At 46.1% G+C, this 70,765-nt stretch overlaps 4 protein-coding genes and 1 pseudogene across 7 annotated transcripts; 2 read left to right on the forward strand and 3 right to left on the reverse strand.

Moving 5' to 3' along the window:
- Positions 1 to 20,330: 20,330 nt before the first annotated feature.
- On the reverse strand, positions 20,331 to 22,606 carry LOC136497227 (26S proteasome regulatory subunit 7A-like; annotated as a pseudogene).
- Positions 22,607 to 28,605: 5,999 nt separating this feature from the next.
- LOC136495944 (uncharacterized) lies at positions 28,606 to 40,256 on the forward strand. The gene is made up of 7 exons (XM_066491715.1): positions 28,606 to 28,981; positions 31,391 to 31,461; positions 35,985 to 36,162; positions 36,253 to 36,407; positions 36,962 to 37,652; positions 39,711 to 39,800; positions 40,120 to 40,256. Exons 1-5 carry the CDS (start codon positions 28,606 to 28,608, stop codon positions 37,091 to 37,093), a joined length of 912 nt encoding a protein of 303 aa, XP_066347812.1. The 3' UTR covers positions 37,094 to 37,652; positions 39,711 to 39,800; positions 40,120 to 40,256.
- On the reverse strand, positions 32,389 to 35,621 carry LOC136498251 (uncharacterized). Its single transcript, XM_066494195.1, has 6 exons — positions 35,569 to 35,621; positions 34,602 to 35,481; positions 32,926 to 34,487; positions 32,724 to 32,849; positions 32,582 to 32,656; positions 32,389 to 32,506 (listed from the first exon to the last, which is right to left on the reverse strand). Exons 1-6 carry the CDS (start codon positions 35,619 to 35,621, stop codon positions 32,389 to 32,391), a joined length of 2,814 nt encoding a protein of 937 aa, XP_066350292.1.
- On the forward strand, positions 37,965 to 39,688 carry LOC136495945 (uncharacterized). The gene is made up of 3 exons (XM_066491716.1): positions 37,965 to 38,320; positions 38,367 to 38,569; positions 38,703 to 39,688. The coding sequence occupies exons 1-3, from the start codon at positions 37,965 to 37,967 to the stop codon at positions 39,260 to 39,262; spliced, it is 1,119 nt and encodes a 372-aa protein (XP_066347813.1). The 3' UTR covers positions 39,263 to 39,688.
- LOC136496560 (probable inactive beta-glucosidase 14) lies at positions 40,161 to 51,589 on the reverse strand. Of its 4 annotated transcripts, none has more exons than XM_066492271.1 (12): positions 51,422 to 51,589; positions 46,598 to 46,664; positions 42,609 to 42,691; positions 42,405 to 42,480; positions 42,185 to 42,259; positions 41,965 to 42,052; positions 41,636 to 41,888; positions 41,410 to 41,525; positions 41,050 to 41,299; positions 40,852 to 40,951; positions 40,625 to 40,685; positions 40,161 to 40,496 (listed from the first exon to the last, which is right to left on the reverse strand). In XM_066492271.1, the coding sequence occupies exons 1-12, from the start codon at positions 51,542 to 51,544 to the stop codon at positions 40,280 to 40,282; spliced, it is 1,509 nt and encodes a 502-aa protein (XP_066348368.1). In that variant the 5' UTR covers positions 51,545 to 51,589; the 3' UTR covers positions 40,161 to 40,279. The 4 variants fall into 4 exon arrangements, with proteins under 4 accessions (XP_066348368.1, XP_066348367.1, XP_066348369.1 ...); XM_066492270.1 differs by having other exon boundaries at positions 40,577 to 40,685; positions 42,609 to 42,667; positions 51,422 to 51,588; XM_066492272.1 differs by having other exon boundaries at positions 40,577 to 40,685; positions 41,482 to 41,525; positions 51,422 to 51,588.
- Between the last annotated feature and the right edge of the window lie 19,176 nt (positions 51,590 to 70,765).

A 70,765-nucleotide genomic window follows, 5' to 3' on the forward strand; every position in this document is an offset into this window, starting at 1 on the left:
TCACGACGACGTTCTATAGGAATTTGTACACGTCGGAGGGGACAGAAGATATGGATTAGCTACTTAATACGGTGCCTGTTAAAGTCACCGGGGATATGAATGATGCGCTCCTTAAACCTTTTAGCACTGATGAAATTAAGTCTGCATTGTTTTAGATGTTTCCGACCACGGCACCAGGACCTGATGGATTCCTGGCACATTTTTTCTAGCACCATTGGAATATCCGTGGGGAGGAAGTGTCTACCGTGGTGCTACGGGTTTTGAACGGTGAGCATGATCCGGCCTTGATTAATGATACCAGAGGAACTTGGACAATTCTGGCCGATCAACCTATGTAACGTGGTTTACAAAATTGCATCAAAGTCTGTGTAAAACAGGCGGTGATGCATTTTGCCTGAGATTATCTCCGAGGAACAATCAGCCTTTGTGCCAAGCCGGTTGATTATGGATAATATCATTACAGCTTATTTGTACCTGCACTTTATGAAGAAGAAGAGGGCGTGAGAAAATAGATTTTGTGCTCTGAAGATGGACATGAAGAAGGCATGTGACAGATTGGAGTTGAACTCCTTGCAGAAAATTATGATTAAGCTGGGATTTCACACGCCATGGTTAGAGATGATTATGAGGATGATTAACTCAGTATCGTTCTCAGTGTTGTTCAATGGCCAGCAGATGGACATCTTTAAGCCGTACAGAGGCATCCATCAAGGGGATCCAATTTCCCCCTATCTCTTCTTGTTGGCAGCAGAGGGCCTTTCGTGCCTCTTAAATTCAAGAATTCAGTTATCAGATCTCATGGGTATAAGGGTGGCTCCATCGGCTCCAATGGTGAGTCATCTACTCTTTGTGGACGACAGCCTGCTGCTTTTCAAGCGCGCGAATAGGGAGAATGCGGAGGTTGTGAGGGATGTTATGAATTTGTACTGCCACGCGTCTGGCCAGCAAATAAATCTGGAGAAGTCATCGGTCCATTTTGCCAAGGGGTGCAGTGCTGGTGTGCGTGGTGAGATCAAGGGAATTTTAGAAAGTCCACAATGAGGCCTTGAGTGAGAGGTACCTGGGTATGCCAACATATGTGGGCACATCGATGAACGGTGCTTTTAATTATCTCAAGGACCGAGTGTGGAAGAAGGTGCAGGGCTGGATGGAGCAATGCCTGCCTGCAGGAGGCAAGAAAGTTCTAATTAAGGCTATTGCTCAAGCCGTCCCGACATACTCAATATCTTGCTTCAAGTTGCCGAGAGGTCTATGCAAACATATCGATGGTGTTTTGTGTGTTTTTTTTTGGTGGGGAAGCAAGGAAGGCAAATAGAGGACCTGCTGGGTTGCTTGGGGCGATATGCCGAAGCCTAAATGTATGGGAGGCCTAGGTTTCAGAAACATTGAACTCTTTAATCTGTCTTTACTCGCACGCCGGGTGTGGCGTTTGCTACAGGATCCAGAGGCGCTCAGTGCAAGGGTCCTAAAGGCAGTATATTTTCCAACGGGTGACCTCTTAGATGCTGATCTGGGTGCGTCACCATCAAGGATGTGGTGAGCGGTGGTGGAAGACGTTCATGTCGTCCACCACGGCCTGATTCGTCGGATCGGTTCTGGTGAATCAACAAGGATATGGAACATGTCGTGGATTCCAAGGGATGGGCTCATGCTACCAACGGGAACAACAAGGTCGGATTCGCCACAGCTGGTGTGCGATCTCATTGATCAGGCGTCTCGGAGCTGGGATAGGCAGTTAGTGAGGGGATCTTTTAGCCCCTGGATTGGGAGTTTATTGAAAATATTCCTTTGAGTACTACTATAAAAGAAGATTATTGGGCCTGGCACTATGAGAAGTCAGGGGTCTTTTCAGTTCGTTCAGCCCATCGACTGCTGGTGAGAAGCTGGGAGACTGTTGCAGCTTGGACTGAGGCCCAACCAAGTCAGTCTAATGTCAGCGCTCAGGAGGAGTGGACCGAGCCGTGGAGGATTGTCGACGGTCACTAACATCAATCGTAAACCGTCAACGTAACCTATATTTATACTTAATTCCATCATAAACATAGGTATAGGTGTTTAAACTAATAAATTTCATGAGTTTTAGTGAATCTGTATTTTCAGCAGGGTTTATCCAGAAACCATCAAGTGGGATCTATTCGTCAAAGAAAATTACGGAATTCCATCGCGTAATCAACGTGGGAAGACTCTAGAAGACTCCAGAAGGCGAATCACCGAAGCGGAGCCCGTGTCTCTAACATGTGGGGTCGGCCAGCCCCACCTAGAGGCCGCCCAACCTATGGGGCCCCATGTCAGCCTCCCGTTGTTATGTGGGTTCTCCACCGCCTCCTAGGTTGCACCTACGCCATCATTTAAGTCAGTTTGATCTAAGGGCTCACGTAGGATGCTCCGGCCTATATGTACCAGCCCCTGCCACCCTCCCTGGAGCTATCCTAAAACCCTAATTTATATCATGAGGATCAGAGCCAGCTATCAAGAGAAGATTAGTCCTCTATATGATCTAGTCTTATAAATAATAGTGAGATAGAGAGTGAGGGAAGAGTTTAGAGGAGGTGCTAGCCTGTCGGTGCTCTCTCTACAACTTGTACCTTAGCAGATTCAAGTTCTATCTGAGCTTGCGTCTGAGATTTCTCTGGTAATCAACTTCTGATTCACGTAAACATCTTGTTTATATTGTTCTTCAGGTTCACGACTCTCTTTTGAGTGCTTTATTCTCTTTCTAGGGGGAGTAGAGTATTAATCATAAGTGTAAGTGTGGTGCTTAGACTTAGATTAATCATGGATGCACCCTGCATTCTGGAAGATGGTAGATCGCGTGAGTGACATAAGTTCTATATAGCCTGTACTATATAGCTTCGTTGATCCTTTGTAGTCCACCTCCCGTCTGTAGGCGCACGTAGGACGTGGTTGCGAAGAAAAGCATCCTCTACTGGTTGCTAAAGAATGAATGGACAAGGACGAAGCCTTATAGGTAGAATCCAAACTTGGCTTAGATCCAAAAAATGAGCTTAAATCAATCTCTTTAATAAATATGACCCATCCAAGTTTGGAGAAGGCCTTAGATGAGATCAACCTGAGAGCCACCAATCCATGGGAAATCTTGAATAATAAAATGTCCAATGAATGGCGTAGGTATGGAATAATGGAGACAATGTTTCTGCCTATAGACATTCATGAAGAAACACCCTTAGAGCTTGAAAAGGAAGATAACATCAACGAGAATTGAAGTTATTTCATGAACACCTCATCAAATCCATGCTCGCATGGGAAATCTCCTGAATTAATTGGTCTCTCCAACATTGCCACACACGAGATCTTCAACCCCCTTATTCTCCTTGTTTATAAAGACTTTGAAAGGGTGGTTGTAGATGCATATGTTTATCATAAATATTACAGATCTCGTTGTGTGAATCTTAAGATAAGTACACAAAGGTTGATGTTGGAGGGGAAACCACTTCACCAACTTAGGTGCAATTAGAAGGTTTCCCAAGGATGAACTTTTATCCTAAAGCAAGCACTTTCGGGAGATAACACGAGCTTTCACTTTTTGCTGTAATGCCCTTGTGAAATGAGCACAGAAACATAATTGTGAAAATATTTCTTCGGGTATTTTTGTCACTAACCATTCCAGGTTTTGAAGCAAAAAGAATGAAGGATGATGACTCAAGGTATGTCCAACCAATCATCATGCAACACTGAATCACATCCATCCAAACTTGACTTTACCTTGCAAAATTCAAGCCTGGGGGATGGGCTTCTTTGAAAAATCTTATGCCATGTTGCTAATTCATCTTGATTGTCTCTACCTTTAAATCATGCTCAACTTACTAAACAACAATCATGTTCATTCATCTCTATTTGAATAAATCTTTACAATACTTTCATGCTACCTTTGTTTACTATAGTATGCGTAGGTTTTGAAGTATTTTCATACACCTTTTAAATTAGGTATGGTGCTTAGTTTAAACTGTTTTCCTGAATTAAATTAGACACAATGTTTAGTTTTATTCTTGAACCAAGAGGTGTGTTGATCTTACTTCCAAAGTTATTTTGAGCTGATAGTATGCCTTAGTAGATACTGGATATTTTATTGGACTAACCCTATGCAGAAAACTTTTAGTTTAATATTAGTAAGTTACGAGATGAATTCAAATCGGAGATGAAGCAAGACACAACTCATTCATTATAGATGTAAGAACTACATACCTCATTCAACATGGATGAAAGAACTATAAGTACCAAAGTTCATTCACTACAAGTTACCTTTGCCTTGAGCCATGCTTGTATAAAACATGATCTCTATACTAAAATAATCCCAAAACCATCTTTTCATTAGCATAGAGGGAAATTACAAAATTCTGAACAAACAACCCGTGTTTCAAAATTGTATATTCCTTCAGGTATGTGTTGTCCACTAATCCTTTACATGCATAAAATAATTAGTGAGGCAAAAGGTCTAACAAGGTGCTAAAAGATCAAAGAGAAAAAAGATGGCATGACAAAAGGATGAGAAAGAAAGGGTGCAATTTAGGAAACAAGAAGCTCATGAACAACACAAGCTGCAAGACTAGCCGAACAAGAAAAACTTCAAGCAAAAGGGAAGGACCATCATGAGTCATCTACCCTTCGTCATATGGTGACATTATGCTACAATGATAAAGGTAACATCCTAATATAAATGGTCATTATTTAAAAAGCTTTTCCTTGATTCTGGTAGGCACATAAATAAGAAACAAAATATGTTTTAGTTATAATTTACCTGATCAGACCTGATTAGCTCAACATGTCTGGTTCTTTAAGCTTGTTCCTAGCACCATTTTCTTGATCTCATAGTTTTAACCAAATGAGCTAAAATATTGCACATCCTATCTCTGAAAAATGATAGTCATAATCATATAAAGTTTGATACATTATGTAAAGATAGACAATCATTCTAAGGGTTAAGAAACTCAACCCTTTTGGACAAATGAACTTAAATGCTACATGCATGCTCAATCTTCTAATCTTATCACCCATGACATAATTGAACAAAGCACATAAATATCAACTTCATTATATTCAATGTGTCTAAGGTTAGAGAGGAATAAAATTTTGGTTCTGTTGGTGTTTTCCCACTAATAGAGCCCATGCACTTGATCTATACCTTATCTTTATGAGCAGGACACACTTCAAACAAAGTGTGAGGAAAGATAGTAACTTCCCAATCTCTACAAGTAAAGGTTCTGAACCTGCTAAATTAAAATCAAAACTCAAAACTAAGATGGGTTTGGCAAAAGGAGGTGACATCACCATTAGAGGCACCACGACAAGAATCCTCCTCTTCAGAGCAAACCGAGGTATTTGGTCAATAAACTTCATAAGGAGAAGTCTGGTTCGAAGAACTTAAAATACCAAACCCTCACCGAAAGAGCTAGCTTGGGGGAGAAGCACCCCCGTGTATCCAGATAAGTATGCTTTCTCTTTATTCTAGTTTTAGTTTCTTTTAAATAGTTAAGAAAATGGTGAATTAAAAACAAAATAAAAAGGTGTGTTTAGTTTGCTTTCATTTATTTTATGAGTTGAATAAAATAAATAGGACTCAGAATAATCTCTTAAATGAAAATAATGAATAGTTGCTCTGTTATAATTCCTTTCAAGTATCTAGTTTTCAGCCTCGAATTCTCCCGAGTTTTGGATATGACTGATTTGATATAAGTATTTACTCTGAACTTGAAACTCGTTTGTAGCATATGCTTGATCTAAGTCTAGGTAATTAACGGATATGATATGAGAAGGTCTAAGCTATTATTTATCTTATTTCAAGTGACACTAAAGTTCTAGAGATTTAACTTTAGATGCAAAAATGCTACATGATGAGTTCCTGTATGACAAAGCTTGAATTCCTACCAGAGGCATACATGTTATTTAGGCTATAAAAACTTTCACATATATGTTGCTGACTTTTGCATTGAGTTTTGTCAAGCTTTGTTGATCCTTATGAGAGGTTTGTCATGCTCTTAAAATCAAGATCACGTACACACCACCCAAATATGCACTACTCCTACACTGGGGGTAGGCACAAGAACATGCTTTTGATTTAGATCCACCCAAAAATGTTCTACTCTTACACTAGGAGTGAACACCAAAAACATGCTTGTTAGGTTTTGTGGCAGAACCGCCTAATCTAATGCCTCACAGGAGTGCTTGTCTTCCATTAGACACTAAGCACTCAAGGGAGAACACTAAATTACTCGGTTCCGTCGGGCACACCCCAGGGGAGAACCCGAAAATCCACATTTTTGCCATCAGGATCACAAATGAGAGAACAAAGCTTACATCATTCTTAACCATTTCATACATCCCTTTTAGTACAACATCAGAGTATAATAGTTATGGTATAACAGCGGAATGTAATCATATTATCAGAGTTATAAATAAATTAATGTACAGCGGAATTTAAACATGTGATCAGAATTATAGCGGAAATAAACATTTATTAATGATATGATGAAGTATTGATATATAAACTACTACAACAGATTATGAAACTTTCATTTATAAAAACATTTGGTGAGAGTTATAAATAAAAACTACGATCGCGACGTAAAGGAATCCTCGCTGAGCCCACCAGGAGGAATCCACACACAAGGGTCAGCTCTAGCATCAACCTATCACCTGCAACAGGGGGAATAAAACCCTGAGTACTCAATTGTACTCAGCAAGACTTACCCGACAGGAGAAAAGAAAAGACTCCAAGGATATGCAAGGCTATCTGGCTTGTGGGTTGCATTTGCAGGAAGCATTACTAAGCGTGCGTCCTTATATTCGATTTTTAATAAAAGCCGCATTGGTTCATTAACTAATCATTCTATGTAAGCACCTGTGCTACTTTCAAGCAGGTGGTAAGCAATCAGATTTCCTTTTCCATCTTTCATCTTTCATCTTCAGTTCTTACTACGATGCTAAACCGCAGACAAGCCATACCGAATAGCCCGACGATTCGCGAATCAATGCCCCCAGCTGGGTACCCCGAAAACACACGCCCTGCTTGTACCCCGGGCACAAGCAGGACCAACCCACCACTCTCCTGTCCCGGGTGTCCAGGTCCCCGTCCAAACTGGGACTCCAAGCCCCCGCCCCTGAGTCCCGGACTCAGTGCGGTGCAAGGACCTCCTCCACCAAAACAAACCCTAACAGTCGGTCCGGAAAGAGCCGGATCCGCGACAAGAGAGCAACAAGTCTTCCAAGCGCCCATACACAAGTATGTGCTCGGGATAATAAGTCTGTGACCTGCCTAGAGTCATATGCAACGATCGGTCCTTAACCGACCAGACAGGGAAAAATAGTGTAACCAAGTTATGCCCCGTGTCCACGGCGACACAACTCCTTACACTCACCAATACCCAAACCATATCCCTGCCCGGTCACCATTTTCCTTTCCACCATTTTGATATTTTCCAAGTGATAGTAATCCAATAATATATTTCCTATCTCTCGCGAGTGACAGGCAATCACTCGACTTCTATCGGAGTCCTGTAGCATAGCATTCTACATGATCCTGTCATACTAGTAAGCCTTATAGGAATAAAGATATATATGCAAGTGGGTTTCATTCAACTCCTTAAACTTAATGCACAAATATAATTTAAACTGCAGAAAAGTAGAGGTTATGCACCGGGGCTTGCCTTGGTAAAATATAACCAAAAGTTAGCATTCCATCTTCGTGATATGATCACCATAGCATCATCTTTCAGCTACTCCAGTTGATCCCACAATCCCTCATCGTTCCTCCGTCGATGTGTGGTCACCATCATGCCTTCTTTTGGTTATTCCAGTTAATCCACCATCGCACCTAAATGGTATACATCGTTGCAATATGCTTGTCTAAGGAAAACATGCATAAACAAGATATTTAAAAGACGAAAGAGATAAGTTGGAGCTTAGCCAGGGCAACAGGTCGGCAGTGCGGGCGTCGCTAAGCCGCGGGCGGGCGGAGGCAACCAGAGCGTGGTTGCGCCGGTGTGCTGCGGCAGTAGCATGAGCGCGCTGGGATACCGGGCACGGACGCCGGGGTGCCGGCCGCACTTGGAGACGAGAAACAAGGGTCTACTGCAGCTTGGACTGCTCAGCCGCCCTGGTGCAGCAAAGAGCGCACTCTCTACTCGGCTGCTGGTACTCCCTTTAAAAGATGTGTTGGCTGCTAGTGCTAGTGTCATGTACGAACTCTGCATGCCTGCCTCCTCTCTCAATTGCTCGGTCCAAAAAAAAATGGACGCCCTGCACACGGTCCATCTCTCTCATGATCGGCAGCCACATGCGACTGGAAACATAGAAAAACGCTAGCATCGCATTAACTCTCCGCTGGCCTTCTCGTCAAAAATTTCGACCAAGACAACAGGCTGAGTCACCTGGCGTGTCAGCCGGTTCTTGACTCCGTGCTACAGTAATTTTCACGGCTACAGTGCTTTTCCACGGTGCTACAGTGCCCCCGCGTGCAAGACATGCAAGACGCAGTGAACCGTGTTTTGATTTTTGGTGATGGACTTGAGTGGTCTTTGGTCTTTCGACGCGTCAACTGGGCTAGTTGATCAGAGTAGTCTGGAATTGTCCATGCTCGACGAACACTACACTTAAATACTGCCACTTGACCAGCATGTCATTTTCATCAGTGCACTGATCATCATTCGCACAGACAACAAGCAAATAATTGAAGCTGTTCAAAACTCCTTTTGCATCCGTCCATGACTTTGGAAGTCTTGTGCTGAGTCGTATTATTAGCTCCATTGTTGCACTTCACTTAGACATACCGAGCCACAGGCCACATCCTATAGTTGATTCATGATGGACTTGAACTTCAGTGTGTCTTTGTCGTGACAACGGGGCTGATCAGCAATAAAGAGTGTATGTGCTAATTAAATTAAGAAGGGAGAATGAGAAGATCATTCGCAGACTAGCTCAAGACGAACAAGCAAGGAGACGCGTGCGGGCTTGGTTACTTTTTAAACACGACGGCAGAACGCCCAGGCCCAACGTGGCCGACAGGGTGTGCCGGTTGGCACGGACAAGACCGCGGCCGCAGAGACAAACAAAGAGGGAGGGAAAACAAGGAGCGGCTCGACAAATGTAGACAGAAGTAATCAAGTCAGAGACAGAAGCAAAGCAAAAGCCGGAGAGCATGGATGCGGATGGATGAGGAGACTTTGCAATGCAGAGAATTGTAGGGCCACAATGAGAACGGGACAGTGATCAAAAAGTAATGCCAGGCAAGTACGTTGCATGTCGGAAAAATAAACGAAGCTGATGCGCTCTCTTTCTCGTCAGTTCGTGCTTAACAAAATAAACCCGTGAGTTTATATATATGTATCGTTCTATTTATTAATGGATTTTATTTTATTTATAAAAGTTGATTTTCATGCTTAATCTAACAGGACAAACCGTTCTCTAGAATCGTCGTCGGACATTCCTGAATATTTCTACGCACTGCGTAATTTATCTTGAGCGTTGATTTGAGTCCACGAAACTAAGTCACACGGGATTCATTTGTCGTAGCAAGTACGTTTTAAATTAAAAACCCGAAAAACTCGTTTCGGAAATTTTTCTTAGGCCTAAATCGTGGTGCTAAACAAGTTCGTAACACTAAGGGTGTTACAGGTTTCCCATCCACTAAATAAATGCTTCAAGTTCTTGTTGCTATCTCTCAAAAATTTTGTTGCAGAAAAAAGACATGGGGCTATGCAAAAGTTATTCATAAAAAAAGAATAAAGAAAAAAAAGAGATGAGAAAAAATGGAAAGTGTCCGAGATATTTAAAACAATGGATACTTAGATGCCCACCTAAAAAAAGAGAAGAGAAAGAGAGATGAATAAGATAGCCCCTGCTCTCTAGCAAATGTTTTCAAGTTTCAAAGGAGAGATATATTTTCAAGGAGCAAAGTAGAATTAGGTTAACCACCATATATATCCACCATTTATCTACATACATGCACATCTTGATTTGATTGTATGACTCAACTCTCTTTGGGTCCATTGTTTGACTTTAGAATATATGCATTGCAAGTATACTCTAACTTTCTCCCTACCTATGAACTCCACATAAGCCTTAGTTGTAAGAAGAGAAAAAGACATAACATCTTTATTGCCTTGGTGAGGATCCACAAATACCACATATATTGAGAGACTTGAGAGTGTCATACAATGGAATCTTTGAGTTTTATTTTGAAAACTTATAAAAACTTTGGAACAATGGTAAAACAAAGAACTTGAGACATAGTGGTTGACTTGATCGTTCTATCTTTTAATTGCTCAAGACCCAAGTAAAGGTTAAGATGCCCCATGGTTGAAGGTAATATGGGTAAGTTTGAAAGTCAGATCAGTTTATTTTAATCCGGAGGAGAATTCTTGTTTGAACGCATGTGTACTTTTAAGGCGTGAAAACATTGTTGCAACTCCTGATCCATTACTGAGTTTAGCTTTGCTCAAGGACTGACCAAGGTTAAGCTTAGGGAAAATTATTGACGGTCACTAACATCAATTATAAACCGTCAACATAACCTGTATTTATACTTAATTCCATCACCAAACATAGGTATTGGGGTTTAAACTAATAAATTCTATGAGTTTTGGTGAATATGTGTTTTCAGCAGGGTTTATCTAGAAAACCGTCATGGGGGACCTATTCGTCAAAGGAATTCCGCCGCGTAATCGACGTGGGAAGACTCTAGAAGACTTCAGAAGGCGAATCACCGAAGCGGAGCCCGTGTTTCTAACATGTGGGGCTGGCCAGCCCTACCTAGAGGCCACTCGACCTATGGACCCCCCACGTCAGCCTCCCGTTGTTATGTCGGTTCTTCATTGCCTCCTAGGTTGCATCTATGCTGTACTTTAAATTGGTTTGATCCAAGGGCTCACGTTAGATGCTCCGACCTATATATACCAGCCCCTACCACCCTCCCTAGAGCCATCCTAAAACCCTAATTCATATCATGAGGATTCAAGCCAGCTATCAAAAGAAGATTAGTCCTCCATAGGATCTAGTCTTATAAATAATAGTGAGATAGAGAGTGAGGGAAGAGTTTAGAGGAGGTGCCAGCCTGTCGGTGCTCTCTCTATGGCTTGTACCTTGGCAGATTCAAGTTCTATCTGAGCTTGTGTCTAAGATTTCTCTGGTAATCAACTTCTGATTCAAGTAAGCATCTTGTTTACATTGTACTTTAGGTTCACAACTCTCTTTTGAGTGTTTTATTCTCTTCCTAGGGGGAGTATAGTATTAATCGTAAGTGTAAGCATGATGCTTACACTTAGGTTAATCGTGGATGCACCCTACGTTCCAGAAGGTGGTAGATCGTGTGTGACATAAGTTCTATATAGCCTGTACTATATAGTTTCATTGATCCTTTGTAGTCCACCTTCCGTCTGTAGGCACACGTAGGACGCGGTTGCGAAGAAAAGCATCCTCTATTGGTGTCTTTCTCTAGTAATGTCCTCAGTTGAATAGTAGAATACATAAGCTTACCTAAGTCAGAACCAGAGAACTTTAGTTATCGTCTCTGTGCTCCTATTTATACTAACTTTGTTGCTACCCTTAGTTAAGTTAGACCGTAGTTAGTCTCACACGTTTCCCTATGGATACGATACTTGGAATACCTCCGGGTGAAAGCTACAGCGGTATCCGTACGCTTGCGGATTTATCTATGTGCGTTAAATATACCAACAAGGATCAAAGTGCCATCCAAAGTTTGGGTTTTTTTTGTGGAGATTCCAGAGAGGTCCAATTCCTTTGGAATCAGGATCGGACGCGTCCGGTGGTCCATGACCGGACGTAGGCAGGGTCCGGCCAGTACAGCTTGATTCACCTTCAAATGACCGAATGCTGGATCCCTTCCTGACCGGACGCACAAACGCAGCGTCCGATCACTCCTTCACCAGTAGTTCACCTCCTGTGAATTGACCGAACGCTGGACAACAGCGTCCGGTGCACCTTTTCTAGCAACTCTTCAAATTTCTGCCACGCTGCCTGTTCCCAATCAAGTCCCAACTTGAATAAGATCCAAATAAACACCAATTGGGACTGATGTGAGTGATCTTTCTCAAACCCTCATATTTTTTCAAAATATTTTGCCTTAGGCTATTATTCCTTTTTTAAGAAAATAGGCAATAAAAGGGCAAATGGAACAAAACGACAAAACAACATTCATGCATATGCAATACTTGTGAGTAAATCTAGTTGCTTGTCAAGTTTGATCCAAGGTTAAGCTTCTTCACACGCTTTTCGGCGGTTATCTTAACCATGTTAGACAAGCCCTATATGCATTGCCACAAATTAAATATGTTGTATATTACAATGAATGCAAGGGACAACACAAGCTCAATTTTTTGTGAAGTTGCTAAAGTCAAGTACATTGAGCTCATTCCGCAATCTACAAAATGTAGCCTCATCTAGTGGTTTAGTGAAGATATCCGCTATTTGATCTTCGGTTCTTACACCTTCTAGTGATATATCATTTTTAGCGACATGATCTCTTAGAAAGTGATGGCGAATATTTATGTGCTTGGTGCGAGAGTGTTGAACTAGATTATTTGCAAGTTTTACCGCACTTTCATTGTCGCACAAAAGAGGTACCTTCTCTAGAACTACTCCATAGTCTAGCAAAGTTTGTTTCATGTATAATATTTGTGCACAACAAGCACCCGCGGCAATGTATTCCGCTTCAGCGGTGGACAAAGCCATACTATTTTGTTTCTTGGAGGACCAAGACACAAGTGATCTACCAAGCAAATGGCACCCTCCGGATGTGCTTTTTCTATCCACTTTGCATCCGGCGTAATCCGAATCGGAATAGCCAAATAACTCAAATATAGCTCCTTTGGGATACCAAAGGCCAATGCTTGGTGTGTACTTAAGATACCTAAGGATTCTTTTTACGGCAATTAAATGTGTTTCCTTAGGACTAGCTTAAAATCTAGCACACATACACACACTAAACATGATGTCGGGCCTAGATGCGGTCAAATATAACAAGCTACCAATCATAGAACGGTAGAGAGTTTGATCAACCAGGTTACCTCCCTCATCTAGGTCGAGATGTCCATTGGTAGGCATTGGTGTCTTGATTGGCTTACATTCATCTATCTTGAATTTCTTGAGAAGATCTTTTGTGTATTTCTCTTGAGAGATGAAGATGCCTTCTTTCATTTGCTTGACTTGAAAACTAAGAAAGAATGTAAGCTCACCAATCATGGACATCTCGAACTCCTTCGACATCAATTCACCAAATTCTTTGCATGAGTCTTCATTTGATGATCCAAAGATGATATCATCAACATATACTTGACAAATGAAGATATGCCTATCAAGCTTCTTGGTGAATAGTGTGGTGTCGACCTTTCTAATGGTGAAGCCCTTCTCAATGAGGAAGTCTCGAAGGCGCTCATACCAAGCTCTTGGGGCTTGCTTAAGCCCATATAGTGCCTTGGACAACCTATAAACATGATTAGGATATCTAGGGTCCTCAAACCAGGGAGGTTGATCAACATAGACTAGTTTATTAATAAAGCCATTTAAGAATGCACTTTTCACATCCATTTGATATAGTTTCATTTCATGATGTGATGCATATGCAAGAAGGATACGGATGGCTTCTAATCTTGCAACTAGTGCAAAGGTCTCTCCAAAATCCAAACCTTCAACTTGAGAGAACCCCTTTGCAACTAGTCTTGCCTTGTTCCTCACAACAACACCTTGATCATCTTGCTTGTTGTGGAACACCCACTTTGTTCCAATGACTCTTGCACCTTTTGGTCGCTCTTTAAGAGTCCAAACTTCATTGCGAGTGAAGTTGTTCAACTCTTCATGCATGGCATTGATCCAATCTGGATCTTTAAGAGCTTCTTCTACCTTGGTAGGCTCATAGCAAGAGACAAAAGAGTGATGAGCAATAAATGAAGTAAGTTTTTGAGATCAAGTCATTACTCCCTTTGATGGACTCCCTATGATGAGATCTTGGGGATGATCTTGTAGGAGAGGTGTATTTCTTCTATTGACCACTTGGGGAGGAGGTTGTGGAGCATCAACATCTTGTGCTTGTACCACCATTTGCTTATGGGAGATATGAGTATCTTCATTTTCTACTCTCCCATCTTTTTCACCATCTTGTGGCACACTTGATGAAGAGGGTTGGTTAATGACTTGTACATCATCTTCATCATCTTTTGGCTTGATGTCTCCCACCGGAATATTCTTCATGGCCTCCCTCAATGGTTCATCACCTACATCATCAGGATTCTCATGTGCTCCTTGGGAGCCGTTAGATTCATCAAATTCCACATCATATGTTTCTTCAACCAAGCCAGTGGCATGATTAAATACTCTATATGCTTTGGACTTCGATGAGTAACCAACAAGAAAACCAATATCACAACGTCTTTGGAACTTCCCTAGGTGTTGCCGCTTCTTGTAGATGTAGCATTTGCAACCAAACACCCTAAAGAAGGAGACGTCTGGCTTCTTCCCATTGAGCAACTCATAAGGTGTCTTGCCAAGGAACTTTTGAAGGAATAGGCGGTTTGATGCATAGCATGCGGTGTTGATTGCTTCCACCCATAGAGCTTCGGGGGTGTTGTACTCATCTAGCATTGTTCTTATAAGAGTGATCAAGGTCCAGTTCTTCCTCTCAACTACACCATTTTGTTGAGGAGTGTAGGTTGCAGATACGTCATGCTTGATCCCAACTTCATCACAATAGGCTTCAATGTTTGTGTTGTCAAATTCTTTCCCATTATCACTTCTAATCTTTTTGAGCTCTCTTGACAAACTTCTTGAAACAAGATGCAACTTCGGATTTGTCATGAAGAAAGAACACCCATATATACCTTGAGTAGTCATCCACAATCACAAGACAATAGAGATTCCCTCCCAAACTCTTGTATGTTGTTGGTCCAAATAAATCCATGTGTAGAAGTTCTAGCACTCTTGTGGTTGACATGAAAGCTTTGGTTGGATGGGTATTTGCAACTTGCTTGCCGGCTTGACATGCACTACAAAGCTTGTCCTTCTCAAACTTCACATCCTTCAACCCTCTCACCAAATCATTCTTCATAAGCTTCTTGAGTGAGCTCATCCCAACATGAGCAAGTCTTCTATGCCATAGCCACCCAAGTGTTGTTTTGGTGAATAGGCAAGTCTTCAAATTTGCATCTTCGCAGGTGAAGTCAACTAGATATAAGTTGTTGTATCTAAATCCATTGAATATCACTTGATTGTCATCTACCTTGGATACAACAACCTCCTTCTCGGTGAACAAACATTGGAAGCCAAGATCACACAATTGCCCAATGGATAGCAAGTTGAAGCTCAATGAAGCAACATATAGCACATTGGAGATGGAATGATCATTTGATATTGCCACTTTGCCCAATCCTTTAACCTGGCCCTTTGAGTTATCCCCAAATGTTATTTTCTCTTGCCCATCTACCTCTTCATCTAGGGAGGTGAATATACGAGGATCACCGGTCATATGTTGAGTGCAACCACTATCAATAACCCAATGACTTCCACCGGTTTTGTAGTTCACCTACACATATGAGATTCAAACTTTAGGAATCCAAACTTGTTGAGAACCCTTCACCTTCTCAACAAGTGACTTAGCCACCCAAATCTTCTTAGGTCTACTCTTGTTGGGGGGTCCTAAGAACATGACTTTCATCTTTCCACTTGAATCTTTTCTAAGCATGTAGTGAGCATTGAAAGCAAAGGGTCTAGCATGCTTGGGCAAGGGTTGTGGCGGTGGAGTTTGACACTCATGAGCAAAGTGGCCTTCTTGTCCACACTCAAAACATCTATTTGGCTTTGGCTTTGGCTTTGATTGTTGTTGTTGAGCTTGAGCCTTCTTATTTTCTACACTTGCCACATATCCAATGCCACTTCTATCCATCTTCATGACGGTGTTCATGAGTAGCTCACTTTAGAGATGCTTGCCTCTAGCAAACTTGCTCAATCCAATCTTGAGATGCTCTTTCGCCAACTTGAGCTTCTTATTTTCTTCTTTTAGAGCATCATCTTTCTTTTCTTCCTTGAGCTTCTTGTTTTCTTCTTTGAGCTTCTCATTCTCAAGAATCAACTCTTTGTCATGATCAAGAGTTTCTAGCACAATGATGTTGTGGCTTTTCATCTCTTCAAGATCTTTCATGAGCTTCTCATTATCACTCTTGAGCTTGACATACTCATCATAGTCATTGCACTCAACCACTTGCTTGCCTTTGCTACTAGATCCATGCTCAATGCTCTCATCAATTAAATCATCACATGAAGTAGCTATATCAATCTTGACAACATGGTTAGTAGCATCATGTGGCTCATTTGGTAAAAATTCTTGAGCAATAACAAGAGTATCATGGTTAATCTTAAGAGTAGTGTATTCATCTTTTAGCTTGTTGTGGCTAGTGATGAGTTCATTGTGCACCCACTTAAGTTTATCATGTTTATCTTTAAGCTTTTTCTTGGAAGATTTGAGCTCCTTGAGTTTGGATGATATAGCATCATTAGTTTCTCTAAGCTCATCATTAGTCTTTTCCAATGTATCACACTTAGCTAAGAGTGAATCATTTTTAGCATCAAGCTTTTCATTTGTAGCTCTGCTCTTTCTAATGATCTTAGTGTATTTTCTTAGTATTTTGACAAGATCATCATATGTAGGTGAATCATCATCATCGCTATCGCTATCATAATCACTAGCATGCTCATCATCACTACTATCATCACTCTTAGTTACCTTGCGTTCACCCTTAGCCATAAGGCATAGGTGTGTAGAGGATGATGGCGATGGTGGCGGTGAAGATGCAAGATCAATAGCAATGGTGGCCACCTTCTCATTGTCACTATTATCATTGGATGATCCACTTGATGAATCAATGTCCGTGAGCCAATCACCGATGATGTAGGCCTTTCCACTCTTCTTTTTCTTGTGGAAGTCTCTCTTTTTGCCATCTCTCTTCTTGTATGGCTTGTTCTTTTTCTTCTCATCTTCATCTTCATTGCTTGAGTCATCTTTCTTGCTCTTGTTCTTGTTCTTGAACTTGTCTTTCTTGGGCTTTGTGCATTGATGAGAAAGATGGCCAAGTTTGCCATAATTATAGCAATCCATCTCGGAGATTGACTTTCTTCTTGAGCTAGTGAAGAACTTCTTCTTCTTGCCATCAAACTTGATGCCACTCTTGTTTAGCTTCTTTAGCATCTTGGCGGTCTTCTTCACCATGAGAGCAAGACTTTCTTCATCATCTTCTTCATCACTTGAGCTCTCATACTCAAGTCTTGCTTTGCCCTTATCTTGACTCGCTTTGAATGCTAAGTCCTTCTCTTTCTTCTTTGTAGAGGATGAGCCATCTTGTGGGGTGATGTGCATATACATCTCATGAGCATTGATCTTTCCCAAGATTTGTGTTGGTGTAGCGGTGGAAAGATCACCTTGGTGTAGCACGGTCACAATATGGCCATATTTGTTAATGGGGAGGACACTCAAGATCTTTCTCACAACATCAGATGGTGACATTTGAGTAAGTCCAAGCCCATTGACTTCCTCTACAAGAACATTCAAACGTGAATACATCTCATTAGCACATTCTTTGGGAAGCATCTCAAATGAATTTAGCTTTTTAATCACAAGATGATAGCGTTCCTCACGCTCACTCTTAGTTCCCTAATGGAGCGCACAAACGTCCGACCATAGTGCATAGGCGTCTTTGTGGTTCCTTACGTGGTTGAACACATCTTTGCAAAGGCCTCTAAAGATGGTGTTGCGAGCCTTTGCATTCCATTTTTCATAGTTCACTTCATCACCTTGAAGTTGTGCGGGATTCTTAGGTGTTGGGAACCCTTGAGAGACGGCTCTAAGTATTCCGACGTCTAGAGCTTCTAGGTATGCCTCCATGCGAATTTTCCAATATGAAAAATCATCCCCCTCGAAGATAGGAGGAGGTCCATCCCCGTGAGACATCTTGCTCTAAGCGGTTAAGCTTAAAAACGTGAGCATGAGGCTCTGATATCAATTGAAAGGATCAAGATGCCCAAGAGGGGGGTGAATTGGGCTAATTCTAAATTTTCTTGCAATAATCAAATCCTACGGATAGCCCAATTAACCCCTTGTGCCTAGAAAAGTGTTTCTATCAAACTAACGCACAAAAAACTTGCAATCTATGTTCCAAACTTACTCTAGCATGGCAATTCTATGAATATAAAGACAAGTATTGAATTGCTCAAAGTAAATACTCAAAGTAAATGCTCAAAGTAAATAGAGAGAGGAACACAGCAATGTTTTGCCAAGGTATCAGAGAGTCGCCACTCCTCACTAGTCCTTGTTGGAGCACCCGCGCAAGGGTGTAGCTCCCCCTTGATCCGCGCAAGGATCAAGTGCTCTCTATGGGTTGATTCTTCGACACTCCGTTGCGGTGAATCACCCAAAGCCGCTCACAACTTGAGTTGGGTCACCCACAAGCTCCGCCAGGTGATCACCAAGCTCCCAATCACCACCAAGCCGTCTAGGTGATGGCGATCACCAAGAGTAACAAGCATGAACTCTCACTTGATCACGCGAAGCCTAATGAGAAGATGGATGCACACTTGTCTACTCTTGATTCACTAATGAGGTTTCACTCTTGGATTCTCAAATCACAAACACCTCACTAGGACCTTGCTCTTCTTGGCACTCACAAATGTGTTTCTCAGCTGTTGGAATGAGCAAAAGTGACTCCACACATGAGTGGAGCTTCTATTTATAAGGCAGCCTGAAAAACGAATCGTTATAAGCTTCTGCGGGGTGACCGGACACTCCGGTCATGTTGACTGGACGCTCCGGTCAGTTCAATCCGCAAACCAGTAAAAATATATTGACTGGAAGCTGGCAGGGTCCGGTCAGCACTGACCGGACGCGTTCGGTCGCATAAAACCCTTACTGGACTTGATCAGACGCTGAACCCTCAGGGTCCGGTCAGTAACGACCGGACGTGTCTGGTCGCTGATTCCCTTCTCTGGAACCTTACTGGAGTTGACCGGATGCTACCTTTCAGCATCCGGTCACTTGACCTCTCCAGCGTCTGGTCGCACCGAACGTAGACTGCTGATCAAATGAACTGACCGGACCCTACGGCCAGCGTCCGGTCGCATCGGGGCCAGCGTCCGGTCAGCATTTGACCCTCCATTCACTTCCAACTCTCGATCATATGTGAATGAAGTTTGCTCCAAAGGATCTTAGGCATTCATAGGAGCTACCTAGAGCTAGTTTTAACAAGTGTGCACCACACCTAACTCACTAGACTCAACTAGGTCAAGCTACCCGTCCATACCCCCCTTAATAGTACGGCCAAAGGAAAAAAAACAAAGTCCTAAACTACTCTAAGTGCCACTCCAACTCCAATCGACACTTAGAACAAGTCATCCTTAACCTTGTCATCCATCCTTTGAAAACCGAAATGATTTCCACCGTAGGGGCATGACAACCTTGATTGCCCAATCGATCTCCATTACCATGACCTAACTTAATTGCCTCTGCAAAACACACAATAGTCATAGTAATCTTGTATTGTCATTAATCACCGAAACCCAACTAGGGGCCTAGATGCTTTCAGCGACTAATGGACATTTGTAGGGGCGGTTCGGCCAGCCGCCCCTACCATACCGTCTCTACAAATCATGCATTTGTAGGGGCGGTTCCCAGACCGCCCCTACAAATCGATTTGTAGAGGCGGCTGGTGTTATCAGCTGCCCCAACAAATCAATTTATAGGGGCGGCTAATAACACCAGTCGTCTCTACAAATCGATTTGTAGAGGCGGCTACAGTACCGACCGCCCCTATAGTGTATTTTTTTGCCAAAAAAAAATTCAAATTACCAACACGTGCTCCCCCAAATCATCCTGTGATGAGTAAAATACATGATCAAGTATCCTGGCAAACTTGACTGTAATATTGTGGCCTAAATAAGATTGTTTAGCCAAAAGTTTCTAAACATCTTTTATAGTACAAGAATCACAATAATAACAAACAGACTCATATTATGACAACAAAACATATATCTATATCACAAAAAGACCAAGCAAGCATGGTGCATTGAGCTATGTAGATGGCAGCAGCTGCTAGCATAGACGGGCAGAACTGGAGCATCCTCAGCTCGATCATGGAGAAAGACATGAGTTCGAGCTGTCCAGTAGTATAAAGATTTTGTCAGGGTTTATGTACTTGTACAACAAACCTATAGCTTACATGATTTATTGATCACAAAAACAGGAGTATGTATTAGTATCTTACCTTCTTTCTCAGATTGTGCTGCCTTTAGAAACCTTCTCATGAAACAGTACGGAGTCGGCACCGACACTTGGGTCAATTTTTGGTGGAAGAGGGATCTGAATCTAGTACTTGTTACGATCAACACTGCAACAAGCATCTGGTGTGAGATCACAAATTTTTCACTAGGTGGGAAAAAAATTCAACTTATTCAGGAACAATAGCACAACGCATAGAGAAATAACCAAAAGGCCAGTCATGTTTCAGCAATAAAATGAATACATAGGATCATTTTTAGATTAACCAACCTTTTCATCTCTTAATATTACATAGGGCAGAGTTTTATACTCTAGCATCCAATCTATGCAGCTAACAATTATTTCCAATGCAATAGCAGTATTCAAAGATTACTAAAATACAAAGATACACTAGATTCAATATTGTTTTTCAGAAAACACTATGCGCCTACCAAGTCAAGGTCATGGAGGACAGCTGATTCAACAAAGCAATGCTTTCTCATCTATGTCAAACATGTAAAGTTCATGACATCTTTCCAAGGGACATGGCAATCACTACACGAATGGCCGTTGCTTTTTTAAGCCTTCTAATAAGTAATAACTCAAATCAATAGGCATTGTTCTCATAAGACATGCCAGCTTGCATGATGGCATATCATTTTCTTACAAATAATCACCGGAAAGATGGGCCAGTTTTGTATACATTTTTCACAAGTACATAAATGCATCATAGTGCTATAGTAGAAATGAATGACTAAGTATGATATGGTAAAGGAAGAAAACACTTTAAGACTTATGATATGCTTAATTTGAAAATACAGGATGGCATACCCGACCCTCATCCCTTCCTCGATATCAGTTGGAGAGACCTTATCTCCCAGTCCAACCACAAACTGCAGGATTCAAAACAAGGCATAAGATAAAGGTGTACAGTTTCTAGGTGGCATGAGATGGAAATAAAATGGCAAGCACGACATACCTTTGTAATTTGTTTTACATTTATAACATATTTGGCAGCATCCGTATTAGGGCTTATAATCTTTGTACACCTTGCTACCTGCAGGAGGATAAATATTAGTTATTAGTGTGCTAGCACATGTAAAACTGAAACCAAAAAGATTTTGTGCCCAACTATCATGCATGGTAGGTCATAATTCAAATCTGTAAAAACTACTAAGTAACATAATATCAGGTTCAGTTAATATACTTGTAATGGTTGTCCTTCTTGCATCATCTGTTTATCTGAAACCAAATCCCACTAGCTAGGTGGAGCCAACCCTGTATCAGACTCCTTTATCCCTACATTTAGTATAAGAGCACATCTCAGGTCAAAAGAGCTTGCTAACATTAAAACAAGCTGATGAATTGCAGAACAACATAGAACATAATAGAAAACACCAGACATAAGACATAATATAAAACACCAGACATAAGATGTGGTCTCATAGCCAATTCATCTTACTACACTATTATGTTAATAACATGTCATTGCTACACTATTAAGTTAATAACATGTCAGATATCTAGAGTGTAGGGTAATATATAGCAGCACCCCCATGCCAGAACTATAGAGGCATCCCTAAAGAAATAGTTCCCATTGATTTTTACCCTTGTTCAGTAAACTAGAATGTTTCAAGTGTAACACACTAAATAATACATCACTGCATCTTAACCATATGGATAACTATACGTGAGATCGTCAATTAAATGAAACTCCCTATTAGCGGCAAGTAAATAGCCAGCGGAAACAAGTGTTGCCAAGTGAATAACAATTCTCAGTGAGTCAGTGTAATAACTCCACAATCTAAGCCAGAAGATCAATAAAAAGACACAAAGTGATCAAACTTATCCTTAGGACCAACTCAGAAACAAACTGGCCAACATCTCCAATGCCACACCAAAAAAGTCATAATAAAATTATCACTCACCACAAAGGTCATTGATTTTCTTGGCCATTTCCTTGATCTCCTTCTCGACCTTCTTGATGCTGGTCAAGTACGGCCCAAGCCCCTGCAACAGCATCCGGCAAACCAAAATTAGCAAATATCAGCAGTTTATCCCATTAAACCACACACGGCGACCTAAATCTGGTAAAAGCACGATGCCGTCACAAACGACAGAGGAGATCAAAACCCTAAACCAATCTTGAGCCCAGACCACAACGAACACAACTACGAAGCCCCACCCCCAAGACCAAATCACCAAAGAACCCTAGATCCACGAGATCAGAGAGATCCAAATGGGGGTCGAGGGACGCACGTAGGTTTTAAGGAGGGTGATATCATCCTCATCGAGGGGGCGGGGGTTCTTCTTGTTCATCATGTCATCCTCTGGTTCTAGAGCCATGGCTGTCCTCCTAAGCGAGCGGTGCTTCTCCGGTGGCGAGGGGAGAGGCGACTGTGGCGGCTTAGGTCCGTGGGGAGGTGGGGGGGGGGGGCGAGGAGATTGGAGATGCCACTTCGAATTCCAAAAAGCTCGGCGAACCACAACTTCTTTGCCTCCTTGAGGAGCTTCATGGAGCAGATGAAGAGACACGCACATCCAGAGAGAGAGATCGAGATAGAGGGAGAGGCAGAGGAAGAGACAGGCACCTAGGGTTTCATGGAGCAGATGAGATGTCGCATTGGGGGCAACCGAGCCGGTGACCACTGGTAGGCGCCGTGCCCAGGGACGGCAGCCGTTGGGGCCCCCGTAGCTAGGGGCGGCCACCCACCACCCGCTGCACCGGTGACTTGGCTGGGGCCACCGTCGCTGCGCCCCTATGGCGCAAGCGGGGAGGGGGCACGAGGGGGAGAGGCATGGAGGAAGAGGAGGGTGGCTATGGCATCCGCTAGCCTGCTCGCACCAGCCGTTGTCGCCCTAGCCGCTGCTCGCATCGGGAGGGGGAGAGAGCGTAGAGGAGAGAAAGAGAGGGGAGGGGAAGAGAAGCTCTGAGGGAGAATATTTTTTTGACTGTGCTGTAGAATATATAGTCAGAGTCATTTGTAGGGGCGACTGGTGATTAAGCCGCCCCTACAAATAGAAACACTGGGGGCGGCTGGTGAGTGAGCCGCCCTTATAAATCAGACCCATTTGTAGGGGCGGCTCGTATCACCAGCCGCCCCTACTGTTCCATTTGTAGGGGCGGCTGATCTCTAGGCTCCTGAGCATGCCACTGTAGGGGCGGCTCCATCACCAGCCACCCCTAAAAAAAATTTGTCCCGTTGCTACAAACCGTTTTTCACGTAGTGAATGCAGACTACATGCACGCGTGCGTTTAGAGCTAGCTTGCTGAGCTTGGCAATGGCCACCGTACGGCCCGTACCTGGTAAGCCGACGTGTTGGCACCAAAGAGGAAGGTCGGTGGGAAGTCGCTGCGCCTGAGCCTGATGACGAAGGAGAGGAGGGGAAAGAGGAGGAGACGAAGCGCCATAACGGCGAGCAGCCTAAGACTTGATTGGTAGCCCGTATCTACCTAGCACAGCATCATTTGGTTTTTGCTGTGTTTGGTAGCCTGAAGTATCACCTGGGCCTGTCTCATCTGGTGCAATGCAACAGTGCTGCTGCAACCTGGCTGCCTACCTAGATATATACGAAGAAAACATACGTTTCTATCGAGCCCCCAGGCCATGTGTTGGAAGGCTGTGCCTGTGCGGACCACCGAGCCTGGCGCTGGTGTTGTGCAGCGTGGGTTGGTAGGCTGTGTGGACTAGAGAGCAGACGTACATACAGACTCCAATCACCATCTGTTGTCAGGACCAAGCGGCGGCGGGCATTGAAGAAGGGTGGCGTGTTGAAGAGAAGCGATTCCGAAGAGTTGAGCTATTCTGTTGTCGGTCCGGCAATACGGAGGTTGGGTGAGGTGACATCGACAGTGGGATAGTGTTGTGAGTTGTCAGAGGTCGGCATGTGAGGCGGCTCGCAGTGACGCCATTGGTACGTCCTAGTCACACGACTAATAATGCACTGCACGTCTGCGCCTGGTCGCAGGGATATAAAACCCGATAACCAAAATTCAAACCTGTATCCAAATTCAAAATACCCCAACTCAAAGTACCTGATTGCTGCTTGATAGTAGGTTTGAGAACTCCACTTTAGTTCATCTAATAATTCGGAGTGGAAGCCTATATGTACTATATGTGTATGATTGAAACTGCATTTTTTAATCTATATCTATATCTATATCTCTTATAATTCTAAATCACATTAGCTATTTATCTCAACATGCAAGTTATCCAACTAGGCAATGCACTATCACATACAACTAAAATCCACTAGCGCATGCAATTTTAATATCCACGTCAGCAAGACACATAAGCATTTTGTTGTCCACGTCATCATGCCACGCAATCCACTAATCCGTAATTCTCACAGCAATGCACTGGGTAATCCTCAATTCGTTGGTTGGAAAGTTTCTAGATTTGAAGTGGTTTAAATTTGTTTTATATTTTGAATTTGAGTTTAGAAAACGCCGCACTACAAAGGGGGATGCAAATCACATTGGTCTAAGGAAGATAAAGTGCTAAAGTACCTAATTAAAAGCTATGGAGAGACACTTGAACACAACACAGGCACTATGGGTGAGTTTCGAAAGTTGGCTACATTGGAAGTTCTGACAGGCCTCAGAAGTTCCTATGTATCTTTGTGTAGCCCAATCCAAATGCTATCGGAAGCAAGTCGCCTACTTCCGACCAATGGAAGTTTCAATGTTGCGCGCGCACACAACAAACCTAAAAGGGCGTGTTTGCAAGGGTGGCCCATGGGCCTGGTTGCACCCCCTAGGTGTAGCCCGTGTGTTGGGTGGCCTTTTCCCTCCCCTCAGCCCATCTCCCCTCGACACAAATCGTCCCCTTCGCCTGGATCTCTAGCTATGGCCGAATCGGGCGTTTTTCTAGGGCTTGGCTCTGCGCGGCTCATGGTGGGTGATTTTGGGCGGCGACGGGTGGCTCACGTGGGCTCACGCGAGAAGGGTGAAATGTCCACACGCGCTCCCTCCACCGCCAATTCATTCGCCTATAAATCCTCCCCTCTTCTAGTCGTGGCCTCCTTCTCCTCCATTCCCTCTCCACTGTTGTAATCCTGTGAGATACCAGCGTTGGTGGTGTGGTGGTGTCCGACGAGGCGGCCTTCTTCCCCAGTGGGCTTCCTCTCTGTTCCCCCATCATGGATCTGCTTTGACTCGGCGGTGCACCTTCTTCTTCACTGGGACTCTGGGAGGCGGTCGTCTTCTTCCTTCATTCGTCTTCCTCGGTTCCAGTGGTGTGCTAGGTGGCAGCGTAGACCGGATCTGCTTCCTCTCCTTCTAGATCTGCTGGTTCTTCGTCGCCTCGTCTTCTTGTTCTCCGTTTTGAGCTTGCCTTTGCCTTCGACGAGCACCCCAAGGTTTAATCGACCCCCAAATCCTAGTGCGCTTCTAATTTCAATGATGCTAGGGTTTTGGATTACTTGTACACGCTGCTTATTCCTGCTTTATTCAAGCAATGTGATTTGTTTTGCTTATCTGATGATGGATTTAGGGTTTGATTACTGTTGTTCATGTTCTGTTACTTGCTTGTTCTATGTTTACCATGTTGCCATGGTCGATGATGTAGTCCAGTGCACTAGGAGGCATGTTCATACATGCAACCATGCTTTACTTCTTTTTTGTATGCTTAAACAACCATGTTGAGGCCAGCCAGGGCTGTCTAAACTTAGTATACCTTTGACTTTACATGCATGTAGATGGATCTATCTAAAAATCGTGACATGATGGTCAGATAAGCAGCTGGCATGGTAGTTGTCATGGTGTATGTTGTTGTTTCTAGGCTTAAAAGAAAGAGGCCTGAACCTGACCCACTGCTGTATGACCTAAAGAGTGATGCTGAACAGCATAGGTGGCAAACCTTGAAGGCCATCTACAACTCCACAAATGCTGAGTGCATTTCCATGTTAAGGATGAGAAGGGCTCCCTTTTTTTCTTTGTGCAACCTATTTAGAACTAGGGGCCTTGTAGTTGAAACTGGTGGGTGCACAATTGAGGAGCATGTTGCAATGTTCCTTCATGTAGTTGGACACAACCAAAGATTTAAGGTAGTCCACCAATCCTTTAGGAGATCAATTGAGACTGTTCATAGGCACTTTCACCAAGTTCTCTATGTTGTTGGTGATCTTAGACATGAAATGATTAAGCCTCCATCAACTAACATACATCCAAAGATCCTTGGGAGCCACAAATGGAACCCTTACATGCAGGTAACTGCCCATTCTACTGTTAAGCCATTGCACAATTTAGATGTCATCCCATGTTCTTATCCCACTTACACAATTTTGCTAGGACTGTGTTGGTGCCATTGATGACATCCATGTGTTGGCAAGGGTTCCTAGACACATGCAACAAGCTTTTAGGGGTAGGAAACACATCCCCACATAGAATGTGATGGCTATTGTGGACTTTGACCTCAAGTTCACTTATGTTCTTGCTGGCTTGGAGGGCTCAACACATGATGCCCTCATCCTTGCTGATGCCATTGAGAGAAATGATGGTTTCACAATGCCATAAGGTAACTCACCTACCTGTCCACTACACTTATGTCCTATACCATGGCACAACATTCACCTTAGACACTCATTAGTTCACTTATAGGTAAATTCTACCTTGTAGATGCACTTATGTCCTATTTCAAGGACAAGGATGTGAACCTAGTGGCTAAGCACCTAAAGGAGTATAGTGGTGAGGCTGTTAGCCCAACTTAGGTGTACAACCACTTGAGGAAGTGGAGGCAAAAGTGGGCTAGGATCTCTAAGCTCAAAGATCTCAGTGGAGGCTTATGGGACAATGATGTTAATGCAATAATGCCAAAGGGGGAGCACTACCTTGGTCACTTCAAGGTAGACTAACTAATATGCTTTACTCACCTTTCCCTTTTCTTTGTCTTTCTGCTAGTTACCTAAACTGTATCCCCTCCTGTAGGACCACCCTAAGGATGCTGAGTTCCTTAACTATCCCATCAGGTTTTACATTGAGATAGAGGCCATTTTTAGCCATGCAATGGCCACTGGTAGGTTTGTAGTAGGATCTGGTGAAGCTCTTGGGGTAAACCAGGCTGATAGTGTGGCTGCTAAGACTGAGGGATCTGCCTTCAACAATGGCTATGAGGAGAAAACCAACACTAAAGTTGGTGAGGGCAGCAAGGCCACAGAGCTATTGGCCACATCTAGGTTGGGTGGGAAGAGGAAGAGGGGGACATTCACTGAGGATGAGATGCCCTTGCTCATTAACATGTCAGATGCAGTGAACAATGTGGCTAACGCTCTTAGAAAAATTGGTCCAGCCCATGTTGATGCCAATCTCTACTTGGCTATTATGGAGACTCCTGGCTTTTCTGAGGAGGCCCTCATTGTGGACTACACCTACCTACTGGACAACAAGGCCCAAGGAAGGGGCTTTGTTGGCATGAGTGACAGCCATAGGGACATTTTGCTTAGGAACTACCTAGCCAAGAACTACTACATGTAGTTGCAATACATGTTGGGCTACATGGCCAAGAAGGGGGTTGACTGTTGAGATGTATAGTTCCTCCACCTCCCTCACCCACTCTCTCTTCTTTTGACTACAACTAGGCATAGATTGCTATAGGTCTTTTGTGCAGCTTACTTGGCTAACTACACCTGTCCTGTTGGGTTTGTTTGACTGGGAGGGTGGCTAACAATATGTGACATTGGAAACCATGGACACCATTTGAACCTTGATCTGTTGGGCAGAACATGTTATTGTAAGACCATATTTGTAACCTCTATTGGCTACATTATTTCAGACCTTATTTGCTTATTCAAGTTACCTGTCTACTATTTACCTTGAGTTTGCATGATCTGTTAATTTATTCTGCTGGTTCTTGTTTCTTTAACTTGGTGGTATATGTGGGAAATGAAAATGGCCTATGATGCAAACTTAACCAAGGAGGTGGTTGCTTATTTGCTTTGTTCTTGTTCTTTTTTCATGAGTGTCATCAGACCCGTGTGAGACATCCATTCTTTGTAATAGCAACTTCTTTCTTATGCTGATGGTAGTGAATGGATGTCCACAAGGGTTTCATGCCAGCCATGACCTAGGGTTTGCCTCTTATGTTTGCCTCTTCTGTTGCCTGCAGCCACCAATGACTTAACTTAAATGAATTACTCCGCCATATTCTAAAGTTGAGGCCACAGTTTGTATGAAATGCCAGTGATGTCATACTTGATTATTTGAAACTAATGATGCTGGTCACCAGCGAGGGACTTGAGATCAATAGTTTGTTTCAAACCAAACCGTAGACTTCAAGTTCCGCACTCATGGCAAGTTTCATTGCTTACCATTGATTGAGGCTAAAGCACTATTTTATTTCAGAAAAATGGTACATTGCTACGTGGTTTTCAAGGGAAAGAAACTAGAGATTTATATGACTTGGCATGAGTGTACTGAACAAGTGTTTGGGGTCAAAAATTCAGTTTACAAGAAGTACAATGACTATGATCATGCTGTTAGTGATTTCACTACATCATGCCAAGCACTAACAGCTCCACCTCTGCTGTTAGAAATTGATACTTATCCTGCACACCCTGATCTTGATGGTGAGATTGCATCTCCCCCTTTGCTGTTACAACCTGATACTTGTGCTGCACACCATGATCTTGATGGTAAGAGTGGTTCTTGGGAAAACATGGCCATTGTCACTCTTTTGATTTTGGTACTTGGCAAGTGGTTGAGGCTGTCCATGTGCAACAAATGTAAGTGAAGTGCTATGGCCGATGATGACATACTTGGATGATTAACTAGCTAGCTCCTTGTGTTCTTGTTTCTTGTAATGGAACTTACTGTCAGATGGTCATAGCTGTTCTTCTTTGGTACTATTTATATGTTTTTGTCAATTTAACTTGGAGCCAGCTATGGTTGCAAATGATGTATTACTCATGTCTGAGGCCTATTATTCAAATCCTTATTTCCTATGAAGTTCTATTATTGTAACGAAACTACAAGTGCAGTTGAGATGAACTTGTGATAATTCCTTTGCTCTATATGCATTCTGCTACCTCCATTTAGGCCTAGCTGGCCATGCCCGCCACCAAACGCCATCTCAAAATGGCAATTGGTGGCAGTTGGTCATTGGTCGAGCTCCAAGCTAGGAATCAAACACAATCTCGAGTTGGCCTGGTCGGATTGGTACAGGGAACCAAACAGGGAGGGTTGCACCCCTTTGGCCTGGCATTGGCTGGCCTGGGACATGCCATTAGGCTAAGGCGGCCATAGCCACCCTAGTAAACATGCCCAAAGGTGTTGGAAGCTGTTGGCTTTTGACACATCAGAAGTTCTGATGTAGCTTCAACACAACATTGTGACTCTGTCTATACTATTCCTCGTCGAAAGCCTGTCATCGAAAGTTTCGACGTATATACATCAGAAGTTTTGATGCTACCTAGAACGACTAGAATGTGCTAGGGGTATAAATATCACTCTTACTCACTTCTAACCGTTACACACTCTATAACTATGACCAACCCTCAGACAAAACATGCCCCTAGCATCCAAAGCTCTCTCATCTTCTCCCTTTTGCTCCCTAAAGCCAAATCTTGCAAGAGATTGAGTTGAGAGAGGGGATTTGGTGATAACAAACTGAGATTCTTACTTGAGCACTAGATTTATTCATCAAGTGGTTGGATTCACATTCACTACTCTTGGGGCTTGGCCCCTAGCTGGCAAGGCGTCGCCTGGGAGCTCCTAATCTGTGGGAGATCCTCAGGAGATTTGTATTACCCTTGTGATTCTAGTAAAAAAACTAGAGTTGACTTTTGTGGTTGCTTGATAGGGTCAAGAAGGTGGAAGAGACTGGACCTTAGTGGTCACCTCAACAACAGGGACATAGGCACTCCTTAGTGGTGTGGCCTAACCTCAGATTAAATCCTTATGTCCTGCGTGCTTGTTGTTGTTGTGATTGCTTGGAATTACTTGTATTGGCCTATCTCTTTGAAAGCATCAGGCATGGCCTAGAGAGGGGTGAATAGGATGGTTTAAAACTAAACTCGATCACAATGGTTAGCAGACTGAGGAGGTTTCGTGGATTCTTGTAGAGCTTCCGCGACGAGGAAGTTCCGGACAAATCCGCGAAGGTTCTGCGTATCCTAGCTGAAGTTACTGCAACACAAACATAGTATAAAAAGTAGATCAATTAAAATACCAGCCTTCCTAGGCATCTCAGGTCCCCATAGCACCAAGTCTCTGTAGCTAGAACTCACTACACATGTAGATCGGGTGGAAACCCTAATCTTGCAATTCAAACAAGTAGTGAACTCAAACAACCAATAATAAGAAGCAAGACACGAGATTTACCCTAAGGTTCAGTAGAGCTACAAAGGCTTACCTACATCCTCGTTGTTGAGGGAGCCACAAAGGCTTAGAGCCTCTTCCATCTCCTGCCTCTTCTCAAGAGAACCACAAAGATTGAGCTTGAGCGGATCCACTAGTGATGCAAAGGCAATACAAACTTCTTAGTGCTCAACCACAACCAATTGGGAGCTCCTGAGGAAACTCTAGCCATCTAGGAGCCCAAGCTCCAAGAGTAACAAACATAAACACCAAGCTAGATGGAATCAAGGCTCTAGAAGTGATGCTCTTGCTTGGGGGCTCTGTGATATTCCTCAGTGGTTCATACCATCTCATATATATACTTAGACCTGAGCAAATTGAGCTCGGCCCGACCCGGGCCCGATGGGTTTTATGACTAGGAGGCAGTGAGGGTAAGGGTAAGACTAGGAGGCAGTGAGGGTCACAAGGGTAAGGGTAAGACTAGGAGGCAGCAAGGATCTATGGCGCCAAGGTTGGTGCCAGGATCTACGACGCCGAGCTACCCGCCAAGTCTGCGCCATGTCTGCATCAATCCCAAGACCTCGGCGCCACGTGTAATCTCAGCGCCAGCAACGATGGCGCCGAGCTAAGGGCCAGATTTTAAAATCATATCTTCGGGAACATATTTATGAAAAAATTTAAAAATGGGCTAAAAATGAAAAATTCGAGGGCTGGGCTCAGCCGTTGTGGATCATCGAGCGTGGTTGTCATGACCAACCAAACTGTCCAGCACTCCAACTCCCCCATGATGTGTGCGTGACCTTACTCAGAGATCCGCACCCGGTGAACCGCCCCGAATCCTCGGCCTCGCATCAGCCGGTGGCCGCCGGGGGGCGTGGAGCACCCAACTCTCACCTGCTGCGAGACCCCCCTCATCTGAGAAAATTGAATATTTGACACCTAATCTGTGCGCCCGTGAACATTTGACATCCAATTCGCACGTTGTTGAAAATTTAACACTCTCGATGCGAATTCGTTGAAAAAAGGTGTTTTCTCATTCTTTTCTTCATTCAATATTTTTTCTATTCTCTTTTGGCTTTCAAGGCCAGGCTGAATGACCAAAGTACCCTTGGCCTTTTATCCATCCATTTTTTCTGAGAACGAACATCGACGCGCTGCGGGCCTGCCCCGAGCCGCTCGCGCTGCCGAATCACAACACGCATCAGCAGAACCAAACCGAAGACCAAGAAAATGCTCAATTGATTCTTCAGTTCAGTTCAGTTTTTAGTTCTCACTCAAGACCTCACTGTGTCAGTTGTGCAACTCTTTGCCATCTACAATTGGAAGCAAGCACATAGAGCTGAACACACACAAAGGATACCACGCTCTACCACAGGCACAAGAATACCTACCGCCTGTTTCTTCCCTCCCTTGGTGCTTATGCTTTAGACAGCAACACATAACATACATACATACTCTGAATCAAAAGACAGGGAAATTAAACAAGCACAAGTTCGCCTCATGTGGTGCCACATACTATCATTTCACATTTAGACTTCAGAAACATGCCACTGAGGATCAAATAATTCAGAGCCAATCACACGTTGTGTTACTCCTTCACAGTTCCACAAGTACATGTACATCTGGCGTTGCCGGAGGGCACGTGGCTCTCCATTGCCCATAGATGCATCATGCATACATTACACCCAAATAGATGCCACAGTACCACATACATTACAAGGTTTCTTAGGAATTTAAGAGGTTCACAGTTTAACATAGGTAGAGGTATCATCTAGGTGCACATGTCCCTGGGAATTTAGAATTACAAAAGATATGACAATATTCTTGGATTGTCTCATGCGGCATAAATTTTCCCCTTCCTTGGAGTTAGCTTTTTGTTGATAGCTCTCTTTGTTGGAGACTTCTTTGGCCTAGTTGGGGTAGTCATAGGATCTGTTGCTCCACCAATTTGACTGAAAAAAACATAAAGTCTTAGGCAAGATGAACGAGCGGCAAAATTTGTCCTTCATTTGAACAAGGATTTTTACCTTCTTGTAACAGGTCCTGGGTTAATATTGACGCGACTTGTCTCTCCCATATTCTCCATGGTTAATTGCAGTTGGCTAAAAAAAGAGTAAATGTTTAGTTTGGAAACGGAAAGAATAAAATGTACAGATTCAACTATTGTACCTTCTTGTAACTGGCATGGGAGTTGAACTTTCCTGCGCATCAACCTTTTGCCTTTTAGGTGTACCAGTAGTTGCATCTCCTTTGTTGGAGGCAACTGGATTACAAGGCCTCCCTTGCTTGGCATGACTCTTCTTGTAAAATTAAAAGGGTTGAGATTAAGAAATCTATTTCACTCAAATAGCAGAAAAATAGATTTTTGTACCTCTTTTTAGTTCCAGTAAGCGGGCACTTTGGGGATCCAGTTCTATGCCCATAAGCAAAGCAAGTCTTGCATTGTACCTGCCACTTGCCTTTGGTCCTTTTCTTGTTTCCCTTATCTTCCATGCAGCCAGGAATTCTAAGCTTCCTTAGTCTCCCTACTGGCAATTTTGATAGAGGTGGCAGCACCCTAAAACCAAGATTCACTTTTGCCCACTGAGTTTTGTCCGGCAATGTTTTAATGACACCACCATAGGAAATCCTAAAATGATAAACTGAATAGTAAGGATGCATGTAATCTTGCATCTTAGGATTTCGACATGTAGTAATGAGTGCTAATGCATGTGGGCATGGTTTCCCTGAGACTTGCCACTCCCTGCACGTGCATACATGATTTGTAAGATTAACCACGTGTCTTATGATCTTGTGCTTCTGAGTGATCTCTATCACCTCTGCTTCATCTCTTCCACCTTCTTTGACATGTAGGTGACCCAATTGCCTACTCATTGCATAGAGTTGGCGAACTACAATAGGGAGCATTACATGGCCTTCTAATTTTTCACCAATTCTTCTCCTTTTTGCATACAACTCCATGAACTTAGACCGAAGAGTGTCTGCAAGATCAGCTATGGGAAGGTCCTTGCTCTCCTTCACCCAATTGTTCCAAGACTCTGCAAGATTATTGGTAATGTGATCACACTTTATCTCTTCTGAAAATTTGCTCCTGGACCATTTCAAACTATGGTGTTCTTCCAACCAAGGCTTCACATCTGAACTTGCTTCATATATTTTATTCATCAGGTACTCATGATATTCTGGCTGGAAAGTCCTAGCTGCAGGATACATTCTCCCATATGCAGGCCCTCTAAACTTCTTGACAAAATTCTTCATCAAGTGGACAAAACATTCTCTATGTTCTGCCCAAGGATACACTTTCTTCACAGCATTTGCTATGCCCTTACAAGCATCTGAACATATAGCTAGATAAGGTGGATTGCCAATTGCCTTTTGCAGCTGCTGCATAAACCAAGTCCAATTGTCATTTGTCTCACCATCAAAAAATCCAAATGCAACTAGAAACATCCAGTTGTGTCCATCTAGAGCAGTAGCTGAAGGTAGGTGTCCATTCCACCTACCATTGAGAGCCGTGGAATCTATACTCAGATATGGCCTACAACCATTTAGGAAGCCATCTATGCTAGGTTTGAAATAACAAAAGAATCTATGGAAATATACACCATCTGGCTTCTGTATTACATCTATCTCTACAACACTTCCCGACATTCGGAGCTCAACCTCTGCCTTGAAATTGAACAAGTATCCAAAGCTCTCTTCCCATGTACCAAAAATGTGTTCAGCTGCCTTCTTCCTACCGAGGCAAACTGTATGATATCCAATTGAGACTTGATACTTGTCCTCCAACTCTTTTTGTAATTTCTTGGGACCCATGTTTGGGTCCTTCTTTAGAAAAGGGATTGCCTTCTCTGCTACCCAATGGTAGGTTGCCATCTTTGTCCTCACCCTCCTAGTGGATGGACAAAAATGTTCTTCCTTATTCAAAGTAACCTGCCAATCAAAATAGCATATATTAGTAAAATTAAAAATATAGTTAAGTTTGTCATATCAATAATTTTAGTTAAAAGTCCAATCACAAAATCACAAAAAGTTAGCAAAGTATACCCTGACATGCTTTTTATCACTCATCAACCTTGCTACAATAGCCCATGGACAGCCCTCGGCTTTGCAGTAGCCCCTGAATAATGTTGTACATGATTTTTCTGTTCCAAGATCAAATTGACCCATTATAGCATGTTGTCTCACAGCTGATCTAAACTCATTCATACTAGCATATATGGTTCCAACTTCCATTGGAGGGTTTTCCTTGTCATAAAAAATAGAATCTTCACCATGAATACAATCATCAACAGGCAACTCAGCACCCTCTAGGTCCATAGGCCCAGCATTAGTTTCATTTTCAGCATCAAAGCTAGCTTTCTTTGCTCTCTCATCCTCTGCTCTAAGACCAAGAAATTCATACATTGCATCTTCACTCATCAAAGGGACTGCGCTACCAATCTTATCTTCTGTAAGTGGAATTATCTCTAAATTATCCCAATCAATTCCATGTTCAACAACAGGCTCAAAGCTTGATTGCACTGGTGCACTATTATTATCATTAACCACATTGCTCAAGATTTCTGTTGCTTCTGAAACAACTGAGGTTGCAACCAATTCTACAGGTTTCTCTTTCACATCAACATATAGAAACATCTTCTTATCGATCAGTCTTTCGGGGAAGGCAACAAACAAATCATTATCATCCACTATTTTTCTTTTCCCACCTTTGCTCATATCAAATTCAGATATTACAGGATGCTGGTTGCTTCCCCACTTGGCCCTAATTGTCAGGTCTTTTTCTAAGTTCTGCAAATTATAATAGCGATAGTCCACCACCCATTCATCATATTTGCGTTGAACATCAACTGAGTTAGCATTATCTAGTTTTGCTGTGAAAGGTGAAACCTGAACACATAGTTTAAATGCCCCATCCGGATCGACCCTATCGAGTTGAAAAAAAGAGAGAGAACATAACCATGAGCATCAGCCATGCTTCTCCCCCAAATCCAAAAAAGCAACCTTAGAGGACAGGGGAGGGATAGGGTCTGCGTTCTTACCCTGGGGGACCTCGAAGGGCATCATAGCCGCCCTGATCCGGCCACCCAAAGCTCCTCCTGCAGTCCGAGGACCAAACCCTAGCATTCACTCGTGAGAGAGAGGAGGCAATGAGAGAAAGAGAGAAACTGGAGAGAGAGAGGGAAGGAATGCAATGCTTCTCTTCCAGCAGATACGTTTCATAAAGAGATAAGGCTAATGGGTACTTTGGTCATTCAATCTTGCCTTGAAAGCCAAAAGAAAATAGAAAAAATATTGAATGGAAAAAAGAAGGAGAAAAAACCTGCTTTCAACGAATTCACACCTAAAGTGTTAAATTTTCAACGGCTTGCGAATTGGATGTCAAATATTCACATGTGCGCAGATTGGGTGTCAAATATTCAATTTTCTCCCCTCATCTCCACCGAATCATGGCGCCACCTGCTGCGTCCATCTCGCCCGTCTGCTGCGTCCCCTTTCCCCTCCTCAGCCCCTCGCTGCGTGTCCCCCTCTTCCCTCAGAAGGCTCCCCAGATTCGCGGCCCGGAGTAGCGGCGGCGGCGGGGGCACGCGCCCTGAGCCGAAACCAGGTAACCTCTCTGACGTGGGGTGGGGAGCAGAAGGGCAGTCCGATTGGAGCTTGGGCTTTACTGTGTGCTCTTGCTGGTGTCGTCGCGTAGATGACAACGAGAGCAAGGCCGTCCTCGACGCCTTCTTCCTCGGGAAGGCCTTCGCGGAGGCGCTCACGGAGCGGGTCGAGTCAGTGGTGGGCGAGGTGTTCAGCGTCGTCGGGCAGTGGCAGGTCGAGCAGCAGAAGCAGGTGCCGGAGTTCCAGGTACTGCGCGACACAATCCTTGCTCCAGATGAGCACTCACATATTTCGTTTTCCATGTCAATTCGCCAATGAGCTATTTTAATTGACATCTCGATGAAGTGTTATCAACCGTGTTTAACTTACATGTATTTCAGTTTTTTTTGTGAATCCATGTATTTCAGTTTTCAAATACCAAAATTTTTAAAACAAAAGTCATTCAACAAGGAATGAGCATTGAACTGCAAAATGGGCGCAAGTGCAATAGGCTTCCAATTGTAAAAGTAGATATGTACCCTGGGTTAGGTGGAGTTAAACATGTCCTGAAAATTTGCAGGGAAATGGTTGTGCATTCATTTTGGGGAACTATATAGTCCAGATGCCCAAGGTAAAAGTGTGATGGGTTTGTTTGGAGATATCACATAGATCAACTGTTTTGCGTCATTATTGATAGCTGCGTTACATATACTGGAAAATTGCCATTTCGGATTTCTTCTTTTTTTTCTTCTTCTCTGTAACCCTGGCTCTACGCCACATGCTACTGAATTCTCTTATGTATATCATACATATACATATAGGAGGAAGTAGTTCAAAGAGCCCAAAAGGCTAAGGAGAGAGTTGCAATGGAAGTCAGTGATGATAAGGGGACAAAGTCTCTAAGGGCCTGTTTGGATGTATGGAAATGGGCTGAATTGGAATTAGTTTCCTGAGCTGGCCTGTTTGGCTGCCCACCGAATCGGAAAAGGTCTTTCCTGTGGTTTCTAGAGCCCGAATTGAACAGCTACGATAGACTCGGGGCCTCTCACACGGAAAAGGATTCCGAGCGACGAACACCTCCTCTTGCGACTCGTCTTCCTCCCCCTCCCAGTCCCGACGCCTCTCTCCTTTCGCCTCCCTCGACGACGCCATGGCGGCACCGACTAGGGTTTCGTAGCCTCGTGACTCCAGCGCCCCCATCCTCCACCTCCCATCCCATCTCCTCCTTGCCCCTTGCGGACCAATCCTCCACCTCCCATCCCGTCTGCTCCCTGTCTCCTGCTCCGCAAAGGCTATCTTCCGGCCAAATCCATGTTGTCTTGCTGTCGACCAGTCTTTGTCGCGCCTTGCCGAGTCGCCACCCCTTGTCGTGCCCTTTGAGCCCCTTTGCTGCAGCCGCCGTGCCCCGTGCCTTCGTGCTGCCGCGAAACCCTAAGCGCCGCTGCCACTGCTCGATCCGCCATCCTGCCGCTTCGCCGCCACTGTGAGCCCTTTGCCTCGCTACGGAAGTCGGTAAGGAGGCCGCCTTGACCCTTCATGTTCTCTCTCTCGCTCTCTGTCACCTTTGCGCGCTTGCCGTGGTTTGGAAAAAGTCTAAATAACCCCCTGACGTATGGTGGGTGGTCTACTTAAGCCCCAAACCTATAAAACCGGGTATCCAACACATTAAACTTTGCAAAACCAGTCATTTTACCCCCTGGGCGGTTTTGGGCACCTGGTTTTGCCTACGTGGCACTCCAAGTTGGTAGACAGTGACACAGTGGCTGTCAGGCCCAGCTGTCATCCCCCACCTCCAGTTCCATCTCCTACCTGTTCATGGTGTTCATGGCGGCGCCTGCGGCAGCCTGCGAGTGGGCTGCGTGGGGGCCTGAACCCGACCGGCGAGGGCATCGCCAGCACGCAAGCACTGGCATTGGTGGGGTTTGGGTCCGGGCCCGTGACGCCCTTCATGCGGCCCTGTCCTTCCACCGCTCGCTCCTCGTGCCGTGTGAAGCAGCGCGCGCCTCAGGCGCGTCACGGTGGGCTGGCTCGCACCGATGCTCGCCGTCGTTGCTGCGTTCACGGCGTTCGTCGACGGGCGGTTACTGGCGCTGGTACGGCGCGAGTTGCTACGACGACGAGAGCCTCAGCGTAGAGTCGGGCGCATGGCCGTGGCGGCTGACGGCGTTCCAGCGGCTCAGGTTCACGAGCACCGACGTACGTGGTGGGCTGGTGGCGTGCGTGAAGGAGGCAAACATGGTGGGCATGGGCGCGACCGGGGTGTACAGGGCGGAGCTCCCGCGCACGCGCCGTGATCGCCGTGAAGAAGCTATGGCGGCCGGCGCCGGTGGACGGCGATGCCGTAGCGTCGGCGAGCGAGCTGAACGGAGACGTGCTCAAGGAGGTGGTGCTCCTGGGGCGGCTCACCGGAACATCGTGCGGCTGTTGGGGTACGTGCACAACGACGCGGACGCCATGATTCTGTACGAGTTCATGCCCAACGGCAGCTTGTGGGAGGCACTGCATGGGCCGCCGGAGAAGCGATTGTTCTGACGCATGCAATTGCAATGGCAATGTTTGCAGCGTACGGGTACACGCTGAAGGTGGACCAGAAGAGCGACATCTATAGCTACGGCGTGGTGCTGATGGAGCTCATCACGGGTCACCGCGCGGTGGAGGTGGAGTTCGGCGAGGGGCAGGACATCGTGGGGTGGGTGCGGAACAAGATCCGGAGCCACACGGTGGAGGAGCACCTAGACCCGCAACGCGTGAGGTCGAGCCCCATACTGCGCCCCGCCCTGTACACGCGCGAGATCCAGGATGCCACGCGCGCCATCTGCGCTCCGTACTTCACCCTCGCGAGGTCGAGTGGGGACACCTACAGCTGCAAGGTGCGCGACGCCATGCGATTTCGGCGGCCGTGGCGGTGTCCGCGGTGCGGGCCGGCGAGCCGAGGCAGAGCTGCAGCTGCCATGGCCGGAGCCGGCGCTGCGCGGCGTGCGGGTGGAAGGCGACCGAGGGGAGTAGCACGGCGGCGGTGGTCTCGACGCGGCCCACGGATAGCGCCGAGAGTGGTGCGTGCTCCACAGCCGTGGCGCCGGACAGGGCGTCGTGCTCCAGCGACGGGCCCTCGAGGCAGTTGAGCGCGAGGAAGGCAGGCGCGGAAGCGGCGGGGCTCGTCATGCGCCTACGAAGCACACTGCGTGAACTGCACCTTGACTGAACCAGCGGCCCTCTGCCATTGGTGCTCGCTTGCTTTCCTGAAAGCCGATACGCGGGACTGCATGCCGCCGCGCAAGCCGCAAAAACAACGCAGCACAAAACGGGCCAGGTCCAGCGTGTCCCTAAGGTCCAGCTTGGAAAGCCACATAGGCAAAACCGGAAGGCAAAACCACTATAGGGGGTAAATTAAACGGTTTGTCAAAGTTTAGTGTGCTTGTTACCTGGTTTCAAACTTCAGGGGGTGAAGTAGCCATAGTGCTAAAGGTTAGGGGGTTACGTAGACTTTTTCCGCGTGGTTTTGATCTGGTTTTGTGATCTGTTTTTGTGAGGGCGTTTGATTGATCTGGTGGAGATGGTTTGTGGATGCAGTGTCAGCTCTCCTTGCTCGTCGATCAGGTTGTGGACAGAGAGAAGGACGGAGGTCATCCTGTGAGGTGTTCCTGGCAGTAGATCTTGAAGGTACCTTATGTTGATTTTTTCCCCTGTTTTGGTATGTGTAGTATAATATAGCGTAGTAAGATTCCAAATTCTGCATGAGTAGTTGGATAATTTTGGAGTCTTTTGTTGCCTACCCCTGTGTATGCCTACTGTTTGTTTTGTTTTCAGAACATTTTTGTTGCTCTGCTTATTCTTGATACTCAAGATACTGTAGGCAGATTCGTTGTATAGCAAAAACCTGCCACACATTTTTTAGCATTTGAAATAGTATGTTGAGATTGATATGTTATTTAAGTTGACCAGTTGGTTATAATCTCTGATTTGAAATAGTCTGTACCAGGTAAGGCCAGATTAGAAAACAAAACTTCAAGTGAGGCCAAATAGGTAAGAAAATTTGTTTCAGGGCCAAAGAAGAAAGGGAAGTTTCATGGAGGGCCAAATAAGAAATTTTCTCAATAACCAAATACAAACATGGACCTTGAGAATTCTGTATTTCTGTGCTAGGAAACCATATACTTAGGTGATTCTTCATAGGCCATCTCTATCTGTTCATAGCCCTTGATAAACTTACTGTACCATTTAGCAGACAATTTTGGTGTTCGCTTTAGTGACTTGAAATCCACATGACAAAGACCATACTTTACGGTGTAACCAGAGTTCCATTCGAAGGTATCCATCAAAGACCACACAAAATAACCTCTCACATCTGCTCCTTTCCTGCACAGAAGTAGCAAAGTTTTGTTATTACCTGGCTGCAGAGCAGTTTACATGAAAAGATAATTGAGGAATGCAACAACCTTATTGCAAAGCTCAAGTAAGTGAGGTAGTCACGAATGTAACTTGACCTTTCAGTATCATTAATTAATTCTTCTGCTGTGGTGCTGCTGTTGCCTATTTGGGCATAACCTGAAAGACCAAAAAGGGAGATCAAGAGGTCCATACAGATATTATTATGGTACCAGTGTGCTACAAGTGTACTATATATAAAGATGCATAGAAGTGAATCATTGTTCTGTACAAAGGCATATGTTTTGTAGCTAATATGTAGATTTTACCAAACCTAGTAACCCACCATTCTCTGTGATGTACAAAGGTATGCTTTTATATCTCTGCTCTAAATACATGACCAACTTCTCCATAGAGCTTGGAACCACGTAGCTGTTTCCTGGTGTCTGCAACATTAATTTAGCGGTGTTAGGTTGTGCAAAATCAATTTGGAAGTAGGATTCTTGTTGAATAGAATAATGCAATGTACAGTGCCGACTTTTACCGATTTTCCAATTGGTATCCCATTTCGTTCTGCTGATTCAAAAACTAAAGCTTCAACAGTGTAGAGGTCCAAATCACATAGAGAATATATGCAATCCTTGACGTAGAATGTATCGTAGTGATTTATTCCGATGAAGTCAATTTTGTTTCTCAGTAGTTGCTTCTCTCCTTCTGTGAATTTCGGCAAGTTTGGACCTAAGATTTGGCGCATTTGGTCAGGATAGTCACCAAAGAAGCAGGGATCCAGGAACCTGTTTTAGCATATATCATCAAGTGAGCATTAATTCAACCGCGAAGGCCACAAAGTCAGTTCAAATATTAAAATACTAGTATGATGGAAGGTTACTGAATCTACTGATACCATGCAGTATCGAAAGACAGAGCTCGGCTTACTGCCAAGTGGTCCTCTTTGATATTCCTCAGTGGTTCATACCATCTCATGTGTAGTGTAATTCCAATAGAGCCACCTTGCTTGGCCTGAGAAGGATGGAGAACAAGTTAAACAACTTATACAACTTCCATGAGGATTTAAGAGCAAGCACACGGTTAGTCCCCACTCCCTTTTGATCCAAATGTGTCTTTTGTACCTTGTAGTTATTTCTGTAGATGCTGACCGCCTTTGCATGAGCTAATATCATGTTATGCGCTGCAATGTAAGGCTCGGTTGTTGAATTCCCCGAATCGCATCTCCCAAACGGCTCGGAACAGTGGCTGGGTGGAAATCCCCCGACGAAGTATGCGAGCTTTACCATAAGATTTGGCTCATTGAATGTAACCCAGTGCTTTACTCGGTCACCAAACATCTTGAAGCAAAGCTCAGCAAAGTAGGTGAAGTCCTCCCTGAACAGAAATGCAGAAACAACCATATATATGAGCTTACTGCATCTTCGTGGATAATGCTATAATATGGGCTTACTGAATCTCTGGGCTCAACCAGGAGCCGTATCTTTCTTGGAGTTCCTCGGGTATGTCGTAGTGGTTGATCGTCACAAATGGTTGTATCCCTGCTAACCAAGCTTATCAAGTGCTAGGCCCAAATGAAAGAGACTGAGATGAAAGGCTTGCTTGTTTTTTTCAGGGTGGCATTTGTGGTGGGAGGTAGCTGGCTACATAATAACAGAACAAAGAATGCATACCTTTTTCTAGCAGGCCGTTGATGAGGCTGTTGTAGAATTTAATGCCTGCTGGATTAACACCTCCGAAGCGACCCTCTGACCAGGGATATTTGAAAGGTATAAGCATATAATTTAAGTTAAACGCTGGTACTAAGGAAGGATTCGTTGTGTGTTGTCGAGCTGGGAACTGGGTCCAAAGGCATTGACAACTGAACTCATGAGATTTTGAGAAAGAGCTCACTTGGAAGTATTCTCGACCAGGACAATGAGAATCTGTAGGAGTCGAGGCCCATCGAATGCATCATTTCTATGTCCTCCTGCAGTGCAGACTTTGAGTGAGATTTTACTTTTTTGGAGGGAACCGCCGAACACCTCGTCTTAGTGATTTATAGTGCGTTAAAAAAGATACATGAGCACTTGATAAAATGTCTTTATGTACGCTTACCTTGTAACGATGATAGTGGTCACTGGCCACGTCGCCGTTGCTCCCATCCTCAATCTTTCCTGATTTTTGGTTAATAGCCAACACTAAGACAGGCAACAAAATCAAGCACGTCTGTGATTTTCAAAGCGCACATGTTTATAGCGGGGACAGCCACCTCCTGAATCGAGTCTACCAGCAGTGATTTTGGTTGGGTTGGTTTCAGGATTTCAGCACAAAATGGTCGTAGTTGGGTGGGCTCCATGGAGTCATCTGGAACAGGCGTCACTATCACCGTGGATCCTCTCTGAGCGAGTGGAGCCATCTGGGACAGCTTCTCGTTACCTCCCAAAAACGTGGCCGGCCTAAGGAAGTACATTGCTATACGTCAGTGGACTCATACTTCGTCTCATGTAGCGCCACGTACGATTTTTGCTGATGTGGAGGAAAGAGAGGGGAGAGAGAAAGAGGTCGTTGTTTCGCAAAACACCATCTCATGAGCTAAAATTTAGGACTATGAGACAACTTACACGCTATTGTGCAAGTGGTTGTTTTCATGCAACTCATAAACATTACATTGTTGTTTTCACAAATTAAGGACTCTGGAATTACTACGAAACAACTTAAAAGACAATCCATCGTACTGGTTACCTCTTAAGTCGTATCATAATTACGTGGCACTATATATGAGACAATCCCAATGCACTTGCCCTAAGTGGAGCCACGTTCTCAGCACCCGGTCCATCTCAGCCCATTAGCCCAAGATGCCTTCGTCTTGGTCTTCCTCGTTTGCAGCGGGTCCTGCATGGTGCGGCGCCCGGCTGGAGGTGGCGAGTGTGGTGGCCAGAACGGGAGTGCGACGAAACGCATGGGCGGCGTCCGTCACGCGCGCGCGGAGAGTGTGTGGTCGACATGGGTCATGACTACGCACGTGGTGAGCGGCCGGGGTGGCAAGCGCGGGGCCGCGGTTGTGCAGGCGGGCGGCGACTGCTGTGCGGCAGCTGTGGCCAGCGCAACTGCACACCGGAGTTGCAGGCGAGAGTTCCATGGTGTGCTGGCGCGGGCCTAGTGCACGCTGCGGTGAGACCGTGAGTCTGCCGTGTCCGTGTGCTGCTTTGTCCGAGGCGGTGTTGTGCACCCAGCCAGCGATGGGTTGCCGCGCGCCAGGCCGCCGGCTGTGCTCGCGTATTGCAACCGGCAACCGGCTGTGTAGGGAGCGGCTGCAGCACATTGCGACCGCCCCTTGGTAACCTTGTCGTGCAGTCCTCGCTTGCGTTGCTCGAGGGATCGGGAACAGGTACCCAGGGAGCGACGACAACGACGGCGACGTCCCGATCCGACAAGCGGGTGTCCAAATTTCATTCCCGTGGATCCAAATCTAGCGAACCATAAGCTACTCTCGCAACTTTCATTTTCTAGAAAAAATTATTTTCACAACTTTTTATTTTTTTAGAAAGTTACTAAGTTATATATAGGGTAAAGTACACTTTACAACCCTCAACTTGCGCCAAAGTTCGATTTTCAACCTTCAACTCTGAAACCGGTCAAGAAACACCCTACAACTATCAAAACCGGACGAATTTGGTCCTCGGCCGGTTTCAAAAGCGGTTTTCTATTTTTGGGAGACGCCGGAATTTTAAATTATTTTTTTGAGCATCTTAACGTCCTCAAATGAAAAAACTCAAAACTACAAAGTTGTAGATCTCATTGAGGTCTACAATTTACATATAAAAATTATCTTCATCCGACATCGTATCAAAGAGTTTTCTATTTTTTGAAATTTGAGTCTCATCACGCGACAAAATATGGTGCTGAAATTTTATATTATTTTTTCGAGCATCTTACTGTCCTCAAATGAAACAAATTAAAACTATAAAGTTGTAGATCTCATCGAGATCTACAATTTACATATAAAAATGATCTTCATCCGACATCGTATTGAAGGGTTTTCTATTTTTTGAAATTTAAGTCTCATCACGCGACAAAACTGTTTTGTCGCGTGATGAGACTCAAATTTCAAAAAATAGAAAACCCTTCAATACGATGTCGGATGAAGATCATTTTTATATGTAAATTGTAGACCTCAATGAGATCTACAACTTTATAGTTTTAATTTGTTTCATTTGAGGACAGTGAGATGCTCGAAAAAATAATATAAAATTTCAGCACCATATTTTGTCACGTGATGAGACTCAAATTTTAAAAAATAGAAAACCCTTCGATACGATGTCGGATGAAGATAATTTTTATATGTAAATTGTAGACCTCAATGAGATCTACAACTTTGTAGTTTTGAGTTTTTTCATTTGAGGACGTTAAGATGCTCAAAAAAATAATTTAAAATTTCGGCGCCTCCCAAAAATAGAAAACCGCTTTTGAAACCGACCGAGGACCAAATTCGTCCGGTTTTGATAGTTGGAGGATGTTTCTTGACCGGTTTCAGAGTTGAAGGTTGAAAATCGAACTTTGGCGCAAGTTGAGGGTTGTAAAGTGTACTTTATTACCCTTATATATATATAACTTTAATGCATAATATTTACTGGGTTTAACTTATTACCATAAGTTATATTCACGACTTTGTTAATATAACATTTAGCATAGCAGAATTTATTAGCACAATTTTTTATCATAACTTTTTTTATATAATTTTTACGTAATTTCATAGACAACTTAGCATGAAACTTTTCTATATTATTCTATTATCATAATTTTTTAACATAAATTTTATGGCACAATTTTTTATAATAATTTTACGAATAACAATAACTTATACATATAAAAGTTATCATGATAAATTCTCTATAAAATTACATAAAAATTGTATAAAAAATTATTTAAAAAGTTATGATAATAAATTTTTTATGCAAAATGTTATACATATGCATAATTTTGTAGCATTTTAAGAAATTATGTTGATAAGTTTGTTCCACAAAATATTACACATAAAAGTTATGCGTATAATTTTGTCACGTAATAAGTTATATGTATAAGTTATGCGTGTAATTTTGACACGTTGAAGTTATACATTGTAGTTATCCGTATAAGTATATGTAAAAGTTATATGTTGAAGTTTGTTCCGCAAGTTATATGTTGAAGTTATGCTTATAACTTTGTAACTTTCTAAAAAAGAAAAGTTGTGGAAATGTTTTTTTGCCAAAAATGAAAATTTGTGGGTTCGCCATTTAGTGGAGTCCTGCTGTGGTGCAAGTTGAGCGCTTGGATGTTATTGGACGGCACTGATCTATTGACTGTCGAGAGCAATCGAGTAGGCCGACTTCAGAGGATCTGAATCCAAGCTGAATCTGAGCCGGAGAGTCATCCTAATCGGGCCCTTTATTTCCTAAGACCTTCCCAGTTCTAAACAGAAGATGCATTCATTGGCCGAAAATGTTCACTTTCTCCCGTGATTCAAGAGCATGAAATGATTCTTTAACTGAGGCAAAAACAAAAAGAAGAAAATGCAGTGTGCAATGACGCAAAAACAAAAAGAAGAAAATGCAGTGTGCAATGACCTCCAAAATGTATACATACATCTCCAAGTGATTTCAACAAAAGCACTAAAAAATGAAAATATTCCCAAGAATCACTTGTTTTAGAATGGAAAAAAATCATATGCACTTCTGTCGCAGTCTGACTCCCGTACAGCACCGCTACAAGCCGTCCACGTATCCTTCCGTGCTAATTTCGATGCATAGCCCTAGCAGTCGAACAGAACAGCGACTCACGCATTTTATGCGTGTGGGTGGTTTCCGAGGGAAAGCCACCGTGCCAGCGGGAGTATCGGCATGCGCGTGGTGGGGCCAGAGGACACGCGTCATGCGTGCGGGCAGTGTTGCACTGCATGCAAGTTGCGGCACCGCAGCATAGAATTTTATTCTTTCTAGAATCTCCTTAACTATAATAGTAGTTACTTCCACTCAAAGCGGCCATAGTTTGCTTATACCCTTACTATTGATAGTTGCTTAGATGGCTTAGATCGTCGTCGTATGCATAACTGAGACCTATGGAAGCACCTTGAATATGGGTGAAGACATCCCAATTGCTCAGGCCCTTGTTGTCTTCTAGATAGGCGCCTTCGACCTAAAATGAGATGTAGAAGGTAGTCGTAAGAAGGAATTAAATGGAAAACAATAGAGGAGAAAGTATCCAACTAACATACTATATCATCAGGCACTGTAGGTATGACCAGATCAGCAAAACACAAATTGAAAGGTTTAGGAGGAGAGCTACAGTTTCATTGAGTAAATGAGTAGTAAAAGGGGGAAACGGTGTTAGGAATAATCATGACTTGGTTGTCGAGTTCTTGCATTTGGGTCATGTACATGTGTGCCGAATTTTTTACATTTTGACTTTTTTTTGAAAGTTTCTCACAAATAGACCCCTGACGGAAAGGATTCAGAAAATAGACCCTTAGCTCGGCGCCATTGATGCTGGCGCCGAGCTAGGCGCCAGTGTCTCTGGCGCTGAGCTGCTGGGCACGATGAAAATGCCTGCCAGGGGGCTCGGCGCCGGTCACTCTGGCGCCGAGCCTCCTGCCATTTAAAAGTGCATGCAGTGCAGTGGCGAGCAGTACATGCTCACTTTTAAAAGTGCATGCAGTGGCGCAGACTGACACAACGTATTCAATTGGACTTGAAGAGTCACATCAGAGTAGTACATTCAATGGGGACCGTGCAGTGCATGCAAAGGAGCAGATGGTGCAGCACATTCAATTACTTGAAGAGTCACATCAGCTAGCCCCTATTTATTTGCGTATATTTGTTTCTTGTACGGATAGATTACATCTCAGTACAGGAAAAGGTAGGTGGCTAAGATAGTTGTATCACTGAGAAATTAAATATGCTAATATGATCTACCCTCTCTGTTTTAAATTGGACTTCATCAAGGGTCAGTCTTAAACCCGTATCTCAGTGATTTCAGTCTTATTTCTTTGCTCTTACTAAAAATAAGATCGGATGTGATTGAAAGTTAAGGAAACAACAGAATCCGTGATTTCTAAAAGCAAAATGGAAAGCAAACATGGCACAAACAGTAGAGGTGCCAAGGAGAAATTACTAATACACACAAAGTTATTCGATAGAAGAAATTCAATATCTAGAGCCCCCAAATGGTTGTCTATCGCCCTATTCGTTTGGTCGTAAACGATCGTTTCAGCCCCAGCCGAACATATTGTATATTGTTGAGTAACTAAAGTGCATTTTAGGACCTATAATATACTTATTTAACAAAATAGAAATGAGATTTTTGAATAAAAGCAACGGCAACTCACTAGAGTTTCAACATAAAATATAGAGAAAAATATTTAGTAGATAATAAGAACTAAAATTGAAAGCTGGAATAGATTTATGAGGTCACGACATATGTCATTATAATATGTAATACAACCTAGTCCTTGCTGCCCCTTTTTTTGGTTTCAGAGTCTAATTCATCATTAGTTCCATGCATGTAGCTGAACAAAAAAAAATGGAAAAGGAACTAAAAGAACGCGACGACAAATACGTTGAGCTGGATACCAAGTTTCTGAGGCTTCACAAGCGTGCAAAACAACGTATACAAGATATACAAAAGATAAGAAGTAACCAATTTTTGATCTGTCCTATCTTCACTTTAGCTTGAAAATAGTAGATCTTTTACTTCACTGCCTCAGTCTCCCTAAATATGGAATTTTTCAGCTCTCCTATGTGCATATTAGTTTGAGAATAAACTAGTACAATTTGATTCAACGATTGTTGCGGTGTAATCGACTCTTTGCTACCTGTTTCTCATGTTTCGTGAATATACTGAATTATTGAAACAAGAAGATCTTTAGTGTTTTTTCCTACACATTTACAGGAAAAAGATGACCTGTAAGCTCGGTTTAATGAAGTTAATCAGAAGGCTGAGCAGGCTGCTTCTCTGCAATTAGCAGCACAGCAGGAACTGGAACGTGCTCGTCAGCAGGCTAAAATAGTACTATGTATGTGCTCGTCAGCAGGAACTGACACAGCGCATTCAATTGAACGTGCTCGTCAGCAGGCCTTAAGGTCAATGGATGCTGAAAGGCAGCAGTTGCGGACAGTGAACAACAAGTGAGTGACTTTATTAATCTCACTGTATAATGTATGTGTTAACATTGTGCAAATATAGCACTAGGCCTGTCGTTTCTGTCCTTGCTTGGGGTGGGTGAAACTGAGGCCCAAAAAATTTTCACCCCAAAGTGTCATATCGAATCTTACGGCACATGCATGGAGTATTAAATATAGACGAAAAAAACTAATTGCACAGTTTGGTTGGAAATCGCGAGATGTTTTAAGCCTAATTAGGCCATGATTAGCCATAAATGCTACAATACCAACATGCGCTAATGATGGATTAATTAGGCTTAATAAATTCGTCTCGCAGTTTCCAGACGAGCTATGTAATTAGTTTTTTTATTAGTATCCGAAAACCCCTTCCGACATCCCCCGAAACATCCGATGTGACATCCAAAAATTTTCATTTCGCGAACTAAACGCAGCCTGAGTGGTATAGTTATATGAAACCTGAATATGTTGAAGTGCAGCTCCTACATGCGCTACACGGTCCCCATTGAATGTACTACTCTGATGTGACTCTTCAAGTTCAATTGAATGCGCTGTGTCACTCTGCGCCACTGCATGCACTTTTAAAAGTGAGCATGTACTGCTCGCCACTGCACTGCATGCACTTTTAAATGGCAGGAGGCTCGGCGCCAGAGTGACCGGCGCCGAGCCCCCTGGCAGGCATTTTCACCGTGCCCAGCAGCTCGGCGCCAGCATCAATGGCGCCGAGCTAAGGATTCATTTTCTGAATTCTTTCCGCCAGGAGTCTATTTATGAGAAACTTTCAAAAAAAAGGGCTAAAATGTAAAAAAAATCGCTACATGTGTGTCATGTACTGAGTGTGCACGTACCCAAAACCAGATGTGTTCTCGTGGGGATTGTTACTAGTCATTTACATATATGTAGATTAAGCTAATTAGCAAGTTAGAATGTGCGTGTGCTGCACATGATAGTGGATACGGGCAGAGTAGTATTATTAGCGGGTGCATGTTAGCTGGGCACGTTTAGAGGCGTGGCTTGAGGTCAGGTCAGTGGACCGTTTTATGCGGCGTACGTGCAGCGTATGAGTTCGTGGCTCGGAAGCGACGGATACGTGCGAGCGTGCGCATGAGACCCGGGTTGTAGTTGCTCCCGTATGCATGTGGGCAACACTATTTTAGCCGTGTATCCTGTTGGTTCAGGGTGTTAGGTTCCGAGTCGTGTATTTGAATAATAGAAGCCAAGATATAAGCATCCATCGCCGCCAAATCTATCTTGTCTACTGTTTAACTTCTACGTACCTCTGTTTGGCATGAGCTGGAGTGACTCGGTTCCAGCAAACGATAGAAGGAGAATGAGAGACATGGCCATAGCAGAGAGCGACTACACTACCGAAAACGTCAAATTTGCCGAGTGTATTTCTTCGGGCTATCGGCGAACATGTTTTTTGCCGAGTGCTGCGCTAAAAACACTCGGCAAAAAAAAAAAAACACTCGGCAAAGAGGGGGTTTGCCGAGTGTCAAAAAAAAAAACACTCGGCAAAGAGAGGTTTGCCGAGTGTTTTCTTTTTTGCACTCGGCAAAGAAATAAAAAAAAATTTTCTGGGAAAGAAGAAGAAGAACAAAAATGAAAAAAAACTTTACCGAGTGCCCAGATCTAGGACACTCGGCAAAGCAAAAAAAAACCTACTTAATTCCCCGCTACTCTCCCCTCCCCTCCCCGCTGCTCTCCCCTCCTGACGCCCCTCTCCCCTCCTCTCCCGCTGCTCTCCCCTCCCCTCCCTGCTGCTCTCCCCTCCCCATGCCGGTGGCACCCCCTCCCCTCCCCTTGCCGGCGGTGCCCCCTCCCATCCCCTCCCAGCGCGGCTAGATCCGACCTCGGTGGCACGGCCTCCCATCAGGCCCCGGTGGCGGGGCTCGGTGGCGCGGCCATCCCTCCCCATCACGGCGGCGCCCCCTCCCCTCCTGATGCCGGCGACACCCCTCCCCTCCCCTCCCGGTGCCAGATTCGGGCTCGGTGGCGCGGCCTCCCCTCCCCATCCCGGTGGTGCCCCCTCTCCTCCCCTCTCGGCGCCAGATCCAGGCTCGGTGGCGCGGCCTCCCGTTGAATCTCGGTGGCGCGGTGGCGGCGCTCGGTGGCGCGGCCTCCCGTCGGATCTCAGAGGCACGGCCTCCTGTCGGGCTCCGGCGGCTCGGTGGCGCGGCCTCCCCTCCCCATCCCGGTGGTGCCCCCTCTCCTCCCCTCTCGGCGCCAGATCCGAGCTCGGTGGCGCGGCCTCCCATTGAATCTCGGTGGCGCGGTGGCGGGGCGCGGTGGCGCGGCCTCCCGTCAGGCTCTAGTTGCTCCGACGTGGACACAGCAGATCTGACGTCTCCGGCGTGGGTGCAGTGGATCCGGCGTCTCTGACCTTGCTGTTTATTTTATTTTATTTTTGGAAAAATATTTACCGAGTGTTTTTTGGGCACTCGGCAAAGTCTTTGTCGAGTGCCCGACGATTGACACTCAGCAAACAGCTCTTTGCCGTTAAAACCTACGCCGAGTGTCGTTTGTCGAGTGTAACACTCGGCAAACGCTTTACCGAGTATTTTTGGGGCTTTGCCGAGTGGCAAAGCTCCTGTATCCGGTAGTGCTAGCCGGTCCAAGGAACCTGGCTTCCGCCTCCAGTTCGCAAGTTATAATGAAAAATGATGACGGCATGTAGCTCATCAATCGAGTCAATAAACTATGCAGACTACATGCACGCGTGCGTTTACAGCTAGCTTGCTGAGCTCGGCAACGGCTGCCGTATACGGCCCGTACCTGGTAAGCCGACGTGCCGGCGCCGAAGAGGAATGACGGCGGGAAGTCGCTGCGCCTGAGCCCGGTGGCGGAGGAGCAGAGGAGGGGAAAGAGAAAGAGGAAAAGGAAGAAGAGACGCGCCATGACGGCGGGCAGCCTAGGGCGTGATTGGTGGCTCGTATATCTACCTGGTACAAGGTGTAGCATCAATATTTGAAGGCTGGTGGTGTGCATCGTGGGTTGGTAGGCTGTGCGGACTACCGAGCCTGGCTGGTGTTCTACGTACCGAGCCTGACGCTGGTGTTGTGCAGCGCGCGTTGGTAGCTAGGCTGTGCGGACTAGAGAGCAGACGTACATACAGACTCCAATCACCATCTGTCAGGACCAAGCGGCGGCGGGCACTATTGTGTCAACACAACAGTTCAGCTAATTCGGGTATTAGGCCGCAGTGCCCGTTTTTACCCAAAATAGTAGAAGCCTATGTACTATATATGTGAATTGATTGATACTGCATTATCTAATATTAATTAATTTTGATGTCATTGGGACACATTTATCTTTGTTTTAGGGCTCGTGTTTTTTGTTCTAAAATACTACTAAGAGCTATTGTTTACATTGCCTTGACTTGCATCTATAGTTCTATCTCTTCTAAATATTTGTACGGTTTTGTTTATTTCGGGTAGTTAGGGAATACTTGAATCAAGACCTGAAATTTCAGTTACCGAAATATTGGGTACTATTGTGTCAACACAAATTTCAAGTATCAATTTTGAAAACCCAAATCATATCTTACTATTATTAATTAGAAGTTCCAAGAGAGGCACCATATCACTAGACATGCACGCTAGGAAAATCATAAATTCTTAAACTCTCGTGATAATCAGAAACATCTGGCCTTTAATTTGATAGAAAATTACGAGGGCCTGTCTCATCTGTTGCAATGGTGCTGCAGTGCTGCTGCAACCTGGCTGCATATATATACTCCGTACGAAGAAAACCTGTGTTGTGCAGCGTGGGTTGGTTGGCTATGCGGACTACCGAGCCTGGCTGGTGTTGTGCAGCGTGCGTTGGTCGGCTGTGCGGACTAGCTAAGAGCAGACGTACATAGGGTGTGATTGGTTACTTTGGTGATGGGGATCCAGGATGGAGAGCCGGTCTAGGATGGTAAGATGCATGCTTAAATCGTGCGCATGTTTGGTTGTTTTTGTTGTTGGTCCAGTACAAGATGAGATCTTGTTTAGTTGCATGCATGGATGAGAGTTTTGAGTGTATGACACATGGGCTCCTGTACCATGGGTGCATCGCGCCATCCTACATCGTGAGAGAAGAGGAAATCGAGAAGACGGAGCCGTATGGGATGGCAGAGGGATGAGGAATGAAGCGGAGCAGGCAAATCGTGCGAGGCGGGGAAACAAACATGGCAGAGGAATGAGGTGAAACAGGCAAAGGATGCCTTGGTTCGATCGGGCAACCAATCATCCCATACAGACTCCAATCACCACCTGTCAGGACCAAGCGGCGGCGGGCACTATTGTGTCATCAACACAATAGTTCAGCTAACTCGGGTATTAGGTCGTAGTACCCGTTTTACCCAAAATAGTAGAAGCCTATGTACTATATATATGTGAATTGATTGATACTGCATTTTCTTATATTAATTAGTTGTGACGTCATTGGGACGCATTTATCTACGTTTTAGGGCTCGTGTTTTTTTGTTCTAAAATTCAACTAAGAGCTATTGTTTACATTGCTTTGACTTGCATTTGTAGTTCTATCTCATCTAAATATTTTTACGGTTTTGTCGATTATGGGTAGTTTGGGAATACTTGAAGACCCGAAAGTACAGTTATCGAAATGTCAGGTACTATTTTGTCAATACAAATTTCAAGTATCAAATTTGAAAAACCAAATCATATCTTACTATTATTAATTAGAGCATCCAACGGAAGCACCACGTCACCATACGCTAAACTCTAGAAACTCTCACAATAATCATCACAAACATCTAGTCTTTAATTTGATAGAAAATAACCCATCTCCGCCATTATAAAAAGATACACAAAGTAACCCCTAATCTTTCATCTAAATTACTAACAGTGCATTGGACCCTGTCCTGGTTTTTTGTGTATTAATGACATCCAATTTAGGAACTAACATGTTTATTGAAGTATATTGCAGTTCTTATTTCCATGAATTAATTAAAAGATGATTTCGAGGAGTGGTACCCCCTCAATTCGTTAGTTGAAAAGTTTATGGACTCGAAGTGGTTTAAATTTATTTTATATTTTGAATTTGAGTTCAGAAAATGTCGCACTATAAAGAGGGTTGCAAATCATGTTGTTTTGAGGGAGATAGAGTGCTAAAGTACCTAATTAAAAGCTATTGAGGGACACTTGAACACAGCACAGGCACCTTGGCTGAGTTTTGAAAGTTGGCTACATCAGAAGTTCCGATAGGCCTCAGAAGTTTCGATGTATCTTTGTACTACCCAACCCAAGCGCTGTCGTAAAGAAGTTGCCTACATCCGACCATTGGAAGTTTCAACGTGCGTCGAAAGTTTCGATGTTGCATGCGCACAGAAACAGTGGTAGGCCGAGCAGTAGAAGCAGGTGCAGGACACAATCCTTGCTCCAGATAAGCAATCACGGTATTTCTTTATCCATGGCGATTCACCTATGAACTCTTCAGTAATTGAAATCTCGATAATGTGTTAATCATCCGTGTGTAACTTACAAGTGTTTCAGTTTTGGAATACCAAAATCTATAAAACGAAAGATGTGCAACAAGGAATGAGTATTTTTTATGAAATGGAATAGGCAGAAGAGCTGCTAATTATATTAAAAAGAAGATAAAACCTAGATTGGGCAAAATAAAAAACGATACAACTACGATCAGTTGGATTGGGCGCTATCAACACGCACCGAACTCAAACTCAAGAGGAGGAGAAAAACAACTTTGCTTAGTCGGAATGGGACATCGTCATCAGCCAAATGGGCCGAAACTCAACACCGAACACACGCTCGACCGCCTCCGAACCACCACAAACCGGTCACCACACTGCACCGCCAACAACCGGATGACAGAGCCATCTAGACGAAAACACCGTTGTCACCGCTTGTGCCCATGTTACCGACGTAGTCCCACACCGAGGTAACCTGCTGCCGAGCAGGGCTAACCGCCATAGTCCGCTACAAGCCATGTAGCCATCCTGCAATCGAATCCACTTGTGCCGTCTAACAAGACGATGTTCCATGCAGGGCTAGCCGCCACAAACTGCTGCAAGTTGCCAAATCAAAGCATGAGCAGCTGCCTCTGGCGCTTGCCAAGACGATCCCATCCACCAAGATCCATGCGCGCACATCATAGCTTCTAGAACCTAACTGCCTCATTGAAGGTAGAAGTGCCACACGCCCACACACGTCCTCCTACTGCCAGTCAGAATGCCTCCTTGCGCCAAAAACAGCCACCGCTAAGCGGGGTCGCCCGGTGCCACACCACACAGATCACCTCCGCAACGCAAATATGCTGGCCACCACTTTCCACATCGGTCTCATCGTCAACTCCGTGGGCGCCTCCCACCCGGGCCTCCTCGCCAGCTTCGTGTCTTGATTTACGTTATTTATTATAATTTATAACATTGAATGAGGACTTCGTTGAAAAAACGCTTGAGGAGATTTAGTGACTTGATCAGCAAAATAAATGAATTCATGTATTTTCAGTATCAACTGCCATATACAGAGGTATTGTATCATCGAGGATTTCCATTCTTCCAGGGACAATATGTACGTGTACTGGATTATGCAAGCAATTGCAGATTACTTTGATGTGTGCATTCAATTCTTACACTTCGCTTCATTCGTGATTACGTCACATTGTCTCCGAAGCTAATTCCTTTGCATCATTTGTCTCCGAAGCTGATTCCTTTGCATCATTCATGAATGTCATATTGTCTCCGAAGCTGATTCCAATATGGCACTGTGTTGTGATACTGACACCTAATGCAGGAGCGATTGCTTGGATCTACCTATGTGAGATTGTCACGAGAGATCACATACACACTACTACACAAATGATTATGCGCAGCGTTGTATTTTTGCACTCCGTGGCGGTCACCTATTTTTACCCGCTGCGGTAGATGCCACGATTTACCGCGGCGGACATTTTTTATTTACCGTGGCGGGCACTTTAGCCCGCCACGGTAAATCGATTTATCGTGGCAGGCGTCTTAAGATGCCCGCTACGGTAAATAGGGCATTTACCGTGGCGGACGTCTTAAGATGCTCGCCACGGTAAATCGATTTACCATGGCGGGCATCCTATAAGGCCCGTCACGTAAAATGCTGGCCCAATTTTGAGCCCAAATCAGCCGATCTACTGGGCTTCATATAAAAGGGAGGTGTTAGGGTTTCACCCACTCGCCGCGAGACGGCCGCGAAGCCGAAGGACTCTCGCGCGGTGGTGGAGCTCGCCCTCCCCTCACTCCTCTCCCTCCCATCTCACCGCACCCCTCTCCTTCCACTCCCGTCTCCCCTCCTCCTCACCTCTCACTCTCTCTTCCCTCCCTCACTCCTCTTGGTAGGGTGGTGGAGCTCGCCGTGGTGGCCTCTCGGCGCGAAGGTGCGGCGGCTCAGCCTCGTCGGCCAGAGGCACGGCGTTCCGGAGAGGAGGTGCAGCCTCGCAGTCATGGCCAGCCTCTCGGCATGGCTCGGAGGCGCAGAGGCCCGGGGCGGAGAGCGGCGCGGGCGTGGCCGGCTCGCCAGCGGTGGGGGAAGGCCGGATCCGGCGCCCCTCCACCTTCTTCCCTGCCACCAAGCATGGATTGGGTTGCAGCGACCCCTTGGCGGTGGATCCGTTCGCGCGGGGGGGGGGGGGGGGACAGATCGAGCCGCGGCGACGGCGGATCCAGTTGCGACGGGGTCAGATCCAGTCGTGTGGATCGAGCGGCGCGCGACCGGGCGGCGCGCACGGGGCCACGACAGCTGGGCGCGACGGTGGTGACCTCGTCTAAGGGCGACCAAGGCGATAGATCGAGGCTCCCGACGGCGGATCGAGGCGTCCCGGCGGCGGATCGACGATGATAGCCTCCTCCATGGCCTCACGGCGGATCCAGCGCCCTTGTCGTCCATGGCGTAGGTCCGGCCTCCTCTTCATCCACGGCCGTAGATCCGGTCGATCTGCGCTCCCTGGCCGTAGATCCGGCGAGGTCGTCCTCCCTAGCCGCGGATCCGGCGAGGATGACCTCTCCAGCGGCGGATACGGCAAGGAGGAGACCCCGGCGGCGGATCCAGCGAGGTGCGGTGGCTCTGGTATTGGGCTGGGAATGGGCTCGTCGGTGGGCTCGCCGACGGGCTCCTGGGTTTTTTTTTTGTTTTTTAAACTATTAACCGTGACGGGCATCCTAAAGAGCCCACCGCGGGAAATCGGTTAACCACGGCGGGCAAAGCCGCCCGCCGTGGTTAAGCCACGATTTACCGTGGCCTCTAGGCCACGGCGGACGGCTTTGCCCGCTGCGGGAAACCGAAAACGCCCGCCTCCAATAAAGTTTGTGTAGTAGTGACACCGTACAAGAGACTTGATATTTGGTAACGAGATTCGCCTGAAGCCTATGTCCTTGGGGCATGCTTGCAACACCCTCGGTGTTACGCCATAAATCACTTACTAAAACATGTCATAAGAATCATGTTTAAATGTTATTGCATGTGATAATATGAACAAGTGAAGCAGTGTAATTTAAACAAACCGTAAAAACTTAAAACGAAAGGTTGTTCGCGATTTGAAGTTAACAAGTTAGGATATTCGTGAATTTTTATTGAACGAAAGCACTAGAGAACATGGATGAGAGGCCTAAATAAAGTTAGAAGTCTAAGGATTGTAGTTGACAGTGAAATACTTGGTGTAGAGAATTAATTGGGTTAAGTACAAATTTCAATAGCTTGAAAATGCAACTAGAAATAGAAATCCAATTAAAACTTAGAAAATTTTCTTAAACTTTGGAAATGGTAGACATTGCTTTGTTCATCAATTTTTGTAGAAAAGTTTAGTTAAGAAATAGAGTAGTGTCATGGCCTGTTTTAGTAGCCTAATGTACCCTCTAAAGTATGGTGAAGATGGTTTGGGAGTTTGACCAACCGATTAGTTGTTTTGGACGCTTTAAAAAGCGTGCATGGCACGTCCTTGGTCGGTTTCCTCGTGTCCCTGAGCCACGTCGTCGACGCGTCGGCCGCCCACGTGTGCGCCTGGTCGTGCTCAGCCGGCCGCTGTGGCCGACAGCCCTGGTGCGCAGCTGCCCCACCTCACTGCCATGCTACTACCCCGCCGCTAGCTCCTAGCCATGCGCTGTCACGCCGCCATTGCCCTGCCCTAGCTTGCTGCACCGCGCTTTTGCCCGCCGCGCCACAGCACACTGTCGTCGCATCCGCCTATGCCTCTGCGACGCTGCCTGTTCCATCTTCGTGCATGTGGGCTTACCGAGGCTACCCGCGTGTCCTTTCGCCATTAACGGTGTTATGGCAGCCCTGCCGCGCTGCTGCCGCCTGCGCGCGTGCATGTTTCCCTCCTGGCTGCATTGGCTCGTAGCGCCTACACGCATGCGGCCACCTACATCCCACCAAAGCTTGGGCAAGACAGCCAGACCCATCCCCTTTTCCCCTCCCTCCTCTGCTGCCCGGGCCAACCGAGCTGTGCCATCAATACGGCATGGAGGTGTCACGTCCATTCAATTCGACGCGCTCTCAACTCCACCTTCAAGCCTGCTAGCCGACCGACCCCGCACCACGTCCAACCACGTCATGACAAGCTCCAATTTGGAGCCTTGCTCCCGCCGTTGCACCATTAAAGGCTAGGCCCGCCATTGCCGTGGGCAAAATCCCCACCTTGCCATCTCGAGCCGAATTGGCTGCACCCCCAGCCCCGCCTTAGAATCCTTCTCGACATGCGTACCTAAGCCACGCCCTCACTGTTTCCCTCATGGCCTTGACACATCCATGCCATCGTGGCCCACCATCGCCCTTGCCGCGTGCACATGGTCGGCTCGACTGGGGCGGTCTCTGGACGCACAACCAGTTCAGTTAGGATCACGGTGAGACCCTAATGCTCATCTGCTGTCCATATTTCCTCTCCGGTGGTGGAGCTCGCCTGAACGGGTTGCTGCCATCGTAGGTAGGTCATCGCCGCAGAGGGAGCTCCTAGACGCGCCCCCGCTCATCCTTTCACCGCCCATCGATTCATGTCTGCACCTAGGTGAGCATCGGTCCCTTAGTTAAGGCAGTGTAACTCCCGGGTGGCCGGCGGGATCGCTAGTGCCATTGGCCACCATGCCGGCGTGTGCAGCTAGGGCGAGGACCTCTCCATTGCGAAGGAGAGAAGGAGCGAGGGTTTTGTTGCAAAGTCGTAGTCTATTGAAATAGTGCACATAGTGTTAGTAGTATTATCGGAGAACGCGAGGGCATTTTTGCAAGTTGGTCGGCGCGCGCGCGGGCTCCCCCATCGTGGGCCATTTGTGCGCGTGGGCCGAGTTGGGCCGCGCGGGATGGAATCATTTTCCTTTTAAGGATTAGAAATAGCTTATTATTTTATGTTGTAAGTAGAACTTTGGAAAAAGCATATCAATTCGAGCAGGTGTCCAAAAATTGTGAAATCAATTTTGCTAGGTTTGTAAAATTGTGCTCTATCTGTTAGTGTATTTAGTTCATATATATATATATATATATTTGTTGATACCAGCGGCTATTAAATCATTTGCGAATGTTTAGTATTGTTTAGATTAGTATTTGTAGGAATTTTTGTGGCAAATTGGTAATAGCTTTGACCATGAAATTTTTATAGTAGATTCATTGTATTATTATGTGCTCATTGTAATTTTTGTAGCCTTAGAATAGGTTGAGAATTATGGTAGCTAAGTACTCCTTGTTGTAGTATATAGGAAATCGTTAATAAGAGTAACAATATATTTTAGTTGCTAAGTAGCACTTGTAGGTGAAACCCTGCTGGTTTGATAGGAATGATGATTAGCTCAGTATCTTAGTTATTAGAGCTAGCTTAGTGGTTTAGTAGATGTATTCTTATTTTAAGAACTGTTGTTGCCTTAATATTAAGTGTTGCATCGACATTGCATGCATGTAGAGAATGAGTTGGTGGAGTTCATGACCACGAGCGAGCAGAAGTACGAGGAGGTGATTTAAGAGTATGAGGAGGAGATCCTCGTGTAGGAGGAGGTCTCGGAGCTGTCACTAACTGACTGAGCTGACACCGCGCCTGCCCAAGGCAAGCCCCGGTGCATAACCTTTATTTTGAATAATCATTGGATATATATATATATATGTGATGTGCATTTACGTTACATGCATTTTATGGAAACTACATGCATAGATAACCTACCTATGAGTCCTACTAGCATAGGTCGAGTAACTGCTATGCTTAGGCTATCGGTAGCGTAAGTAACCAGCCGTTACTCACAATAGGTGATTATTATTATCACTCATGATAAAATGGTGAAAGGAAATAGAGACTAGGCAGGGATATGGTATGGGTATTGGTGGGTGTAAGAGGTTGTGTCCCATGGCCAATGGGGCATAGCTTGGTTATACTGTTTTTCCTATCCGTGTTGGTTAAGGACCGACCGCTGCATTAGATTCTAGTCAGATCACAGACTTATTATCTTGAGCACATACTTGTTTATGGGAGCAGGGAAGGCTCGTTGCTCTCTTGTCGTGGGTTCCGGCTCTTTCCGGACCGATTAATTGGAGGTGAGGATGGTGGAAGTCTAAGCACCACACTGAGTCCGGGACTCAGGTGTGGGGGCTTGGAGTCTAAGTTTGGACGGGAACCTAGACCCCTTGATAGGAGAGTGATGGGTTGGTCCTGCTTGTGCCTGGGGTATAAGCGGAGCGTGTGTTTCGGGGGTACCCAGCCGGGTAATCTGGTACGACTTATCTACGATCTAGCACCGTGGTAAGAACTAGAAGATCAAAGGTGGTGAAATGGATCTGATTGCTCAACTCTTGCCTGAAAGTAGAACAGGTGCTTACATAGAATGGTTAGCTAATGAACTAATCATGACTGCTAATAAAACACATACATAAGGATTCACTACTAGTATTGCTTTTTGTGAAAAGAAAACCCAACAAACCATAAAGCTTATCACATCCTTTGAAGTCGGGAAATTATTCCTACTAGTTGGGTAAGTCTTGCGAGTACCTTGTATACTCAGGGTTTATTTACCCCTATTGTAGGTGCAGCTTGAGTAGTAGCTGCTGTGTGGAGGATTCTTCTAGTGGGCACCGACGGATCCTTGTATCTTATCGTTAGAAGTTTATTTCAATTCCGTTGTTTAAATTCCGCACACTGAATTTGGTATTGTAATAATATATTTCTGAGAACTCTTGATGTATAAAATTGTCTAAGTATTGTAAACTCGTTCTCATTATTGGATTCTGGAGGAAAAACGTGGATTGTTCGAGTTCTCTTTTTGGGTGTGCTTGACGGATCTGTCTGATGTAGCTTGTTTTCGGGGTGCTTAGTGTCTGCCTCTGGAAGCGTGCTATTTCGGACGGTTCTACCATAATGCTTACGGACGCTCCTCCCAGAAACCGTGAGACCGGCCGCTCGGGGTGCCGCACTAGTACAGAAAAGTTTTTTAGGGACGGTTAAAATCGATCTTCAAAGGAGGTTGAAAACCGCTACAATGTCACCGGTTGCAAAAATAGTTTATTTGTAGGGGAGGATCAATGACCGACTCTAGAAAAGCATTTCCAAAAGCGGTTATGTTAAGGCAACCGATACTTGAAACCTATCTAGGGACGGTTTTGTTGTGCGAACCGTTCTTAAAAACATGTTTGCAGAGTGGGACGGTCTTAGGAACTGGTTGTGAAAAGGAAAAAGTCTACATAACACCCAACTATTCGGAGTTGACTACTTCATACCCTAAACTATAAAACCGGATTTTCTACCCTTGAACTTTCTAAAACCGGTCAAATAACCCCCTCAGGTGGTTTTGGACTCTGGTTTTGCTACAGTGACTGATTTTGTCTTTTTCTTTTTATTTATTTCCGCTGAATATTTGAAAAATCATAGTAAATTACTGAAAAAATCATAAAATAGAAAATCCAAATTTGTTGGACTCCACATGAGTAGATATACACAATGAACATATAATATGGTATGCTTTAGTACAAAGCTTTTGTTGTAGCTTTAGATCTATGATTTTCTGTAATTAATTAGAATAATTCATAGCTGCAGCTTTTATGGTATAATTATGATGAAATTTTTATGATTGGCTAATTATTGTATGCTTGAATTGTAGTAAAAATTTTATACTCATTGGATCATGTATAACTTAGTTATTGATTTATTTAGATTTATGCTTGTTAAATCTATGCTTTATCTATAATTATGTTATACATGATCCAATGAGTATAATTTTTTTTACTATAGTTCAAGAATAAAATAATTAGCCCATTATAAAAATTCACCACAATTGGACCATAGAAGCTGTAGCTATGAATTATTCTAATTAATTATAGAAAGCATAGATCTAAAGATACAACAAAATTTTGTACTAAAGCATACCATATTATATATTCACTGTGTAGATCTACTCATATGGAGTTTAACAAAATTGAATTTTCCATTTTATAATTTTTCTGTGATTTACTATGATTTTTCAAATATTCAGCAAAAATAAATAAAAAAGGAAAAGATAAAATTACCGTCACTGTAGCAACTAGGGTACAAAACCACTTGGGGGTTATTTCACCGGTTTTAGAAAGTTCATGAATAGAAAATCCGGTTTTATAGTCTTTGGGTCCACCATGAATAGCGGGGGTACGTAGACTTTTTCTCTGCGAAAACTATTTTAGAGAATAAAAATAGCTCGCCAGCGGCCATGCTACCGCGGCCGACCAGCACGCCGGCGCCGAGCCACCACGCTTGGCCAGCTCGCCGGCCCTGTCGCGCAGTGCCGCAAATCGGTTCTGTACAGTCGTGCAGGCCATGCTAGGCAGCCAGCCGCGCGCCGCTAGATGTGCCTGGCTACGAGCTGGTGCTGCTCGTTGTGCATATGGCCACGCCATCGTCGTTGTTGCCGTTGCCGCATCCGCACCATCGTCTATGTCGTCGCGGCTGCGTTGTCGTTGCAGCCACCCCACACCGGCCGTCGTCGCGGGCGTGCCGTCGCTGCCACACCTTCGTTGCGGCCGCACCGTCGCAGTCACACCGGCCGTCGTCGCGACCGTTCCGTTGCTGCCTTACCTTGCCTGCAAGCCGGAGCCATGCGTTGTGGCATTATTTGGCCGCTGCGACGAGCAGTGGCCGCTGCCTTGATAAGAAGCACGAACAAGTGAGAGAGAAGAGGAAGTGAGAGAAGCACGAACGAGAGAGAAACGCGGGAGAAATTAGAGCCAGAGAGATGACAGTACAAAATTAAGATAAGGATGCTCTGGCCGGAAGAGATAACGTGGGTCACATGCACATGCAAGTGGACGTGGAACTGCGAAACGCATTCAAACAAAGCAGGCGGGCAGAAAATTTTCAACCCACGAAGTCTTTTTCACGCATCATTATAAACCGATGTAACAAACCGCCTTTAAAAATCATATTTAAAAAGCGGTTACCCTAATGCAACCATCCCTAAAAATTGGGACCTCTACCTCTGCTTACCAGGTACGCCCCACACTCACCTACCTATTTGCCTCAAAACGTGAAGAGCATTCATTCTTGGTCGGAGGTCCTCACACAATAGAGAAAAGCATTGTTAGTGTGTCGATCGGTTCTCTTCAGTTTGCACGTAAAGATGCTCATACAGAGCGCTGGAACCAGGGACCAAGGGCATTGCCGACGCCAGCTCCTTGATGAGGCGTACGTCGTGCTCCCACTCGATCGAGCTCACAGACACGCGCCAAAGCCAGCGCCCATGTTAGCATCCCCATGACTATGCGGGCGCGAGATCTGAGCACTTCTAGTTCTAGGTCCATCCATTTGGTGGGGGCAGACACTATGCCAGATTCTCACACTAGAAATGGGGGCATTTTTACTGTAGGGGCGACTGGGGTTGGGGACGTCCCTATAGTGGGCGTCCTCGGGGCGACTGCGGTTGGGGACGTCCCTACAGTGGGCGTTCTCGGACCCCAGTAGTCCAGCCACCCCTACAGATGGCACTGTAGGGGCGGCTGGTAACCTGAGTCGCCCCTACAGTTGTGGCTGATCTGTAGGGGTGGCTCAATCACCAGCCGCCCCTGTAGTGCCCATTTGTAGGGGCGGATGCCACCAGCCGCCCCTGCTGATGGCGTACGAATAAATAGCAGCCACCCATTCTTCCATCTCGGGACACACTCTTCTAAAAAAAGGTTAGGAGGCCTTGGGCTCCTTCTAAAAATTGCTCTACTAAGGGGGAGGTTTTGATCTCAAATCCTTTGGTGGAGAGGCTCTAAAAGGTAAGGAAATGCTTCTCCGACTCTTTATTTGAAGTTTAATTCGTTGGTTAGTGAGTAATTTGACTTTTTGTTTTCTCTCTCTTCCATAGAGCTTGAGCTAGTTATGAGTGAAATCGGACCCTAATTTTTACTATACTAGGTGTCGGGAAATATAAAACGGGGTACCCGAGCGTACACCAAAAGAGTCACTTAAACCCTATCAACAACGAAGCCAGAAGGTAAGCCCTGGATTAACCACCGGCCCCGTCCGAGCTCACTGGCTCTCCGCCTCGCCTTAGGCCTCGCACGGGAGGTCTCGATGCCCTGACGAATCTCCGCCTCGCACGAGACCCCTCGCGGGAGGCCTCGACAAGGAGCCCAATCTCCGTCTTGCCCGAGGCCCCATGCGTACAGCCTCGAATGAGACAGCGATTCTCCGTATCGCTCGAAGCTGGCTTCGCGATAACCCGTCACTCCCGCCTCGACCAGTCTTCCCGACAGCGCGTCACGTCCCATTAATGCGTCAACCACTCCCGCAATCTCAGCCGGACGATGGCTCGACACCACGGAGTGGCCGACGAGATAAGGAGTCACATCAACGCCATACCGGCTAGGACAGGGCGCGGCGGGGATTACCGGCCACTGTGTTCTGATGCTGTGCCCACGATCAGCGCCTGCACTACACTGTGCCCCACAATCCCCGCCCCGAAGACAACGCGGCATGGGAAGTCTCATCCGGGTCATCGACGCCTCAGGATCAGCGCACAAGATCAACCACTTCCTCCAAGCCTCGGCACTTTACGTCAGGGCCTCGGCTACCTCAGGATACACGTCTGCCGAGACCCCCTACGTCGGTTCGGCCCAGGCACCAACCGAGCCTCGGCTTCGCACATAGTCATCTATAGTGACCCACACGCCGGCCGCCACGCCCGCTTCGAGGTAGCCCTGGAGCTCCCATGACGCACAGGATCGGATGAGACCAGCACGTCGCCCCAGTGCTTCAAGGACAGACCACTCCGACGACCACGCCGCCACAGGAACAGGCTACAGGGCTCGGACACACCGCCTCCATTCGCACGACGCCATATAGTTAGCACACGTACTACCCTTGTCCCCCCTTCAACTATAAAAGGAAAGGACCTGGGCCATTTCTAGGGGAGGGAGGAACACGCGCACACAAGCAACCTTCTATAACACGCATGCTTCCCCGCTGCCTGAGAGCAACGTCTCAAGCAGCCCGCACCGCACCACGCCGAGACCTAGGACTAGCTCCCTCTCTCACCCTGCTTGTAACCCCCTACTACAAGCACTTCGGTGCAAGGAATACAAGATCGACCTCCAAGACTGGACGTAGGGCACCGATTGCCTGAACCAGTATAAGCTTTGTGTATGTTTGCATCACCATCCAGGATCAGGAACAAGCAGTACAAGTTTACTAGTTGGTTGAGGACACCCGGTCTGAAACACCGACAGTTGGCGCGCCAGGTAGGGGTATCTGCGTGTTAGTTTCGTCATCCCAACAAGTTCCAGATGGCAGACCCCGTACGACCGCTACGTCTCGGCACGGTGATCTGGTTTGGGAGCCTAGAGTTCATGTCTCTAGGGCATGAGTACGACATGGTACTCCTCACGCCCTGAGCCCCATTGACCGACGATGACATCACGCACCGACAGCCCAGGCGTAGGCGGCGCTCGGGCGGCCGCTCTCGCCGCGCTCGCCAGGCACGACGCGAGCAGGATCACCCCGACGCTACATGAACCCAGGGCGACTCGCCGCTCTCCGCCGGTATCCTACGACCAGCTGTTGGCGCAAGGTCCCTGGTTGGGGACCTATCTAGCCTGAGCCTGGACAAGGGAAAAACGCCGGTGGCACGCGGCGACGCCCCATCACCAAGCTCTGCTCCACCACTCCCTGAGGAGCCAACTCCAACAAAGCAAAGCCCGACGATGGCACCATCCCCATACCCCTTCGGGTTGAGAAATGCCGTCGCCTCTTATGCTTACGCCTACGCTTCCGCTCATGCGGATCCCTCAGGACGCCGCCAGCGCTTCGCTCTTGACTTTGACACCACCGCATTGACCCACACCCACGCCGACTCCTCGGAGGAGGATGAGGCATGGGCCAGAGCAGATTTCTCCAACCTCCACGACCGTGAAACCATGCACCGCTTCTTGGCCGTGAGTGACTATTGCTTTGGCTACTTTGATTCTAACGATGATGGTACTTACGATCCCTCTCGTGAGTGCTTCCACGTCGGACTTAGGATGCCAGGCACGGGCGAGGAGGATGAGGGGGTAGGCAACCGTACCCTGCTTCATCATGGAACGGGCGATGCCACGCCCTCACGCATTGTCCCACCGGTAGCACGGAACGAGAACCTTGTCCTCGGACAATTTCGACGCCCAGACCTGTAGCAGCTCCGTGAGCTTCAGGCCAAGGTCGAGCAAGACCGACTCCTTCTGCAACAGCTCTGAAACACTCTCGAGCAGGAGCAGCAGGGCCACGGTGATGGCAGAGGAGCCCGGCGGCTGGCTCGCGACGTGCACCACCGCATCAACGACGACGAAGGGGACGATCGTCCCCCGATCTTCAATCACGCTAGCTAGAATGTCATGGCTGCGGTGATGCTAGTGCGCACGATGCCCGAGCCCTCTACCACGGAAGGGCGACGGGTTCGCAGCGAGCTCCGGGATCTCCTCGAGACCGCCGCGGTGCAACAGGCCGAGAGTTCCGCCTCCCGGTGGCGCGGAGCCGCCTTGGACCTCCCCTCGGCACCACATCGGCAGGATAAGGAGGCCTCAGTTCATCCCAAGCCCGCTCGGGTGCCAACAGCCCATGGGGTCCCCTTACGGCTCGACCGCCTCGGCAACCAACGCGAGGTGTAGGCAGACCATGAGGTGGTCAGCAGGCGACAACGCCACGACAACAAAGGGCCCGCCCGGGGCTACCATCCACACTGGGGTGGCCGTTATGACAGTGAGGAGGACCGCAGTCCTTCTCCTGAACCGCCTAGTCCTCGGGTCTTCAGTAGAGCCATCCGCGCTGCACATTTCCCGGCCTGGTTTCGACAACCAGCCAACCTCACGAAGTATAGCGGTGAGACCAATCCCGAACTCTGGCTTGCCGATTACCATCTGGCTAGTCAGCTAGGTGGCATGAACAATGACCTGCTCATCATCCGCAACCTCCCCTTGCTCTTGTCAGACTCGGTGCGAGCCTGGCTCGAGCACCTTCCTCCCTCTTAGATCCACGACTGGCGCGACTTGGTTAGGATCTTCGTCAGGAATTTCTAGGGCACATACATGCGCCCTAGAAACTCCTATGACCATAAGAGCTGTCGCCAAAAACTAGACGAGTCTCTCCGAGACTTCATTCGGTGCTTCTCTAAATAGTGCACCGAGTTGCCCAACATCGATGACTCAGAGATCGCCCAGGCTTTCCTCTCTGGCACCACCTGCTGAGACTTGGTCCGAGAGTTAGGCCGAAACATGCTGCGCTCGGCTACCGTGCTCCTCGACATCGCCACCAACTTTGCCTCGGGCGAAGAGGCTGTTGGGGCCATCTTCCCCGAGAACGACGGCAAGGGGAAGCGGAGGGATGAGGCCCCTGAGGCCTCGGTTCCCCACCTCCCCAAAAGAAAGAAAAAGGGTCACCAGGGGAAGCAGGCCATCCTCGAGGCCAATCTAGTCGTGGCCACAGAACGCAAAAATTCTCGAGCCCCTAGGGGCCCCAGGCCCTTCGACGACATGCTTAAGAAACCCTACCCTTACCACCAGGGCCTGGTAAAGCACGCCCTCGAGGATTGCTCCATGCTGCGGTGTTACTATGCTAGGCTCGGACTCCCCAATGACAATGCCAAGTAGAAAGGCGCCGACGACCGGGACGATGACAAGGACGACGGGTTCCCCAAGGTGCACAACGCCTTTATGATCTTTGGTGGACCCTCAGCGTGCCTTATGGCACGCCAGCGAAAGAGGGAACGCCGAGAGGTCTTCTTGGTCAAGGTGGCCACTCCCCGATACCTCAACTGGTCTCGGGAGGCGATCACCTTTGATCGAGAGGACCACCCCAACCATGTCCCGAATCCCGGGCAGTACCCGCTCGTCGTCGACCCGATCGTGGGCAACACCTGGCTCACTAAGGTGTTGATGGACGGAGGCAGCGGCCTCAACATCCTCTATGCCAGCACCCTAGAGCTCTTGGAGATCGACCGGTTGGGGCTCTGAGGCGACACCACACCTTTCCACGACATCATGCCAGGGAAACGCACGTGACCCCGTGGGCACATCGACCTTCCCGTTTGCTTCAGCACCTCCTCCAACTACCGCAAGGAGGTCCTTACCTTTGAGGTGGTCAGATTTAGGGGAACCTACCATGCCATCCTAGGGTGGCCGTGCTATGCCAAGTTCATGGCAGTCCCCAACTACACCTACCTCAAGCTCAAGATGTCGGGTCCCAACAGCGTCATCACGATTGAGTCCACGTACGAACATGCATACGACTGCGATGTCGAGTGCATCGAGTACGCTGAGGCTCTCGTGGAGGCCGAGACCCTCATCGCCAACCTCGACCGACTCGGTGGCGAGGCACCTGACTCCAAGCGTCGTGTAGAGACGTTTGAGCCTACGGAGGCCATCAAGCTTGTCTCGATCGACCCCGCCTGCCCCGATGACCGAGCGCTGAGGATCAGCGCCACCCTCGACATCAAATAGGAGGCCATGCTCATCGACTTCCTCCGTGCGAATGCCGACATGTTCGCATGGAGTCCCTCAGACATGCCGGGATACCGAGGGAGGTCGCCGAGCATGCCTTGGACATCTAGGTCGGCTCCAGACCGGTGAAGCAATGCCTACGCCGATTCAACGAGGAAAAGCGTAGGGCCATCGGTGAGGAGGTGCAGAAACTCTTGATGGCCGGGTTCATCAAGGAAGTGTCCCACCCAGAGTGGTTGGCTAACCCTGTGTTGGTCAAGAAGAAAAATAGGAAATGGAGAATGTGTATAGACTACACTGGTTTGAATAAAGCTTGTCCAAAAGTCCCCTTCCCATTACCTTGAATCGATCAGATCATTGACTCCACTTGCGGGATATGAGACCCTGTCTTTCCTTGATGCATATTCTGGCTACCATTAAATCTAGATGAAAGAGTCCAACCAGCTCGCGACTTCTTCCATCACCCCATTTGGCATGTACTGCTACGTGACTATGCCTTTTGGCCTCAGAAACGTAGGGGCCATGTACCAGCAGTGCATGACTCAGGTCTTTGGCGACCACATTGGGTGAACAGTCGAAGCCTATGTGGATGACATCGTGGTCAAGTCCAGAAAAGCCGAGGATCTCGTCAATGACCTGAAGATAGCCTTCAAATGCCTTAGAGGAAAGGGCATCAAGCTCAATCTCGAGAAGTGTGTGTTCGGAGTCCCCCAAGGCATGCTCTTAGGATTCATAGTCTCAGAACGTGGCATCGAGGCCAACCCAGAGAAGGTCTCGGCCGTGACCAGCATGGGACCTGTCTGAGACCTCAAGGGAGTGCAGAGGGTCATGGGATGCCTCGCAGCCCTAAGCCGCTTCATCTTGCGCCTCGACGAAAAAGGCTTGCCTCTGTACCGCCTCTTGAGAAAATCCAAACGCTTTTCTTGGACCCCCGAGGCCGAAGAAGCCCTCACCAAGCTCAAAGCACTGCTCACCAATCCTCCTATCCTAGTACCGCTGGTCAGGGACGAGGCCCTCTTACTCTATGTCGCCGCAATGACCCAAGTGGTCAGCGCTGCCGTAGTGGTAGAGAGGCAGGAAGAGGGGCATGCCCTACCCATCCAACGACCTGTCTACTTCATCAGCGAAGTGCTTTCCGAGACCAAGACACGATACCCCCACATCTAGAAGTTGATCTACACCGTAGTCTTGGCCCGACGCAAGCTGCGCCACTACTTTGAGTCTCACCCAGTGACCGTGGTGTCATCTTTTCCCTTGGGAGAGATAATCCATAACCGAGAGGCCTCAGGTAGGATAGCCAAGTGGGCCATCGAGCTCATGGGGGAAGCCCTGACCTTTGCGCCTCAGAAAGCAATAAAGTCTCAGGTCTTAGCCGATTTTGTAATAGAGTGGACCAACACCCAGCTGCCACCAGCTCAAATTCAGACAGAGTGCTGGACCCTATACTTTGACGGGTCCCTAATGAAGACCAGGGCAGGCATGGGTCTGCTCTTCATCTCGCCCCTCGGAGTACACATGCACTACATGGTTCGGCTCCATTTCACCACCTCCAACAATGCAGCCGAATATGAGGCCCTCGTCAACGGCTTACAGATCGCCATCGAACTTGGAGTACGGCGTCTCAACATCTGGGGCGACTCGTAGCTCATCGTCGATCAAGTCATGAAGGAGTCAAACTGCCTCGACCCCAAAATGGAGGCATACTGCAAGTTGGTACGCCACCTGGAAGACAAGTTCGACGGTCTCGAGCTCAACCACATCGCGTGGAAATACAATGAGGCCGTGGACGAACTGGCAAAGATGGCCTCGGCTCGGGCTCTGGTCCCCCAAACGTCTTTGGCAGGGACCTCCACAAGCCTTCCATTGACTACGCCTCGGTAGTGGAAGAGGGCCCACCGGCCAAAACCACCACGGGGCTTGACACCCCCTTTGCCGCCGAGACTCCTTCGGCCGAGCCCGAGGTCATGGAAGTCGACGTAGAGCCTTCCTAGACCAACCAGGACATGGACTAGCGAGTCCTGTTCCTTGAGCTTCCTAGTGACAGGACCGAAGCCCGACGGCTTGCGCGGCGAGCCAAGACTTATGTCTTCTACAATGGCGAATTGTACAGGCGAAGTCCCTCTAGTGTCCTCCAATGATGCATCACTACTGAGGCAGGTCAAGCCCTACTTTGGGACTTGCACGCAGGGGCCTATGGGCACCATGCGGGTCCTTGGACGCTCGTCGAAAATGCCTTCCGCCAGGG

The sequence above is a fragment of the Miscanthus floridulus genome, chromosome 12 (assembly GCF_019320115.1).
Source record: "Miscanthus floridulus cultivar M001 chromosome 12, ASM1932011v1, whole genome shotgun sequence".
Taxonomy (NCBI): domain Eukaryota; kingdom Viridiplantae; phylum Streptophyta; class Magnoliopsida; order Poales; family Poaceae; genus Miscanthus; species Miscanthus floridulus.

Excerpts from the sequence above, each read along its gene's own strand:
- LOC136495944 (XM_066491715.1), top strand. The coding sequence starts at position 28,606 with ATGGTACATTGCTACGTGGTTTTCAAGGGAAAGAAACTAGAGATTTAT. Across the intron at positions 28,982-31,390 it reads GCTGTCCATGTGCAACAAAT|ATCCTCGGCCTCGCATCAGC; the intron begins GTAAGTGAAGTG and ends GAACCGCCCCGA. Across the intron at positions 36,408-36,961 it reads AGCAGGTGCCGGAGTTCCAG|GAGGAAGTAGTTCAAAGAGC; the intron begins GTACTGCGCGAC and ends ATATACATATAG.
- LOC136498251 (XM_066494195.1), bottom strand. The coding sequence starts at position 35,621 with ATGATGCCCTTCGAGGTCCCCCAGGGTAAGAACGCAGACCCTATCCCT. Across the intron at positions 34,488-34,601 it reads GTGATAAAAAGCATGTCAGG|GTTACTTTGAATAAGGAAGA; the intron begins GTATACTTTGCT and ends TTTGATTGGCAG. Across the intron at positions 32,507-32,581 it reads CCAGGACCTGTTACAAGAAG|TCAAATTGGTGGAGCAACAG; the intron begins GTAAAAATCCTT and ends TGTTTTTTTCAG.
- LOC136495945 (XM_066491716.1), top strand. The coding sequence starts at position 37,965 with ATGGCGGCGCCTGCGGCAGCCTGCGAGTGGGCTGCGTGGGGGCCTGAA. Across the intron at positions 38,321-38,366 it reads ACGGCGTTCCAGCGGCTCAG|GAGGCAAACATGGTGGGCAT; the intron begins GTTCACGAGCAC and ends GCGTGCGTGAAG. Across the intron at positions 38,570-38,702 it reads AACATCGTGCGGCTGTTGGG|CGTACGGGTACACGCTGAAG; the intron begins GTACGTGCACAA and ends CAATGTTTGCAG.
- LOC136496560 (XM_066492269.1), bottom strand. The coding sequence starts at position 51,544 with ATGGCGCGTCTCTTCTTCCTTTTCCTCTTTCTCTTTCCCCTCCTCTGC. Across the intron at positions 41,526-41,635 it reads TCTACAGAAATAACTACAAG|GCCAAGCAAGGTGGCTCTAT; the intron begins GTACAAAAGACA and ends CATCCTTCTCAG. Across the intron at positions 41,300-41,409 it reads CTGTCTTTCGATACTGCATG|GTTCCTGGATCCCTGCTTCT; the intron begins GTATCAGTAGAT and ends ATGCTAAAACAG.